This window comes from Macaca nemestrina, chromosome 8 (genome assembly GCF_043159975.1).
Source record: "Macaca nemestrina isolate mMacNem1 chromosome 8, mMacNem.hap1, whole genome shotgun sequence".
In the NCBI taxonomy this organism is placed as follows: Eukaryota; Metazoa; Chordata; class Mammalia; order Primates; family Cercopithecidae; genus Macaca; species Macaca nemestrina.
In genome coordinates this window covers 80,835,898-80,907,986 of record NC_092132.1, presented here as the reverse complement: position 1 = coordinate 80,907,986, position 72,089 = coordinate 80,835,898, and positions in this window count along the sequence as shown.

Here is a 72,089-nt window from a genome sequence, read left to right as displayed (position 1 = left end):
TCAGTCACTTATTAGTGATTGTGTTCAAGGGGATATCTTCCACTTGATCAAATCGGCTACTGAAGCTTGTGCATGCATCACATAGTTCTTGTGCCATGGTTTTCAGCTCCATCAGGTCATTTAAGGTCTTCTCTACACTGTTTATTCTAGTTAGCCATTAGTCTAATCTTCTTTCAAAGTTTTTAGCTTCCTCACGATGGGTTCAAACATCCTCCTTTAGCTTGGAGAAGTTTGTTATTACTGACCTTCTGAAGCCTACTTCTGTCAACTCATCAAAGTCATTTTCCATCCAGCTTTGTTCTATTGCTGATGAGGAGCTGTGATCCTTTGGAGGAGAAGAGGTGCTCTGGTTTTTAGAATTTTCAGCTTTTCTGCTCTAGTTTCTCCCCATCTTTGTGATTTTATCTACCTTTGGTCTTTGATGATGGTGACCTACAGATGGGGTTTTGGTGTGGATGTCCTTTTTGTTGATGTTGATGCTATTCCTTTCTGTTTGTTAGTTTTCCTTCTAACAGTCAGGTCCCTCAGCTGCAGGTCTGTTGGAGTTTGTTGGAGGTCCACTCCAGACCCTGTTTTCCTGGGTATCACCAGCAGAGGCTGCAGAACAGCAAATATTGCAGAACAGCAAATATTGCTGCCTGATCCTTCCTCTGGAAGCTTTGTCTCAGAGGGGCACCCAGCTGTATGAAATGTCAGTCAGCCCCTACTGGGAGGTGTCTCCCAGTTAGGCAAAATGGGGGTCAGGGACCCATTTGAGGAGGCAGTGTGTCCATTCTCAGAGCTCAAACGCCATGCTGGGAGAACCACTGTTCTCTTCAGAGCTATCAGACAGGGACGTTTAAGTCTGCAGAAGTTTCTGCTGCCTTTTGTTCAGCTATGCCCTGCCCCCAAAGGTGGAGACTATAGAAGCAAGCAGGCCTCATAGAGCTGTGGTGAACTACCCCCAATTCGAGCTTCCCAGCCACTTTGTTTACCTACTCAAACCTCAGCAATGGCAGACGCCCCAACCAGGCTGCAGCCTCGCAGTTCGATCTCAGACTGCTGTGCTAGCACTGAAGAAGACTCCGTGGACATGGGACCCACTGAACTAGGTGCAGGATACAATCTCCTGATGTGCTGTTTGTTAAGACCATTGGAAAAGCACAGTATTTGGGTGGCAGTGACCCAATTTTCCTGGTACAGTCTGTCATGGCTTCCCTTGGCTAGGAAAGGGAAATCCCCCAACTCCTGTGCTTCCTGCGTGAGGCAATGCCCCAACCTGCTTCAGCTCGCCCTCTGTGGGCTGCACCCACTTTCTGACCAGTCCCAATGAGAGGAATCAGGTACTTCAGTTGGAAATGCAGAAATCACCCATCTTCTGCATCGATCAGGCTGGGAACTGCAGACAGGAGCTGTTCCTATTTGGCCATCTTGGAACGGACCCCACAACTCTAATATTGATTGTTAGGAGGGGTATAGAATCTGGATTAGAAATAACATCTTTAGAAAATTTTGAGTGTATTGTTCCATTGTTTTCTTGCTTCCACTGTTGTTGAGAAATCCAAAATAATTTTTATCCCAGATCCTTTGTTTTTGGTATTTTTTCTCAGATCCTTTGTTTTTGATATTTTTTCTCTTTCCCTAGAAATTTATAGAATCTTGCTTTCCCCTCACAATTCTGAAATTTCAAAATGATGGCCTTTGTTGTAGGTCAATTTTTATTCAAAGTTTTCAAATGTTACTGTGTTGGGCACTTTGTAGATACTTTCAAACTGTCAATTTATGTCTTTCAGGTCTAGGATGTTTTTGTGAGTTATTTTATTGACGATTTGTTTCTCTTTATTTTCTATATTGTCTTTTTCTGTAATTTCTATTATTGGGATACTAGAATTTCTAAAAAGTTTATTTAATTGTCTATTTTTTTCTGTTTCATTATTTCTTGCTTTACTTTCTGGGAGATTTTATCAACTTTTTATTTTTGCATTTTGATTTTTTAATTTCAAAGCATTCTTTATTTTCTGAATCATCCCTTTTATTAAAAGTGGCATCTTATTCTTGTTTCATGGACTCAATAACTTCTCTTATCTTTTTAGGATGTTAGTCATTAACAAAAGGATTAAAAAATAAACTTTATTGAAGTATAATTTACATACAATAAAATGCGTCCATTTTAAATGTATCATTAAATGAATTTTCACAAATGTCTACCATAGGGTAACCACCTCCATAATCAAGATATAGAACATTTCCATTATCTTCCAGTCAAATTCTCCACCTATACCCTGGTCTCAGGCAATGACTGATCTGCTTTCTGTCACTATAGGTTAGATTTATATTTATGTAGTTAATGATAGAATTTTAATTTTTCCCCTAAAATAATTTATTTCTTCCAAATTATTTTTAGTTTGTTTTCTTTTTCTTCAGTGAGTATGTCTTGTTCTCTTGAGTGTAGAGGTGTTCACTCCAGAAATATCTGGACATCCTTGCTGGTCTACTCACTATCAAAAGTAAGAAATTAAAAAGGTGACTTGAAGATCTGAGCACCTGGGCATATTAACTTTGAGATTAACTACAGTGTGATCAGTGTGGGCTGCTCTTGGAAAACGTCCTGATGTTAGCTCTTTAGACAGTTTCCTTGTGCTGGTCACTAGAGAGGAATTTTTCGATATTTCAGATAAATAAAAGGCTGGTAGTGTTTGGGGAACTGAATAGAGCAAAAGGTTGAGATGGGAGGTCTTCAGTATTTTTATTCAGCATACATATAGTCATTTTCTTTATTTTTCATAGGGCGCCCAGCCCTAAAGTCCCACGTACAGAGACCTCACCACACCCACACTTTACTATCTCCATAGAATCAACTTGCAAACTTATGCTGACATACACATGCAGTTTCTCAGTGTCTTGGAGTAGGCATGACACTAGCTGCTCTTTTACCCAATCTTATTTAAATCTCTCTTTTCATCAACTCTTTTCATCATTTCTAGATACCTAAGTCTCTCTTTTCATCATCTCTAGATACGTAGAACTGACAGGCTCGGAGACTCTATTAGTCAAGATTCTCCAGAGAAACAGAACCAATAGGATATATACAGATATATAAAAAGAAGTTTATTATGGGAATTGGTTCATGTGATTATGAAAACTCAGAAACCCCATGATCCACCATCTGCCAGCTGGAGTCCCAGGGAAGCTGGTGATAAAATTCATTCTGAGCCCAAAGACCTGAGAACTGGGATGAAAGTTTGCTGATGCAAGCCCAGAGAACAAAGGTCTGAGAACCTACAGCTTGAATGTCTGAGGACAGAAGAGGCATATACAACCCCCAAAGAAAGAGCAAATTAGCCTTTCCCCCACTTTTTTGTTCTATCTAGGCCCTCAAGGGGAGGTAATGTCCACCTGCCTTTGTGAGAGGAATCTTCCTGACTCAGTCCCCCAATTCAAATGCTAATCTCTTCCAGACACACCTAGAAAAAATGTTGTCCCAGCTATTTGGGCATCCCTTAGCTCAGTCTAATTGACACATACAATTAAGCATCACAGAGGCTTTTGAGAATTATCTGATATAAATCAGGTTGGTCTTTAATTTTCTCCACTCTCAGTTTCCTAGGCTCTGCTGAGTCAGTTACCACTTGTCTTTCTGTTTTCCAGCTCCCAGTATTTTGTTTTTGTTCTCTATCCTGTTTTCCTCATCCTTGGGGGTTTATGCCTGTTTTAAAAAAACCCTAACTTTATTGCTAAAGATGTTTAGAGAGAGTAGAATTAGAAGCATGTACTCAACCTATTATCTTGACCCCCAAAATTTCCCACTATTAGACATTTTGTACTTTAACATATGCAATAGAAGAATTAGTGTGTAAATTAATCAAATATATAAAAGTTTATGGAATAAAGGATGCCCTTTATTTCAATTGCTAAGTTCACCAATAGAACATTTTCATAATATTTTACATTATTTCTATGCTACCTTTTTACTATAGAGTCATTCACTAGGCACCTTTTTTGGGAATTTTATATTCAACATGCTGCTAATCCACTATTACAATCAAAGGGAGAATTTTAAAGCAACATCAAGCAATGAATTAGGCAAGCTCTCCTACTTAGGATTTGACATAATGAATTAAGTCCTCTGATGTTATTACTTTTAAATAAAATATTACTACTCTATTTAGAATTTACATTTAGTTATAGTAATAAATGTAATAATTTCAGACAGAGCATTAGTTTCATCGAATTAAAATATGGATGCAGATATCTAAGAACACAACAGAAGGGAGTTATATTGGATTCTGCTTCTATGCAGGATGACTGGTATACTTAGGCTTTTTAAACACCAGGGACAAAGATCGTGTGGGCCATTTGAGTGTAAAGGCTATGCCCTAACTCATTAATATTGTACCTGATGGGAGTGTGCTCCTCTAGAAAGGCCGCTTGAAAATATTCACTCAAGACAAAAACAAAGGCCGTTTCGAGTGCAGCTGAGGTGTTGGGTAGACTTGCCGTATAAAACACAGGCTGCCCAGTTACATTTGAGTTTCAGATCAACAAGAAATATTTTTTCGTTTTTCTTTCTTTTCTTTTTTTTATTTTTTTAGTGAGGTATAACCCATTCAATATTTGGGACATACTTACACCAAAAAAAAAAAAAAAAAAAAAAAATCAATGTTTACCTAAAATTCAAATTTAATGGGGCATCCAGGATTTTATTTGTTAAATCTGGTTACTGAAGTCAAGGTCCTTAATCTGGAATTAGAATCTCTAGTAAAGTTTGGGTCAAATAAATAAAAAATTTAAAAGCTCTAGGAAAGAAAACTTAGAGCTCAAGGCTGCCAATGCAGTGATCAGGGAACAGTGTATTAGTAATTAAAGAGAAAATAGTACATTCCATACAGTGTGGGCATAGAGCATCAGGGTTTTCAGGAGGACAAAGGAGATTCCCCAATGTCCTCTTAATCAGATGGGAGGAATTTAATAGAATGAGCATTCTGGGGGTTACTGTATCTTTGTTTGGCAATGGCTTTGTTGTCTTCCCTGGGCCAGTGAGACCTGCAGACCTGAGGTAACTCTACTATAACAAGCACAGAAAACTGTTTATACTAGGGAGCTCTGAGTTTAGAGAAGGTGGTGGAAGATATTTGCATAAAGGGCATTAGGTTAAAATTAAATTCTAATATTTCAAATCACACCTTTTCTGATAGGAGCAGACCTTTCCTAAGCACCTCTATTTGCCCTAACTCCATGAGCTACCATCTATTAGTATCTATAAATAGGAATTTAATATGGACTTTCAGAATCGGCTTTTTATTTGTTTTTTGTTTGTTTTGAAGATTGTCTTTAATGCTTCCCTTTAGGAGCACACTTGATCAGAGCTTGCAATCTCTTGAGGATTCTTCCCCATGCTCTTCATTTCCTTCCAAGAACCCACACCATTGAAAAAAAGAGGTAATTTTCTAAACTGGCTTAGGGAGTCCCCAGATTGTCCAACCCATTTCCCTTCCTTTAGGCAGTCTCCCATTCACATAATGCTAGAGAGCCGTTCATCCACCCTGTGTTAAAAAGACTTGCAGGGAAATGCTATAACATACCTCTGTGGGAGATTCTTTTTCATTTCTTTCTTGCTGTTATTTTCAGACTTCTGTTGACCTGAGATTGAAACTTTGATTTCAATTTATCCAAAAACAGCAATTCTTTTAAAAAAGAAGCAGGCCGGGTGCGGTGGCTCACTCCTGTAATCCCAGCACTTTGGGAGGCCAAGGCGGGTGGATCACGAGGTCAGGAGATGGAGACCATGGTGAAACCCCGTCTCTACTAAAAATACAAAAACTTAGCCGAGCGTGGTGGCAGGTGCCTGTAGTCCCAGCTACTCGGGAGGCTGAGGCAGGAGAATGGCGTGAACCTGGGAGGCGGAGCTTGCAGTGAGCCAAGATAGCGCCACTGCACTCCAGCCCGGGCGACAGAGTGAGACTCCGCCTCAAAAAAAAAAAAAAGAAAAGAAAAAAAAGAAGCAATTAGTAGGATAAAAACATGCCCTTCACCTTCCATACCTGAGTGGTTAAGTGTCCAACTCTCCAAACTCTGTCTGGTAGCAATTAGTCATCAGACAGAGATGTCTAAGGTCCTCAGTTTCCCTCCTTCTACCACAAGTTCTGTATAACTGCTCTTTCTTGTTGGGCATTTGGCAAACAGGATTGTCTGAATCTATAATGGAGAAAAGGAAAATAAAGGCATAATCATTTTATCTATTGTTAACTTTTTAAGTTAAAATTTTCTGCACATAAAATGTTTTACATATACACATGCATCTGCATTTAAAAATAAATATAGCAGATTTCTTTCTAAGACTTTCTAAATCTTTTTATTGCATGTTTTGTTTAAAGACTAAGGTCTCTCCAATCTTGAGCTAAATAGCCCAGCTTTGGGATTGTTATCCATTACAGTTACGGGATATAGTATTATGTAGGAACTGACACTATATAATAAAATGTTCCCTATGGATTTATTTTTCCTGTTAGGGTAAACTTTTAAAGTAGAGGTGAAGCTGTCAGCTGAATTGGTGGTGAGCAATAAAGGGAAGTGTTGCTGCATAACCTCAAGTCTGGAGAACATAATACAGCAAGCCGCCACTGCCCCCAGAAGAACAAATTGTAAGAACTGCTTCTGTGAAAACTATACAGAATTAGCTAGAACACAGCTTGAAGGGGAGTCTACTATGTAGACTCAACAAACACACCTGGGGCTCAGCAATGGTTAGGCTTTTGTCTTTTAGGCTCCAGTTCTGTCCTTGGTCTAAGAGCAGGCTGCTTGCTCTCTCTCCACTTCCTATGTAAGAACAAATTCCTGATTACATGAACTGTTTCTAAGATGTGCTTTGCTGCTTAGTCCTCACTATGCCTCTGGGACTTTTTCTTTTATCAAAAATAAGGACAAAGAAAAACTTCCTTTTGACCACTGTCCCCATTTTATTTGTCTGTGTCACTCAGCACACTGCCCACAAGTCATGTACATTCCCAGTGCTACTTCAATAAACCAGTGGTTCAGAACCAAGAGCTATTTTACCCTCCAGAAGACATTTGGTAATGTCTGGAAACACTTTTGATTGTCATGAATTGGGGGAAGGGTACTACTTCTGGATTTAATAAATGGAGGCCAGAGATGTTGCTAAATATCCTACAGTGCATAGGACAGACCCCCACTTCCCCAGCAACAAGGCATTATCCAGTCCAGCACATCAACAGCCATTCTTGCAAAGTTCGGCATCAAACCAAGGGAAGAGGACAATTTGGCTTCTCTCCCTCATCTTTTTCAGGTGAACTCTCTTTTCCTTACTATTTCCCTGTTTCTTCCCCAAACTCTGAATGGCAGGTCCTCAGTTTCTCTAGCTGTAATAAACTTTGAGCACCTAGTACAGCTCCCAGCTCAGGGGCAGATGCTCCAGAAATGATGATCTCTTGTCAGTCCTTTCCTTTGCCAACTGACCTCATTTAAGGCAAGTCCAGTCTGATGTGTACAGCCCACCAAAAAAGACAACATCTGGCCTGTTGGCATCCTTTCCTAGAATCCTTTCCACAACAGGAAAGCCTGTGGGAAGAGTTTAGGGATTTATTTTATGACTTGAAAAATAATCAACAAACTTAGAAGAGTGGAAAAGAAAAGCTGCATGAGGCAGTCCCTCCTGACCACTGTTCAGGGTGCTCCCTCATGTGCCAGATAGCATATTCCTTGTGCTGTTATCCTAAACAGGTTGGATAGAAGCTGGCAGTTAATTTGATCTAGCTAGTATTCTTATTTTCCTTTGGTACATACAGTTATAAGGGTACTGTTTATACACTTACAACAACATTCAATTCAAATTAGAGAATACCAAGAGAGACCATTCACGGAGACACCTCTCTCAGTGAAGCTGTTCTCATTTAAGTGGGAATCAGGCCGTGCTCTCTGGGAAGGAGGGATTTCCTGGAGCTTTTTAAGGGAAAGGACACAGAACTGCAGCAGAGAACGTATTGAGGTGGTCGGGCCAGTTCCGATTCTTCTTTTTAAAGCATAACTTAACTCACGACTTCACAAAATGGACTATAAGTTTACTTGGACATTATAAATAAATAATAATAGTTAATATTTATTGAACTCTCGGTATTCAGCAATCACAATGCCAAGTGCTTTATAGTATTTTTTCATTTACTAGAATTCATTCCATCTAACACTTTCCAAACAATTATAATGTGTTAGGTATGGCAATGGGTTACGAAAGTTTGCAGTCATGTAAAATTATTAACAGTTAAACACAATTACATGTTTCAAATAATAAATGATGACAGTGCAATTCTGGTATTAACTGGATTACCAATGAAACTTTTAGCCAAGGGAGGCTTGTGTACTTTTCTTATCGTGGTATTCGTCTAGATGTTTGTTCTCTATTAAACCACGATTAGCCATATAAACTATTTACATTTAAATCTAAATGTATTAAAATAAAAACTGTAAATTTAGTTTCACAGACATACTAACCATCTTTAAATGACTCCATAATGACATGTGGCTAGTACCAATTGTGTTGGACAGCACGATATGGAAGATTTCTGTCTTTGCAAACAGTTCTATTGGACCACACTGAGTCTAGGATCCTTACAGTCAGACTTTCTTAGTCTTAAGTCGTTCACTTTTAAATCACACATTGTCCTTTTTTCATTCTAGTTATACAAGACTGATCAATTCCTGATATCTAAATTAGCCTACAAATTGCATAAAGTTCTGGATCGATTGACAATATTCTCATAACTTGATCTTTACTGGGTTTTCTTCCTCAACCATAAAGAATCCATTAACTGAAAATGCTGCAGTTATTGCTGTTGTTTTATATCACACAAATCTATACCATATAGGAAATGCTGGGGTATGGCTCTATTCCAATGGAAGAGCATTTTATAATGTGTCTGTAAACTCCGTTGGATAAAATGCCCACTATGAATGCCTTCTGTCATCAGAGTGGAATGGTTTATATAAATCTCCTTGGCTTTGAGCTGGAAACTAACATGCTATAAGCTGAACATTACCTCAAAACTCCTCACGTTGTTCAAAACACCTTTCTTTTAATGTCATTTCATATCTCCCACTAACTCTAAAACATCTGTCAAATCCATACTCTCCCTTTCCTGCTCCTTAGCTCAGGCTAGCATTTTCTAATGCGGACTGTTACTGGAGCCACTTAGCTAGCCTCTGCCTTGCTTCCCATCATCTTTTTAGACAGGGTCATCTTTCGCAATGTCCATCTAATCATGCACCATCAGCCCCTCCCTTCTCCTTGCTTATAACCTTTCAGTTCTTTGATCCAGCTCCCAGAACCCTGGATGTCCTAGCTGCCTTCTCAATGTTCAGTCTCACCGCAGACGACACCCCCTTCCCATGTCCACAGTGGCTTTCTTTTGCTCCCATGGCTATAGCCTCTTCTCAGTATTGTTCTCTCTGCCAAGGATTATTTCTCTCTCCTCCTCCCTTTCACCAGTTAAGACTGATTAACCCATCAATGACTAGCCAACTCAAAGTCACTTTTTCAGGGAAGCCTTTTCTGAAGCCCAAACTGAATCCAGTCCTCCTGTTGGAGGCTTTGAGAGCACAATGTGCTTTTCTTTCATAGCAATAACCACATTGTGCCCTTACATTTATCGGAGAGATTATTATGATGATGTTGGGTTCCCTCACTATATTTTATGATGATAAGAAGTCAGTGCTTTATTTGTTCAGGATGATCATCAGATCCCTAGAGGTAAGAACAGAACAGGCTCTCAATGAATACCTGTTGAATAAATGAAATGAAATGGTGAATTGGTGTGAGAATTGGGGTGAAATTTCACAGTTAAATTCAGGGGCTGCTGGAAAGAAACACCTACTCTACAGAAATGGTGGTAGTTTTCATTCCAGGCCTAGATAACAAGTGTTTGCTGAGTTGACAGGCAACACTCAGAACTAAGAGTGCATGAGATAGTGATTACAAGTGCAGCATCTGGAACCAGACTATCTGCATTCAAATTCCGGCTCCCTAATTATCGGCTGTGGAAACTCGTGCTGCTATAGCTACTCATCTATTTCTATCCTTCCTTTTTTCTTTCTCTTTTAGTGGAAGAGGGATCCTTGCTTTTTGGTAAAAGCAATCTTCCTTCTGTATTCTGGGTGCCAGCTCCCCGGGGACCCCCCTTGATCAATAATTACCCTTCTCTCTCCTCTGTCTCCCAATCTTTCTCTCTCTCTTGGCCTCTTCTCAAGTGTTTATATATTTGATGAAGTATCTCTCCTCTTTAAAAAGCCATATCCTGGCCAGGCATGGTGGCTTATGCTTGTAATCCTAGCACTTTGGGAAACCGAAGAGGGAGGATCACTTGAGGCCAGGAGTTTGAAATCAGCCCGGGCAACAAAGCAAGACCCCATTTCTACAAAAATAAATAAATAAATGAAATTAACCAGGTGTGGTGTTGCTTGCCTGTAGTCCTCGTTACTCAGGAGGCTGAGGAGAAAGAATTGCTTGAGCCCAGCAGTTTGAGTCTACAGTGAGCTATGACTGCACCACTGTCCTCCAGCCTGGGTGAAGAGGGATATACCCTGTCTCAAAAGCGAAAACAAAACAAAATAAAATAAACCCTATCTTGATCCATTCTCCTTTCATCTCCTGCCCTTTCTCTCCTCCACATCTAGATGTCTTGAGATAATTTTCCCTGCTCTCTGTATTACTCTCATCATCTGTCACAACGGCTCCACTGTAATATCTTTGACCAAAGCAAAATATGAAAATGATTTTGCAAAACTCTGTTGGAAATGTGTAGTGTTAATCTTTTTTCTAACCTCCCTGCAGCACTTGACACCATTGAGTGCCCCCCCACCCCACGCCCCCACCTTCCTGATTGCCTTAGTGTTTCCTTCCCATCTCCCTGATGGTCCTGTCTCAATCTTCTCTATTAGATGAGCCTTCTCTACTTACCTTTTTTTTTTTTTTTTTTTTTTTTAACAGAACCTCACTCTCTTGCCCATGCTGGAGTGCAGTGGTGCAATCTTGGCTCACTGCAACCTCTGCATCGCAGGTTCAAGCCATTTTCCTGCCTCAGCCTCCCGAGTAGCTGAGATTACAGGTGCCCACCACCACACTCCGCTAATTTTTGTATTTTTAGTAGAAACAGTTTTCGCCATATTGGGCAGTCTGGTCTCAAATTTCTGACCACAGGTGATTCGCCCTCAATGGCCTCCCAAAGTGCTGGGATTACAGGTGTGAGCCACCATGCCCAGCCTTATTTTTTAATTCTGGTACTCCTCAAAGCTCTGTCCTTAGCTTTCAGATTCTCTCCCTCTTTTGAGTTTCTAATGAACAGTGGGAACCATTTTCCAAGAATAAACATTCACAGGCACACACAGGCACATGACAATTTGCATGCGATTTCAAGGGGACTATACACATCCTAAAACACTCAGTGTTATATCTTATATGCCGATAATTCCCAATTTTGTACCTTCATTCCAGACTTCTTCTCTGGGATTCATCTCAGTAACCAGCTTGTTACTAGGTTGTCTCTATGTGGATGTCTCCTAGGCACTTCTAAATTATCACGAGCAAATCTGAACTAATCATCTTTCACCCTCAAACCTACTTTCCTAGCCATGTTTCTATTTAAGTAAATGAAAACACAATTCACCCAGTCCTAGACTAGCAAAAACTTTAAGGTCAGTTTTGAGGGCTTTCCCTCACCATCACACTCAAGTAGTCACCATACCCTATTTCTTCCCCCTCTTCAGTGTATCTATGAAGCCTCACTCCTTAGCGTCTCCACTGCCCAAATATTAATGCAAACCACCATCACCTTCTGCATGGACCACTGCAATAACCTACCCATTGGTTTTCTTATCACTTATTTGCCTGCAATTCATTCATTGTACTTCAAGACAGAGGTTTCCTTCAAAACAGCAACCACGCCAATCCCAAGGCATCCCACCATGCTTGGGATAAACTCTAAACTTGTCCTATTCTTTTTGTTCCCAACCAACCCCCATGAGAAACGCAATATGCTATAGCCATACTGATACTTTTTCAATTACTAGGAACGCTATGGTCTGTATTTCCCTAAGCCATTCCACATATTGTTTCCTCTTCCTGGAACTTTTTTTCCTTTGCTATCCCAACTCACATCTAACTACCTTTTACTCTTCCTTTAAATCTCTGCTTAGTATATACCTTTCCCGGAGAGGCATTTTATAAACTTTTGGCTAGATTAGCCATAACAGCCTCAACTTCCCCCATTATACCCTTTGTGTAAATTACCCTTCTAGGATCTGTTTTCCTGTGAGACCCTAAGCCCTGTGAGGAGGGGGCTATGCTCTCTTGTTCACCGCTCTGTCCTCATCACTCAGCACAGCACCTGGAGATAATAAATAGGTGCTTGTAACATATATGTTGAATTTTTAACCAGTGTGCTAGGTTGTGTAATTTAGTACAAAATCTAAGTCCTATGAAAATGAAGACAAAATAAAATACCACGTGAGAGAGATGTGACAGGTTTCAAGGAGATGGATCTTAAAGCAATGGCTGTGTTTGTATTGGTGGAGAGAAGAGACAAGGCGTCCAGGCAAAGGCAAAGAGGAAAGACTGGTTATGGCATTTTTAGAATATCTAGCTAACAGAATTAAAGTATTCAAGATGGACACTAGTGGGAAATAATGTTGAATGAGATGTAGTTTCTGAGTATGAATGGGGCAAGTGATGAACCTCCCCTGTGGCGATAGTTCTCTAAGATAAGGCAGAATACCCTGGATGACAATTACAGAAAGTCTTAGGGAAATGGAAAGTAACTTACGAATACATAAAGGTTTGGCCCTATATAGATTTCTAGAAATAATCACAGGCTAAGGCTCTTGGATTAGTTTCTTAAATGAATCATATCCCTTTCGTCCAGGGCAAACACAAGTAGCATGGAAATAGAAGGGTTGCAGTGTGTGCACATTGCACTTTTGTCTAAATGTGCACATCAACATAGCCTGCCACATCCCACCATCACTCAGAGGACTGGAGAGGAGGTAAAATCCAAATAGTCCCCAGGATTAAGAAACCACGTTAGGAGGAAGAAGAAGACTGGGTTATCTGACAAATTCAGTATATTAAGTGTGTTTTTTGGCTAGAATTATTTTGACATTTTGTATCTACTAATTTATCAGTGACTACTGGACCTTTGATAGCTGGAGATTGTTAGTCATTTTTCTAATTGCCTGAAAGAAATAGAGACGATGTACATATAATGAATATTAAAACTGGGCAGTAGGTTGCTTAAAAATATATGTCTATAATTGCAACAAATTCAGAAAGCAAAATTATTTTTCTAACTTTATTGGCTTTTCGTGAAAATAAATGCTTCCAAGTCGTGATAATGACAACCCTTGCCAAATGTTGGCAGTGCAGATTTTAACAAAGATTTTTTGTTCGCCAGCTTAGCTGCTGGTGCCATCTAGTGACCAGTCCCATTGATAAACAAAGATGGGTCCAGAAAATGTACTTAGAAGAATTTGATAAAGTCTTTTCTTTAACATTGCAAAGAATGATACCCAAAAAAGGTAACTAGATATTCACAATATTTAAGCTATAATATAAAAGTTATAAAAGGACAGAAATTTTAAAGATAACAAACTTTTTTTTCAGTATGTTTAAAGGTAAAAGTGTTTATATTGAGATTAAATACTGATTTATAAATCTTATAGTAAGCAAAAATTCTACAACCATCCTTTTTATATTAAAGATTACACATAAAAATAATGAAAATTTGTTAAAAGTTCTCATTCCTCTGGGAAAACTATACAAAGTGAAATATTAATGTATTTTTTAAGTTGACAAGTTGGGCAAGATGGAACCCAAGCATTATCTGGAACTCAAAATTATTTCACCATCATCATCAGGAACTAGAATGGTTAAATTCCCAAATTTGAAAACCCTTGACTTTCTTCTTCACAGACATTTCCCCTCCTAGTCTTGTGGAAGTCTATATTTACTTAAACTTTCATCTGCAGGAGTTTTTTTCATCTATAGTTTGCTACTTTGTATTAGTGTTGACCCCAGATCAGCGTAGTGGGCTTGGTTAGCAGTAAGCGCTACAAAAAAACATGAAGGTAAAATAAAAACGGTTTCAATTTAAACCATCTTTAAGTTTCTGCAAGGAAACAAATGGGATAGTTTAAAATGGTTCTGAGAGACCCTGAGGCTTCATTGGAGGGTTTACCTTCTGCAGAGGGTTCTCAGCCTAAGATGCTTACTAACTTCTAGCCCCTTACAAGGGAACTCAAGGTTCTTGATGCTTCATTTTTAAGGCATTAGATTGCTTTTTGATGTTGTTGCTGTTGTTATTACTAGGAGGGTGATTAGGATATGTATTAACATAGTCCAATAAAGAACGCTGTCAAGTTTTGATGACCTTCCTCTAAAATGAGAATATCATACTCTGGACAAATTTTCAGTAAAACAAAACATGGAACTTGTTCTACGGGTATAGTGAGGAATTTGTCCTCAATCATCAACATTTTTGTCCTGTTCCTTTTACATGCCATGGATTTTCCAAATGTCAAATTAAATGATGACCAGAGGCCGGGCGCGGTGGCTCAAGCCTGTAATCCCAGCACTTTGGGAGGCCGAGACGGGCGGATCACGAGGTCAGGAGATCGAGACCATCCTGGCTAACACAGTGAAACCCCGTCTCTACTAAAAAATACAAAAAAACTAGCCGGGCGAGGTGGCGGGCGCCTGTAGTCCCAGCTACTCGGGAGGCTGAGGCAGGAGAATGGCGTAAACCCGGGAGGCGGAGCTTGCAGTGAGCTGAGATCCGGCCACTGCACTCCAGCCTGGGAGACAGAGTGAAACTCCGCCTCAAAAAAAAAAATAAATAAATAAATAAATGATGACCAGAGTCATCCAAGAAAAGTAAGGACTCCCCATCACACTGCATTCCCCCTACATTGTTTTTTATAAAGGTCATTAGTAGTTAATGTCACTTGTATATTTGTTCACTCATTCAGTCAGTGATTAGTTCCTTAAACATCTATCAAACAATTATTGAACAGAGACAGTTAAGCACAAGATGAGGAAGTCACAACTTTCATTCTCAAGGAACTATCAATGAGAAAAAGGCATTTCCTAGTGACAGAATAACATTTAACAGTAGAAGGCTGAATAGTAGAAATATTTATAAGAATTCTAAGATTTTAGAAGCAAAAAGAATCCCAGCAAATTAGGAGCTCAGGAAAGCTATAAAAACATTTTAAAGCACTGCCATGTAACCTAGGCATTGAAAAACAAGTAATGCTTCAGTGGAGAGAAGTGACAGGTAAGTGCAATGTTACCATGAAATTGTAAATATGGCAGACTGATAAGTAACCAGTTTACATGAAACATGAGTAAGTGTTGGTACCAATGAGATATCGGGCTGAAAAAGTTGTTTGAAGGGTGGAAGTACTAAGACTTTATTTGGTAGTCAATGGGCTGAATGAAAATTTGTAAATAAGAAAATGAATGTATTAGAGTAGAGTTTTAGGAAAGTTAGCAGAGGGCTGACATATATTCATGTGGCAAATAAGATGAAGAATAAACAAGAGAGCCTCAAAGTGGGGTGACCAGTAGGGAGATTGTATTCCTTCAAGACTGAACTAGGGTTGGAAAAAAGGAACAACCAGATACTCCAGAGATGGAATTGATAGAAGAGTGTAGTGACCTCTGATTTGGGGAAAGAAGAAAAAGATGGCAGAGGAGTTAAAAGTAACTCACTTTTTAAGCCTGTGTGACTGACTGGAAATGTGAAAAATTAACAAATAGATGAAAGGTAAGAGAGAGAGCCAGCTTGCAAGAGAAATACTGTACTGATAAACATAGAATACAAACCCAGTTGACATTATCAAAAGAGCAAGTTGTACTTAAAGTCAGCGAATCTGAGATCTTGGAGAGATCTCTGAGTAACAAAGCTCTATTACTACAGAGGGGAAACCCATGGTATGGCATCCCTAATAGGGGCAGGGAGATATTGATTGCTTAAATATGTCCATGGATGAAGAGCTTTGTATACTACTGAGCCAATTATTCCATTTTATTTTCCTATTTATTATAAACAGTTTTTATTATAATTAACCGAATCCTACTTCTTGTCGTTTCTCACTTGTTCATTTTCATGTTATGTAGAGAATAACAGAACACTCTCCTTTATAAGATGTCTTTTTCTATTATTTCACAAGTTATGTTTCTGTTGTCTTCACCAGAGTAACAATGATCAGTTCCCTTATCCATTCCTCATGCCAAGTTATTTCCACATGCCTTGCTATTCTGATGACCTTTGTCAGGAAGATCTCCAAAATACGCATATCTCTCAGAAATATAGAATCCACAATTGAGGAAATCTTCAAGATACATCTTGTGTCTGCCTTGCTGCAGAGCCACATGCTTAACCAACAAATGGACCTCCTCCCTAACTACACAATTACAGATTGAAGCCTTTTCTTTAAGAAAGGCCAAAACTCTAGGTATGAAAATATGCTACTTAATTTGAAGTCAACACTTAATTTAAGAGGGACTTTCCTTAGCCTTATAACAATATTTTTTTGGCGAATTCCTATGGCAAGGCCCCGAGTTTACATACAATTAGAAAAAGGCCTCTTTAGATGTCATCCAGGAGCGTCCTCTTGTTGGAGAGAAAACATTACTCAAGGTCAGAAACTTCAGGTGGAGCTTTAGCCCTACCACTACTTAGGTGTGAGGTGTTTTAGTTTCTCTTTCTTTTTTTCTAAAATGAGGATAAATATCCTCATGTCTCATGACTACATAAGTATCAAAATCAAAACAGAACAATGTACAACAAATATCCTGCACGCCTTCCACAACTGTATGAAGGTAATAGTGCAGGTGAGTGAACTAAGGCAAAGAAGTGAGTGCCTTACATCGCCTTACACGCCCAGATTAGAACCACATATCTGTTCTGGAATAGTGTAGAAGAGTCTCATCCAGTCACAGCATTGAAGAGACTGGGAGCAAACTGCAATCCATGTTCACCCTAACCCCTAACATTGCCGGTTGCCAAAGCCAACTGCTTTCTGCTTTCCCAGGATCCTTCTCCGCTTCTCCCTTACAATTGCCATCATCCTTCTCTCCAACTTCTGTCCTCTGTGCAGTTCTCACTGAATCACTGAAAACATGGAGTGCCTACCACACCCAAAGCACAATGTTCACCATTGGAAATGTGAAGTTGAGTAAAGTTTGACTCCAATTTTCCTGAAGTTTACATTATGTCTGAAAAGGGAAGTCTTCACACCCACTGGGATGTCTAGGCTCAAAAAGTCAGATATACAAGTGTTGGTAAGGATCTGGAGAAATGTAGAAGCTTCATACACAGCTAGTGGGAATGTAAAATGGCATCACCACCTTGGAAAGCAGCCTTGTAATTCCCCACATGATTAAATATAGAGTTACCATAAGACCCAATAATTTCTCTCCCAGGCATATACACATGAGACTTAAACACATATGTCCACACAAAAACTTGTACATAAATGTTTATGGCAGGAGTATTTATAACAGCCAAAAGGTGGAAATAACCCAAATACTGATAAATAGATGAATGGCTAAATAAACATAGCATATTTATCCAATGGAATGTTATTCAGCCATTAAAAAGGACTGAAGTACTAATACATGCTACAACTTGGATAAACTTTGAAAATATTGTAGTAAGTGAAAGAAGCCAGCAACTAAAATTCACATATTATACAATTCCATTCCTATGAAGGTCCAGAAGAGGGAAATCAACAGAGACGGAAAGTCCATTAGGGGTTACCAGGTCTGAGGGTATAGGTGGAGAAGAGGGAGTTGGAAGGTGGTGATAGTTAAAGGATATGGGGCTTTTCTTGGAGGTGATGAAACTTTTTGGTGTCAGGATTCCTATTCCCTCTTAAAAATGTTCAAAACTGACTGGTAAAGTTTGCACCTATCTGTGAATATACTAGAAACCACTGAATCTTACACTTCAAAAGTGTGACTTGTGTGGTATACGAATTACATCTCAATAAAGCTGTTTTTCAAAAAAGGCAAAGCCAGATGAGTGCTGTAAAGGATCTGAATTGCCATGGTAAAAAGTAGAGTTCATCAGTGACAGCAAGGAGGGAGTTCAACCTGGACATCAGGAAAGACTTTACAGAAGAGTGATGCTAAGGCTGAGGCTTAAAATATGAGTGGGTATTTATTGTCTCCAGGGATCCTCCTCCAATCCATTAGATGCGCTGCTACCACAGTGATCTTTTAACAATTAAAATCTGATCGTGTTACCAAGGTGCACATAGGCATCTTCTAAGGCCCTGCTCATGTCCTGTTTCTTTCTGTGGGTCGAGGATACATGAGTGTTATTTTCTCCGTGTATACAAATTACAGTATATACATTTGTTGAAATGGATGATACTTTGCAAGATAAAAAAGAATTTTATTATATGACTATCCTGCCTAAAATCACTCAATAGATTCACATCACCAACATGGTAGGGATTTCGCTGCTAGGTATGACTGACGTGGCTTTGTTTACTGTTACATCCTCAGCTACTTGCACGGTGCCTACACATGGGAGACCTACACTTTTAGGTTGTCTCTGAGATTGAGACAATGACTTGGGTGTAGGCAGTTTATTCAGGTGGTGATCCCAGGAAGTGAGAGTGAGGGAGAGGCAAGTTAGGAGGAAAAGCCTGTAGAACAGTGCATCATCAAGGTTGCCACTGTAAGCGATGAGTCTTTGTTCCCACCAGCACTTCTGAGTATCAATAGAATGCCTCCTAAAATGGTCTATTGGACCAACAGGAGACTGGAGCATACCTGCTCCTGTACTCCATGGCCCTTAACTTATGGGTCGGCAGAGCAGGCTCCTAGGGGACCGGGAAGGCCTAGAAGCAGAAAGCGGAGAGTAGGGAAATGCATCCACATTTGAGATGGGGGCTGCCAGCCCTGGAGGAGTCTGAACTTGAGCAGAGCTCCAGCTGTGGCAGGAATTAGAAGTGCACCCAAGGGAATGTGCCATGGGACACCAGAGGCTTCTGCTATATACTTTTTCTAAATGAATGCAATTCCCCCGTTTCCTATATACGTGTATTTTGCTCCAATTAGACTTAACTACTTGCAGTTACCTGAAATTGAAAGTGGTCTGTCCCCATCACCACACCTCTGCTTTTAAAGTTCTATTTCAAGGCCAGGCATGGTGGCTCATGCCTGTAATCCTAGAACTTTGGGAGGCTGAAGAGGGGAGAATCGTTTGAGCCCAGGAGTTTGAAACCAACATCTAAAACAGTGAGACCCCATCTAAAAAAACCTGAAGATTCTATTTCAGAATTTTTTTTCCATCTTCTTGTTGAGCTCCTGCTCATACAAAGAACCCTGTTTGAATGTCTTCTTATGCATGACACCTTCTCTCTTGGCATTCCTTGCACCAGAACACATTTGTATTAGTTCATTCTTGGGCTGTTATAAATAAATACCTGAGACTGGGTAATTTATAAAGAAAAGAAGTTTGTCTCATGGTTCTGCGGGCTGTACAGGAAGCATGACGCTGGCATCTGCTTGGCTCCTGGGAGGCCTTAGGAAAATTTACAATCATGGCAGAAGAAAAAGGGGGAGCAGCACTTCACATGGCTGGAGTAGGAAGAAAGTTGGGGAAGAGTGTTTAAAAGCCACACACTTTTAAACGACCACATCTCATGAGAACTCACTCACTATAGCAACCAAGGGTGAAGGTGTTAAACCATTCATAAAAAATCGCCCCCATGATCCAGACACTTCCCACCAGACCCCACTGCTAGCACTGGGGATTACATTTTAACATGGGTCTCGGGTGGGGACACAGATCCAAACCATATCAACATCTCTTCACTCTATTGCTTTCTAATTATTTTCATGTGTTTCTCCTCTTAGGCTAGTAAAATACTTAGAGGATACTAAGACCTCAGTACATGTTAAAATAGGGGCTGAATGGATTTCATAACTGTTTTAAGATTTTAGGTTTTGATAGACAAGTGGAGCTGTAACTCTCAAAGTTTTGGTCTCAGGACCCTTGTATCCTCTTAAAAATTATTGTGGGTTCCATAGAGCTTTTTGTTTCTGTGAATTATATCTGTCAAAATCTAACATAGAAGAAACTGAAGGTATCATATACTAAAAATGCATCATAAAACATTACATGTTAGCACAAAAAACTTTTTAATAAAAATAGCTATATTTAGGGACAATTTTGGCATTGTTCTGTATTCTTGGCAAATGTCTTTAATGTCTGGCTTAATAGGAGTCAGCTGGATTCTCACATCTGCTTCCACATCTATCTGTTGTGATATGCTGTTGTGGTTGAAAGTCCACCCTTACATAGATGTGTAATTAGAAAAGAAAGATGTATTTTAATAACTTTTTTAGAAAATTTGAATATTCCTCTTTGAAACCATACCAAAACTCATTGTAAAGTAGTTTCTCAAAGGTTGGTCCCAATGGCAAATCTGAAACCATTTTCATCATTACGCTTTGGTCATTTGGAAAGTATTGGTTCACTGAGTTATGCAAATTTTACAAATGTTCCAAGATTTAATTATACAACATCAAAAAGTCATATTTATTAGTATCACCATCTATCTCATCAGAAGAGTCTTTAAGTGGTGGGAAGCTGTCATGCTCACAGTGGTAGATTCTAGTTTCCAAAATTTTAAATTTTCATTGGAAAGTTCAAATTGTAGCAGTGGAAACAAATACTGTGAGTTGTTCTCCTTAGAGCAAGAGGTTTATTTTGTTCAGCTTTAAAAAAATTGTCTGCCAAATGTCCAAGTCTGAATATCCATAGTCAGTCTGTTATTCGTTCAAGTAAAACTGCTGTCCCATGTCCTCAAAGGTCTAGATTTAATAAAACTAACACTTTTTACATCTTCGTTAAGGGCATCTTTCAGTAAAACTGACATTTTCTTTTTCACTGCCAGTGTGTGGTACTGAAGAACAAAATGGCAAAAAAAGATACTAGTCTCTTGAGTAGTATCAGATACCAGAGAATAGTCAGATACTACTCTCTTGATTCATGTACTTTTACCCACTACTGCTTTTGCACCATTAGTGTAAATGTCCACCCAGTGAAATTGACCCCATAACATCTTGGTATTATTATGACAATTGTTTTGGCCTCAGGGAACCTCAGAGTCTTAAGAATCCCCACAAATCCACCAACCATGCTTTTGGAACTGTTCAAGTAGAAGACTGATGTCCCATAAATTTTTGCACTTTGAAAAGAATTTCAAGAGTTTATTAAGTTGTATCCAAATAGGATTTAAAAAATTATGAGCAGACACAACCTAATTCCTTATCTCATCCTAGCAATGCTTCCTTATCAACCCTGGCCCACTTTGCTGCACCCTAGACCCTTAAGCTAGGAGGTCTGCTTTTTATCTGACATACATAGCATTGGACAAGTGGATCCCAAAACAACAAATGAAAACAATCAAGAATGAAAATCAGAGGAACTTTTGACATTCTGAAGTAAAGAAACTTCATTGTAATGGGTTCAAGAGTCATTGGATTGCAATCAGGTTCTCCTTGAACAATAGTTCAGCCTCTTTTGGGTGTCCAAAGGGAAACTAAGGAAAGCGGACTTCAGCCACATTTAGATTTGAATTCTAACCCATTTCTATGGGCCAGATTGAGACGCAGGCAGCAGTAATGGGAAAGACTCTAGAGAAAGGGAAAGGTCAAAAGCCAGAGTGGAACTTTCTCTTTCCAGTGCTTTCCTTGGCGCGGTCTATGTTTTAAGGAAGAAAGAACAGACCTTTTACCAAGGGCAGCATGAGAGGAAAATACTGGCTGGCAGTTTGAGGGGAAAATACCCAAGGATTTTAGTTAACCAGGGCCTGGGTCGATTTTCATGAGTGAATAGGTCATATGCTTGGGAAAGCCATCTGCTATGTGCCCTAATTTTCCTTCTGACTCATCTCTTACTGGACCATGACTGAACTGAGAGCTCCATCTCTAAGGCAAATGCTAATAATGTTCAGACTTTACATTTGAGTAGAGCCTCATAGTTTACAAATATTAACTTAACATTTGTTAATCACCTAAGCAATACTAGGTACATGTATACTTATTAGTTCATTGAGCGATAGTAATAATTTATTGAACATTTACTAGGCATTAGTTCCATGCTAAAAACTTTATATATACATATAATCTTTCTAAAATACTTCCAACAACCTTACAGGTAGGGCTATTAGTGTTTGCATTTAATGATGAGAAAACTGGCCTCAGGGAAGTTAAGTTATTTGCTCAATGTCATGCAATTAAAAAAGGATGCAACTCAGATCCATCCAATTGAAGCTGAGGCTCTTAACCACTATACTACTCTAGGTAGAAAGTACCCAGGAAGAGCTGGTTAAGTTGTTTGAAGTGTGCAAGCCTTTGGGAAAGAAAAAAAATTATTAAGTCACAAGCAAAAGTGTTTTTCTTCTTTAGTAATGTCTCTTTTTTTTATGGTTATTGTCCTAAGAACTGGACAGAAGGAAAGCATGCCTCCTCTTATCAGGCTCTGTGACAAGTTAGATACCTAGAGGAGAGGCACTAACTATCTGGGCCCCTCCCTGAGTTCATTACTGTCATGTGCATGCTGCTGCTGAGAAGGAAGTGGGGTCAGCTAATGGGTTTTAGGTTGTGGAGACTTTGTCATTGTAAAGTAATGCCTCTAGGTATGTCACCCACTCATTGCTGGCTCTAAATGAATGGTGACAATATTGCTTGCTGCTCTGTGAATACCATAGCTCTTAGATGACTACAGTAGCTCACAGATTTTCTCTGGCAGGTGAACAGGGTCCCTGAGGAGGTCACCATCAGGTTTTTCAGACCAGTAGGGAATTGTTTCACTCACTGCAGCATGAATGCTGGAAGGCCGAGTTGGCTCAGTACTCACAGACCTGTGCTAATGAACCTGGAGTCAGGTTTTAATACTTATAGGAACCAATTGGCTTTGCATGGAGAAAAGTCTGCACCACTGATTTTATGTTCCCATGATCAGAGGCACTGGCGCAGGATCGCACCGCAGCAGTCTTTCCTGGGTATCAGATGCTGCTCAAACTGAAGGCAGGAGTATGGCTGTGGAGGCAAAGCAAGTTTCAGCAGTGGCTGGTTCCAAAAATGACTTGAGGTCTTTATTTATTATTCAGGAATTTATTATGGCTTAATTTATGTTTATTAAATGAGTGAATGAATTTTCTGTTTTCTCCTAAAGATCTTCGTGACCAAGATCTCTGCCAGGTGAAATAAAAGAGGGAAATGTGTCAAAATGAAAAAAGCATCATATTCTTCATAGATGCTCAGGCAGGACGGAGAGTAAAACAGGATCTATTTTAAAGGAGTTAGCAATAAAAGACTCCAAAAGCTGTACTTTATAAGAATCTGATTCTTAGATTTCTTATATTTCTTCTTCTGAGTTTCTTGTCTTTGTTTGGTTTTGCTATCAGTAGGTGATCAAATTCTTCTTGAAGACTTCACCCTGTTTTACACGCCATAAGAGAAACTTTGGCATGGGAAGTATGAATGAGAATGACTCCAAGGACAAGCCAGAAATCAGAGACAGAGAGGAAAGCTCTTCTTCCTACTCTCTACCACATGGGTGATCTGTGTCCTCTTTCAAGGAGAAAGAAACACGCAAGGCCAAAGGACACTAAAATGTTTGATTGCTGTTTTAGTGAAAGACAACTTAGAGTGTGGGTTTAACAAGTTCAATTCAGCTCACAATGTGATCTAGCTACTAATATTCTCAGGCTGCATCCAAAGAAATGTAAGATCCCAATTACAAATTACAAAAAGAAGTAGTCTTGCTGCTCTCCCTGCTGGTCACCAAACACGGTGGGAGCTTAGCCTGGCTCTGCCTTTTATTAACTGCATGTCCTTGGGCAAGTTACTTTACTTCCTTCGACTTTACCTTTATTATCTGTAAAATGGGGTTTATGATAATAACTCAAAGGATAATTGTGATGTTTAAATAAATAGCACCTGATACACATTTAGCCTAGTTCATGGCCTGTAGTTAAAGTGATAAATGGCAGAGTTCTTACAACCACTGTTTTGCTGTCAATCTTCTCAGGGTAGCTCAAGGCAGCCTTGTACACTCTGGCTCTTAATATACAAGTTTGGGCACTTAGGTTGCAAAAAAAAAATCTGCCCCATATATATAAAATAGAGATTTTATTTAAAATGTGTGGGAGCCCTTAAAAACCTAATGGGAAAACTGGAGTCAGGCTCAACAAATGAGAACTAACCAGTAACTCTGTTGGTGGAAGAAGCAGGAGCCATTTTGGCCGTCGTGTCCATAAAATTTCACCATTCTCAGTCTCATGGTCACTCTGTTTAGGATCAAAATTCCAACTTGGATTGCATTCTTAGTGTACAGCCATTGGGGGAAAAGCAATTCCCCAAAAGGAAATCTGACAGCATTACTTAAAGAAGGCTGGCTAGTTAGAAATTCTAATTTCTAATAAGATACTCTCCTTTTCACATTTAAATAAAATAACTTATCTTGTAATTGGCATTTACTTCTGTGGGGAACTGGTTAAAAGCACGTTTTTTTTTTTTAATTTTTTTTTTTTAGACGGAGTCTCACTTTGTGGTCCAGGCTAGGGTGCAGTGGCGGGATCTCGGCTCACTGCAACCTCCTTTTCCCGGGTTCACGCCATTATCCTGCCTCAGCCTCCTGAGCAGCTAGGACTACAGGCGCCGGCCACCACACCCAGGTGATTTTTTGTATTTTTAGTAGAGACGGGGTTTCACCGTGTTAGCCAGGATGGTCTCGATCTCCTGACCTCGTGATCCGCCCATCTCGGCCTTCCAAAGTGTTGGGATTACAGGCGTGAGACACTGCACCCTGCCAAAAGCACGTTCTTAAACCCCATTTTTTCTATGTATTTGTGATGGCTTTAAGAAGCCCAAGTAAAGGAATCAGGGCCGGGCGCGGTGGCTCAAGCCTGTAATCCCAGCACTTTGGGAGGCCGAGACGGGCGGATCACGAGGTCAGGAGATCGAGACCATCCTGGGTAACACAGTGAAACCCCGTCTCTACTAAAAATACAAAAAAAAACTTAGCCGGGCGAGGTGGCAGGCGCCTGTAGTCCCAGCTACTCGGGAGGCTGAGGCAGGAGAATGGCGTGAACCCGGGAGGCGGAGCTTGCAGTGAGCTGAGATCCGGCCACTGCACTCCAGCCTGGGTGACAGAGCGAGACTCCGTCTCAAAAAAAAAAAAAAAAAAGTAAAGGAATCAGAATCATGTAATTACTATAGTGGCCACTAGATGGCAATCCCAAAAGTGAGGCATCCTTTAAAAAATAAGTCAACAGTAAAATTTCTTAAAGTTTTCAGCACTTTAACATTTATTATCTGATTCACTTCACACAGGAGCAAGAACATCATAGACAAAACAAATTATTAAACTCTGGATATGGGGCAAGTCAGTGAATGTCTCTGAGAATCAATTTTCTCAGATGCAAACTTTTGGAATCATAATTTCAAGATCACAAAGCTACATTTTCTGCTAAACATGGGTTTACACTTCACAAAAGTTTTCATCCTAAGGATGACCCTGAACCCCTTACCCTTCTCCAGGAACAATGAAAACCAGAGCCTGTCTGTGTCAGAATATGTTTAACATTGCAGTTCACCTCTTCTGTCTGTAAGACAGCTGTTGTAATGAAGCGTGTGTTTGTGACCTGCCCATTAAATGTTATGCTCTCACATAGTGAATTAGGTAGTATGTTGTGTAAGATGACTTAAATAAAAGAAACACCTATGCTGCCAAAAAGGAGGTAAGATCTACAGCATCCATGGAAGATCTACGGTCACCCCAGGAGCGATAGGCAATATTGTTATCATTCATTATAGAAATGGCCTTGAGATAATGGCTGACCCAGAGGATATTGTTCACATTGATAAAGGGCACCACCCCTGCTGTTCTCTTTACCACCCCCCACCCCTGTCCAACACATACAAACCCTAAGAATTACAACCCACTCACCTTGTTTTTTTTCTTTTTTTCTTCAGTTCAATGTATAGTGAAACTTTTCAATATTCCTAAGTGCCTTTCTTCTATGTGTACCGGTTCTATGTTAAAAGCATTCTTTATAAGCTTATAACATTGTACCACAAAACCTTCAGCCAAAGAAAACATTCAGCAATCATCTGGAAATTTTTAGTTCTTATATGATAAAAGACAGCATGATGTAGTAGAAAGAGCTCGTCAGGCAGAAAAGATTGGTGTGCTACTAGCTTGAGTTTTTGTTTGATGTTGCCTGGTTTTTTTTTTTTTTTTTTTTGTAATGTCACCTAATTTTTCTGAGGCTTAATGCGTTTACGCAGAAAAATGATATAAATAACATCTGCCCTACATCATGTTGGTTGGGACTATTTGTTTGTGAGTAATAGGAGCCACCTTGAAGCCGTCTTAAGCTATATTTAGCAAAAATTAAGAGTTTGTTAGGGAAACAGGGATGTATGAAAACCCAACAAAGCCTGGGTGCGGTGACTCATGCCTGTAATCCCAGCACTTTGGGAGGCCAAGGTGGGTGGATCATAAGGTTGGGAGATTGAGACCATCCTGGCCAACATGGTGAAACCCCGTCTCTACTAAAATACAAAAAATAAAAATAAAAAAAAAACAGGCCAGGCACGATGACTCATGCCTATAATTCCAGCACTTTGGGAGGCTGAGGTGAGCAGATCACCTGAAGTCAGGAGTTCAAGATCAGCCTGACCCACATGGTGAAACTTCATCTCCACTAAAAATACAAAATTAGCCAAGTGTGGTGTCACATGCCCATAATTCCAACTACTTTAGAGGCTGAGGCCAGAGAATTGCCTGAACCTGGGAGGTGGAGGTTGCAGTGAGCTGAGATCATGCCATTATACTCCAGCCTAGGTGACAAGAGCAAAACTCTGTCTCAATAAATAAATAAATAAATGAGCCAGGCATGGTGGCACGTGCCTGTAGTCCCAGCTACTCTGGAGGCTGGGGCAGGAGAATAGCTTGAACCTGGGAAGCAGAGTTTGCAGTGAGCCAAGACTGCACTGCTGCACTCCAGCCTGGCAACAGAACGAGACTCCATCTCAAAAACAAGCAAACAAACCCGACAAAGAAGAAAGACTTCAGGAAAGGCCTAGAACCAGAAATTAGAAATAAGAAACATTTCCTCATTCTCTATCTCTTGTCTCTGCCTCTCATTCAATCTTCTCTACCTCTGAGTGGACCAACCTTCTCTGACTCTTTGGCTATACACCAGGGGGCAGGGTGGGAGAGTGGCTAAGAGGTGACCCGCTATGTGGTCAGTGGCATATTACAAAAACTCTCTAGGAGTACTTTCACTGAGTCTATTAATAATTGCCTGTTTCCTCTCAAGATTAAATAAATAAATGTATGTCATGGGTTTAGCACAACCCTAACACACAGTAAGCATTGAATAATATAGCTATTTTTACTACAGGCCCATAATCCCTGTAAAAATCCCTTTAAGTACCTTTAACTCCGAGAGTTCAGAAAATTCAAAGCTTTTGGTAAGTTTTTAGCAAAATTATTTGGTGTTGAAACTTGAACTGAATTGAATTTCTGCAATTAGTCTTATTTATTGTACTTGGTGTGAATATGCATGTTTTGCTACAGAAACAGGAGTATGTTTGATTATGGTGTGTAGCTCAGACCCCACTGAGGATCCTATGCAATATGTGGTGTATGCACTTAAGTTTTCTAAAATCTCCAAGCTCTAAATTCTCAAACAAATCTGATCCCAAAAGTTTTGGATAAGCATTTGAGGTTTGTATTCTCACTATTAAAAGTTTTAATTGGCACCTCTAGTCCCAGCTACTCGGGAGGCTGAGGCAGGAGAATGGTGTGAACCCGGGAGGTGAACTTGCAGTGAGCCAAGATCACACAACTGCACTCTAGCCTGGCCTACAGAAAGTTATTTTATTTCTTTCACAACAGCAATAGCAACAAAAATGATACAACTATAGCCAGTTATTCAAATAGCTCAAAGAAAAGCTACTTGATAGTTATTTATTCATTCATCCATTCTGTTGCTTATTCAATGAACCTTTCCATCCAGCACCTACTATGTCCACACACTAGCTAGAGTCTACTTAGACAAGGTAAAAGGTGGCAGACACTGGTACCCTATTGCTGGTGATATCCAGTTGGCTATTTTTTTTTTCTTAAAGTCACTACTAGCAAGCCCACGGAGGAAAATAGTTGCAAATAGCCAGGGTCAGTGTGTGATTTCTTACAGGGAGCTCTCTGGCCATTTGGTCAATGGATTCTAAAGTTTTTATGGCTCTACTTCAGAAATAACATCGAGCTACAGAACTAAACTATGTGACTTCATCTTACATGCCTGCCGTCTGGCTCACCCCTGAAAATCTGGTCTCCAAAGCCTGCTTGTTGGCAAAGGGAACCATGAAGAATGGATTTTTGGCCTAATTGTGTCTGTTTGTTGCAATGTAATGCCCTTAACCTTCCAAGGGCTGTGCCCCAGACCCTTGCCTACAAAGCCAACTCCATTTGGCAAGCAATGTCTCTGACAAAGCAGTAAGCTTGGCCCCATTAATGTACTTGCCTCATGTTCTATAGTGTTTCACACCACATGCCTCAAATTCTTTGGTTTTCCAGGGCTTAGAGTACTCGGGGTAGCAGATGGAGTTAAGAAACCTGAACACGCCTGTCATAAATGAACACACTGCTCCAAAGGACTTGCAGTAAACATGGACGCTATTTTTTACCAGATATCATTTTCCCTATCTATAAAGTGGAGATTATCTACAACAGTGGCTTCAAAGTTTGTACTAGCAGCAGAATTACTTGTATCAAAGAAAGATTATATAACAGCCCAGTGTGATTTGTGGTCCAGTAAAAGTTACTACCTATAGTTCCCCAAACATTGTCATGCCTTTTGTGCATGCTAGTTTTTGGCAAGAAATGCCCTCCCATAATACTCCACCTCCTCTTAGAAGACTTTCCTGAATGTCTCCTCTCCCTTTAAACTGTTAATCACTTGTTTGCTTATTAATTCATTCAGAAATGTAGATTTAACTTCTATTGTGTTGTATCAGGTACTATACTAGAAACTTGGAATTCACAGCTGAAGGTCTGAGTTGTAGCTTTGAAAGATTCACAATTCACTAGGGAGATGTATTAGTCGGGGTCCTGGTAAGAAACAGGTGGCCCATTCCAGTGGAAAAGTTGAAGATAGTCTGGTGATGGGGTTATTTAGAAAGGTGTGAGCAAAGAGTAAGGGAAATCAACGGGGAATGGGAAAGTGCCCAAGACGGGGAGGCTGTGGAAGGCAGCAGAAGGGAATGGAACCCGGAGAGAACCACTGCAACACCCTCAGAAGGCCTCCTGCAGAGCTGTGGCCTTGGAAAAGGAAGCCTGAAGCAAGCAGGGGGCTGAATCTCCAGTCCTTGCTCTCCCTACATTTTCAAATGTCCAACAGAGCCTCGTACTTGACACATCCTAGAAAAGGCAAGGTAAGTCACTGGGCTTGCCCATGAAAGTCAGCCTCTTAAGACCCAGAAGAATTGTTTCACAGATACAGAAACTAAGGCACAAAGACATTAAGCAGCTGGCCAAGATCACCTAGCTGATCAGTGGCAGGGAAGGAGGAAACCCAGTTAGCCTTAGATCAGGGGCCAGTCTTATACTAGAAGCTATGCTCTTGCTATGATAGAGAATGTAAAAGTCTAGTGACGGTACAAAGAAGATGGTGATCAGTTCCACTTGAGTGGAGCCTTCAGGATAGACAGAACTCTGCCAGCCATATTAAAGATGGAGCTGAGGCAGACGTGGATTAATAACCTGAAGAACAGGATGTACAAAGACGTGTAGATTTACAAGGGCGTTGCTGAGGGTGAAAGGGATCATTTTGACCAAGCGTAAGGAGGAATTTGAATGTGTGTGGGAAATGAAATGAAGTGGCTAATTGTATCAGGTCATGGAACACCTTGAATGCTATTTAAACTGATTTGGACTTCATCTGGTAGACAAAAGGGAAAATCTTGAAGGTTTTTAAACAGTGAAGTAACATAGACAGATTTGCCTTTTAGAAATATCACTCTCATGGCTGTAGGTGAATGAATAGGAGGCAGGCAAGACAGAGGGTGAGAGATCAGAGGAGTCAGAACACTACTATAACAGCCTAGGAGAAAGATGGTCAGGATGTTACTTAAGGCAGTAGCAGTGAGGAAAGAGAGAAAGGCACAGATTCCAGAGAGATTTAGGAGAAAGAAACATCAGGATTTAGTGGTCAGGTGGATGTGAAAGTTGAAGGAAAGAAAGGAGGAGCACAGGACAACTCCCAGGTTTCTGACTCGCAGAATTTCTATACCATTTTGATGCATCTGCTTCCATTATTTTACTTCTGGTACAATTATTTTCATAGGGCATCTATTGAATGCCTTCTCTGAGCCAAAATCTATGCTAGATGCTGTGGATAGAAAGATGAGTTAGACAGAATGTTTTCCCTAGTTAAGGAGACAGACACATATGTAGACAATTTCAACACAATATAATAAATGTTATCATAAAGATATGCACAGGAATCACTTTCTAGTGTAATTATCCATTTGCACTGCCTACAGCATTTCTTATTCATTGCTGGGTCTCAGTGCTATGGCCATTGCCTCTCATACAGCAGGGGTTAATCAAGCACTGAACTGGCTTGGATCTTTGGAACAGTTTTGTTAAGCTCAGAACTGGTTTCCCAGGAATGTTATAAGGCTCATATTTACCAGAGAGCAGGTACTATATCCTAACCCCAAGACTGTATGTATTCCTGACCTGCTCATATCTATAAAAGTGCCCAGTGAAACACAGTATGCAGCACAGGAACACAACCTATCACCATCAGTGGTTTCAGAGTGCAAAGTCTCCAGACTCTTGTCAGAGGAAATGCTCTATCCAGCCCAAGGCAAAGCCCTTCTTTCTTCTCTCATCCCCCCAAAATGCAAAAGCTTTCTCAACTTTATGGAAGCATTAGTCAAACCTTCAAGCAATTTACTCAGCCCGCTCCAGACCCAGAACAATGGAGTGAAATTTTGTTATGCACAATGCTGTGTTCCTCATTATACATTTCATAATGTGTATTTAGTCCTATTAATTTCTGCTGGTTTTTATCTGAGACAAAAAATGCAAGATATTTATCGTCTCTCCTCCCCTGAATCATCTAGTTTTAGTTATCATAATTTTACTTGAGTTATCCTAAAACCAAATTGTCCAAAATTTGACAAAACATTCATGCACCCAATTCTGGTCTGTGCTGCATTTTATGGGAAGTATAAGGTGTTTCCTGCTTTCTTTAAGAGATGACACTTAATCATTGGTTCATTCTCATTTTTGACTATTGGATTTAATAAAGAGTGTCTGATTCCTTAAGGGCTTGACTGAGACAGTTTAGAAAACATAGCAATATACAAATACACGTTAAGTCATTGTTGCAATTCAGTAAAGCTGCATAACCTTGTTTAAGCATTTAGTTGCTTAAAACAGCTGTTTTTTTTTTTGTTTTTTTTGTTTTTTTTTTTTAAGCTCCCAGATTCTGTAGGTCAGGAATTAGGATTGGGAAGAGTGGAGATAGTTTGGATCTCACATGGAAAGGCCCAAAGGCTGAGTTGACCTGATGTCTGGGGGCTGGAGTCATCTGAAAGTTTGTTCACTCAGTGCCCGGTTCCTGGCCTGGGATGACTCCCACACTGAGACTGCTGACCAAAGTACCTGCACCTAGTGTCTGCATGTAATATGACTTTATGACAGCACAGCAGCCTCAGGAGAGTTGGATATCCTACATGGAACTCAGGAAATATGAGTGATCCCACAAACAAGGCACAAGATGCATGCCCTCTTATGACCTTGCCTGGAAAGTCACTTTCCTTCAGCCTTACTTGATTGGTTGAAAAAATTGCAGCCCTGCCCGGATTCAAGGAAGGAATTAGACTTCACATCTTCATGGGGAGTGGCAAGGGCACATTAAAGAAGAATATGTATGCTAAAGAAGAATATATATGCTAAAGGATATCTTTGGAAATTGCAACTTGACACAGTTATAATTTAATATAACTGAAATAAAATTTTCTTTCCCAATCTCTGTGTTTTAAAAATATTTTCATATTAAATACTGCAAGTCACAATGTTCAAGCTCTCAGAGATCTTATGTAACTGAAAGCATTGGGATTCCAGAGATGACAGTGTGCTTTATAATTATCTTGAAAAAAAAGTTGTATAGTAATAGTAAATGGTTTCAGTTCCAGCTATCTCCAAATGCTAGTTTGATGCAGAAATCAAGCATAAAAACATCACATTTTCAGCCTCAAAAAGTCCGACCTGTCATAGCACTGTTGTAGAGACCTTACTTTTTAAATACCTCCTGTTCTATTTTACCACTTTTTAAACTTAATGTTTTTGTTTGTGTGTATGTTTTGTAGCCATCTCAACATGTTGCCTAATGGAAATGGAGTGCAAGTACCACCTGAGTAAGGACACCATCAGAGAAGCAGTCACCATCCAGCAGGAAAGGTGAAAGCCTTTCCAGTGAGAGTGAGGGGCTAGAGAGAGGAAGTGGGGGCAACATTTGGTCAGGTGTGAGCAGTCCCTAGCCTTGGTGCTGAATCTGCGTCGTGTGTAGTGAGAAAGAACCAGAAGGTTTGGGAGAAATCCAGAACAGAGAGGGTTTTATCTATATTATAGAAGGTTAGGCAAGTGTTAAACCTTTTAGGAATTCATTTTAGGAGTTCCTATGTTCAGAGAAAGACAGTGCCATGTAGAAGGAGGTAGATCAGGATGATGAGGAAGGCATCTACTGAGTAAGGCCTCCGGGCAGAATCACAACCCCAACAGGGCCTACTAAAACGCTAAGTGACCCAGGCCAGGGAAAGACTGGAACTGGGACATGAAAACCACAGATAAAAAGAATTACACGCTTCTGCCATAGCTGTGCCTACAATGTTCAAAGGAGTGATCACTTGGTAACCTGCATGGATACTCATTTGCAGAGACACCACAAGAAGCATGAAATATTCATCCACACATAGAACAAGATGATACTTGACTTACTACCCTTTCACAAACACCTGTCACTTCCCCACTCCAAAATAATTAATCTCCTGGAGAAGGCAAAAGAATGAGTGGGGTAGAGGCAGGGAATCCAGGACTAACTACACTTAATTTTCTTGAATTAATATTTATGCAAGATAGGCCAAATTTGACTTAAAGAGACCAATATACCAAAAGATAGAGAAATATGTTGAGTGAACAAATTTAATTTCCTTATTCCACCACCAAGCAGAAACTAGGGTGGGGTAGGAGAAGGGAGGCAAAAACAGGACGAGATCCATTTAAAAATAGAGAACATTCCTTTCTTTGTACCTTGGAGTCATAGTGGATACTTGTGAGCACGCTACCCAATTACAACAGTAAATTTTAACAATCTTTTCTGTAGGGGAGGGAAATCTTTTCCCCTCTCCCTTTTAGGTTCATTGGTTGAGGCCCTGCAAATTAGACTGACAAAAGGCAGACTAGGAGAAAAACAAACAGAAGTTTATTAACATGTCTATCACTCACACACTTGGGAGCACTCAGTGATGAGTAACTCAAAGGGATGGTTAGAACTGGGGGTTCACAACTTCGTAAGTGAAAGGGAGGGGGAAAAGGGGCACTCAGGAAAAACAAATGACTTGGAAAACTAAGTGGGCCCTTAGGAGAACAGATGGGAGATATGACCGTCTTGTAACAATGTCTGTTAGGTGTCCTCTCCTGTATTAGAGCCAATCTTGGTTCTTTTGATAGGCTCTGCTTATAGGCAGTAAGGGGAGTTTAGAGAAAGCCTCTTTCTAATTTTGCTGAATCTCAAATGTCTTCAGCTCAAAATAATCCTTATGCTAGAGTAGCGTATTTTGGGGTGGCATTCTCTGAATATCCGCAGTTCATATAACTCTTTCCCTCCTAGACTGTAAGCTCGATGAGGGTAGGGATTTTTCTCGTGCATCCTTGTAACTCCAGACCTGACACAGAAGAGATACTCCATGATTTCCTACTAAAAAAATAAACAGCCCTCATAGGTACCAGTCAACAGAGAGGGGCTCAGTTGCGGGTTATTCTTGGTTTGTGTAATTAGTGGACAAATAGGGAAGGTTTAAATAAACAGCAAAAGTTCCAAAGTTTGAAAACTCATTTCCCAGCACTCTTCTAGCCTTGCTGTGTGACTTCACCTTGAGTTACGAAATAGTTATATAACTGAGATCCCCAGCAGAGCACTGCACTTGAAGTTGATTCTGTTTTGTTCAAAGGAAGCCCAGATTCTAGGTACATAATGATGGCACCCTAGAGCTATTATCAGTATATATTGTGGCTTTGGTGTTGATAATGAGCATGTTCAAGTACATTCCATTCCGCTCTCTGTTTTAATCTCAACAGCACTTTGGTTACAAAGCAGTGAGCATGGCCTTATCTCACGCTTTTGTCTACTTTGGTGCTTTTCAGCATATTCTTGGGTCAAGGGTGAGATTCCATTCCTGGTTCTCAGCTGTAACTCACCTGGAACAAACCCTTCTTTGCTTTTCCTGTCCCCAATTGTGCTTTTAAAAAAGGCAGGCTTTGGGACTACTCCATGTTCTGTCCTAGAAAATTTCTTTTCACTCAAGTCTGTAAAAGGAATGTTCAAAACGTGATAACTATATTCCTTTTGGTCACACCCCACCCAGCCATATGTTGTTGTTTTTTCAGCACACTTAGATTTTTTTGCAGGATGCCAATATGTTGTTTTTTTGGGTTGCCGCTTGTTTTGGAGTGCTTTTTTTTAGCCCTGTGGTCGTGAGAAATATGCCACATTTCTGGGATCAGCCTCCTTGACCAGACCCCACGTTTCATGGGAGTTGGCTGGTGTCTGACTAAAGAATTTCAAGACAGAAGAAGGAACTTCTTTTTTGTGTCCTGGAAGGTCTCCAGATATGGAACAAGAAGGCAGTTAGCAAAGCAATTGTCATTTTTATTCCTGAGAGTGAAAGTGGTCTCCAGCCCCGCCCAACCCCAAGACACGGATAAAATATGTCTCTGGTTTTGTTATGTGTCTGAGTTCATGTTCCCATACTCACGTATGTATTTTTGTAAGGACAAACTTTCTTTCTTGTTTCAACTATTTTAATTTTTTTCTATTTTATTTCTATTCTTGTGTATGTCCTTAACTAGGGCACATATTTTTCTTCTCTGTGCCTATCACTGTTTCCATGACCTAGAGAAACCATCACAGCCCCGTTTATTGAGACACTGGAGATGCATCGTCTTTAACCTTCACAGCCTCTGAGACAGAAGGGCTAAGAGGCGGTTGACTTGACCATTCACCAAGCCACCAAGTGCAGAGCTGGGAAAGTACAGGTGTCTCTGGCTTCTGGGGTGGCATTCTGTCTCCATCCCCTGCCCTTAGCTCCACCCAGTAAAATTAAAGGTCTCCACTAGGACCAGCTTATAGGTTTTCCTCTCAATAAAGCCTATTTCGATTTCCATACATATGTGGCCTTTTTCCTTTGATCCTTAGTGCAGGTACTTCCTCCATTTATAATTAGACTCCTAATAATAGATTGGATACTTGCGTATTTATCTTAACTTCACCATTTAGATAGGTATCAGCTTTCACAGCTACATTGATAAGCTCATTAAAGGCAGGGACTTTGTTCTTGCTCATGGCTTTATCCTGCTAAGTGGTTAGTTACACGTGTTCTAGAGTCAGGCCTGAATTTGAATCCAGAGCAATTGACTTTTATAGGCCAAGGTAGTGTCCTCACATGTAAATTGAACCAACAATGCCAACCTATAGAGTAATCGAATCAACCAAAATAACTACCTATAGATTGGAAGCTATATGTTACTCCCTTTAAAGCCCCCATTCTTTAGGAAATTTATATGGTTCTCTAGGACTTTCATTTCTAGAAGTGCCAAACTTTATCAGTGCCATGCCTCTCCTATACATTTACCACTCAACACGATTCCTGGAGCAGCACAGTGCATCTGACCTGTCACTGTCTAGATGGTACCTTGATGTGGGTAGAGACTTCATTAAGAAGTTTTTTTGGCCTGGAAATCATTAGCTGTAAAATCACTCACGATTACTTCCTGAGCACCCTCTGCATTCCAAGCCTCATTCTAAATAATTATAACAATTATTTAATTACCAAATATATATATAGGTATTGTTATAGCAATGATAACATGTATTGGTTTTATTCACTCACATTCTAAGGTGCTCTTTGCAGATTTAAAAAAATCCTTATGACAACCCTTTGAAAGTGGCACTATTATTATTCTCACTTCTTAGATGAGATCATTGAGTTGTATGGACTTTTAAAAACTTCCAGAAGTTTGCACATTTAGCATGAGGCGGAACAGGAATTTGAACACAGGTAGTCTGACATGAGTGTTATAAAATACTGAGTCTTTGTCATATGTATGATAAAATTAGATTCTTACTGTAAGTTTTTGAGAAAGGTGAGGTTGGTAGTATTTTGAGATGAAACAGAGGCTGGAAGAAGCTAAGGTCTTGTCCAAAGTCACCTGTCCTGCAGGTGCCAGTGCAGGATGTTGAGCCAGGCATTTGATTTGCTGGACTCCTGCCTGGTGCCCTTACACTCCTTCTGCTGGACCAGACTGAGTACTCTTCCTTATGGGTGACATGGAGCAACGAGGCAGAAAGGAGGCTCAATTCGTTATTCTCCAATCACATGATAAAGAAGCAGCTAGTGCTGTCTTTCCAGATCCTTACTAGAGATGGCAGAAACTCATCGATTTTTACTTCGATTTAACTTTCAGCCTTAAACTTTATTGCTATTATTATTATTATTATTATTATTATTATACTTTAAGTTCTAGGGTACATGTGCATAACGTGCAGGTTTGTTACAAATGTATACTTGTGCCATGTTGGCGTGCTGCACCCATCAACTCGTCAGCACCCATCACCTCGTCATTTACATCAGGTATAACTCCCAATGCAATCCCTCCCCCCTCCCCCCTCCCCATGATAGGCCCCAGTGTATGATGTTCCCCTTCCCGAGTCCAAGTGATCTCATTGTTCAGTTCCCACCTATGAGTGAGAACATGCGGTGTTTGGTTTTCTGTTCTTGTGATAGTTTGCTAAGAATGATGGTTTCCAGCTGCATCCATGTCCCTACAAAGGACACAAACTCATCCTTTTTTATGGCTGCATAGTATTCCATGGTGTATATGTGCCACATTTTCTTAATCCAGTCTGTCACTGATGGACATTTGGGTTGATTCCAAGTCCTTGCTATTGTGAATAGTGCCGCAATAAACATACGTGTGCATGTGTCTTTATAGCAGCATGATTTATAATCCTTTGGGTATATACCCAGTAATGGGATGGCTGGGTCATAAGGTACTTCTAGTTCTAGATCCTTGAGGAATCGCCATACTGTTTTCCATAATGGTTGAACTAGTTTACAATCCCACCAACAGTGTAAAAGTGTTCCTATTTCTCCACATCCTCTCCAGCACCTGTTGTTTCCTGACTTTTTAATGATTGCCATTCTAACTGGTGTGAGATGGTATCTCATTGTGGTTTTGATTTGCATTTCTCTGATGGCCAGTGATGATGAGCATTTTTTCATGTGTCTGTTGTCAGCCTTAAACTTTTGTGTCAAAGTCCTGAAAACAAAATTTAGAATTTCTGAAACATATAATATATACCACTCCCCCATATATATGTATACTTATGTTACAGTCGAATGTGCTAAAAAAAAATAACTACTTTGACTATGAATTGACTTCGGTTTACAACATCTATACTTTATGCCTTAACATTTTTTTCCATTTTCCTCCCTTGGGGTAAGCTGCGAGTCTTGCGGAGTGGGTAAGCTGCGAGTCTTTCAGGGTGGGTAAGCTGCGAGTCTTGTGGGGTGGGTAAGCTGCGAGTCTTGCGGAGTGGGTAAGCTGCGAGTCTTTCAGGGTGGGTAAGCTGTGAGTCTTGTGGGGTGGGTAAGCTGCGATTCTTGTGGAGTGGATAAGCTTCGAGTCTTGTGGAGTGGGTAAGGCACCACACCAGTTCCTGGGTTGCGCTGAGTTGTCACAAGTGGGTGTGAGAATTGTCCCTGTCATATCAATAATTTCAGAGACCAAGTTCCTATTGATGAAAGCAGACATGAGGAAGAAAAGATTGACATTTAAAATATGTGATTGTCTACTCTGCTGGCAACATTTTTTTCTTCCCTTGTACATAAAAAAGAAATTAATCCTTCTCAAGTCATTATTTCGTTGCATCTAGAAATGTTATTAGGATATTTCCAGGCTGCCACTGAGGCTGTGGTTTGTAGATGACCAGAGCAGAGCCCAGGGGCCTCCACCCGTCTGACCCTCTCATATGCAGGAAGCAAAGCCCAGAACCTGGACAGCGCATGTCCTGGGACTTAGCAACTTGAAAGCGCAGAGCCAGTCTTTTATGTTGGCTGCAGGACAGCCCTGGACTTTTATTTCCCCATTCCTTTGTTCATAATGTTTTCTTAGATAAAACTGCCCTTTCCTGCCAGTTTTCAATTTTGTCTTTTGTGGTCTCATCATCCTTCAGGGACTAGTAGAATAACCAAATAGTATGGAGAAAAAGCAAGAAAGCAAAACAGAATAAGGCGTGGGAAATAGGATTCCATTTTAATTAGAGTGGTTTGGGGGACCCTCACTGGGAAGGTGTTATGTGAGCAAAAGACAAAAGGAAGTGGGGCAGAGGCAACAAAGATAACTGGAAAACAAATATAGCAGGAACGGGATGGGCAGGTGTCAGCAGAAGCAGCAGCATATGGGGCCAAGTGGGGGGGAAGGGGGAGGCGTAGTGTGAGGGAGATAGTAGGGGAGGCATCAGTGGAGGTGAGAGTGGAGAGAGTGTGGTAAGAGGTGGGGCCAGATCTCATAGGCCATCATAAAGAATGTGGCTTTCCCTCTAAATTGGATGGGAGTTACCTTCATAATATTGGTAGGGGATTAGTTATTTAGGAATTAGTAGCTTTACACATGACCAGAATAGATAGTTACCTTTTAGTTGTGATTTAGGAAGTGCCCTTATGTTATTGTGTTCAAGGTACCTCTCCATCGATCCTGTGACGAAGAGATTAGTATCCTCTGAGGCAACAATGCGACGCTGTGGTCTGAATGTTTGTGTCTCCCCCAAATTCATTTGTTGAAATCCTAACCCCCAAGGTGATATTAGGAGGTGGCCCTTTGGAGAGAGTTAGGTCAGGAGGGTGAGTAGTGCCTTTATTAAGGGAGCCTGAGCGAGACCCATGACTCTTCCACGTTGTGAGATTAGAGTGGGGGAAATAGCTGTCGAGGAGGAAGTGAGTCCTCACCAGAAACCGAATCTTCTGGTGCCTTAATATTGGACTTCCAACCCTCCAGTACTGTGGGGAAAATAATATCTGTTGTTTATAGCCCACTCAATCAATAGTATTTTGTTATAGCAGCTGGAACAGACTAAGGCACTTAGGTTTCAGTCTTCTCTGGACCATTTATGTTTGGGTGTCCTGAGGTACATCGCTTATTCTATTTTTGCTCAATTTCCTCATTTGCAGAATGCAGATGATAATATTCCTAACATATCAAATGGGGCACGTTGGAGGAATATGATAATCTTCCTAAAAATGCTTTTGAAATTCAGAGTATTATAACAATATTATATTATTTTTCTTCAGGCAGGAAGGTCTCTAGAGAAATGCAGACTTGATCCACAGTTATCACGACGTGCAGATGAACCTTGGTTTATCAGATGGCATAGCTGAGTCCTTAAGGGGTATCACCCAGAGAGCTGAGCTTCGATGAGGCAAAGTGAAACATGAGTTAGAATGCAAGCTCTGATCAGTAGCATATCACAGAGAATACACAAACTACCTAGCGCTGCTGTCGCAAAGTTCTACACTGGAGGCTTTAATCAGAGAAATGGAATCTTTCACAGTTTTGGAGGCCAAAAGTCCAAAATCAAGGTGTTGGCAGAGCCGTGCTATCTCCAAAGGCTCTGGGGGAGCATCCTTCCTTGCTTCTTCCAGCTTCTGGTGGCCCCAGGCATCACTTGGCTTGTGGTTTCATAACCTCTGCATCTGTCTTCATGTGGCCTCCTCTTCCCCATGTTCCTCCTCTTACGAGGATACTTATCATTGACTTTAGGGTCCCCCTGGATAATCCAAGATGATCTCATCTTCAGTTCCTTACCTATACCTGCAAAGACTCTTTTTATAAATAATGTTATATTTACAATTTCTGGGGGTTGGGATATGGATATATCATTTTGGGACCATCATTCAATCCACTACAGGGAAGTTCCTAGCAGTTAAAAAAAAAAACAGGTTGAGGATGAGACACTCATGTTAGAAAATCCACACAGAGTAATCGGAATAGAGATTTGCTAAGGGGAATGAAAGGTATACATTTGTATTTGGCAATCGTAAATCCAGAATTGAAGAATCAGTTCTCAAAGCTTCTCTCCATTTAAGGAAGCTCAAGTCCCTCTCTCGCTCTCTACCAAATTACAATATCTCAATGATCTATTCTGTTTCATCTAATCCTCTGGTTTAGGGTAACCAAGGACATAAATTTCTCCTCCTTTTCTAAACTATAGAATTGTGGATGTTAGAGCTTGAAAAGACCATTAAAATGATCTAAGTCAACTTTTATCTTTTAAACCCTAGTGACCTTTTCAAAGTTACCCAGCAAGTAGTAAGATGAGAGCTGGAATCCAAATTCTAGAATCTACACACATGCCTTCTTCATTGCAGGCTATTCTGTTAAATTCTTCCTTCCATCCTCCTCCTTTTCTCCTTCTTCCTCCCATCCTCCTCCCTTTCTCCTTTAGGTGGAGAAGGTTGCATTTACAGTATAGCCCTCTACAAACCCCAATTCTTCTCTCATCTCTTAATCTTAACTCTCATATCATTGATATAGATGAGAGAGTTGAATAGTTAGGTAACCATTTTTCAACTACCTCTTTGTAAATTTTGTTTCTGTTCTAGATCTCCTTTAAGATACTATTTCTGTTTTCTTTGGTCTCCGCTAAGATTTTGATTTTTCACATCCTGTTATAAGTTCTGTCACAGATGTATACAAAGGATGTTATGGAAACACACCAGAGGCAAACCTAATTTGGCCTTTCTAGGTTCAGGGAAAGCTGGGTGTGGCCAGGAACTTGCTAAGAGGGGTCCTAAATTCTAAATAGAAGTTATTCATTTGAAGGAGGACACTGATGTATGTGTGGAAGGTGGGGAATGAAGAAAGAGGGAGGAAAGGCATTTAAGGCAAATGAAAAAACATTGCAAAGACCTAGACTGAGAGAAGACACTGTGCCTTTTTGGAACTGGCATTGAAGTGTGCTATGGCTAGAGTTTGGAGAGGTGCGGGTGTGTGTGTGTGTGTGTGCATGGAATGGGGACAGGTGGGAGGAACTCAGACAAAAAGTGAGGTGAAAGAGGTAGACAAGGGGCAGATCATGATAGTCCATGTAGGTCAGGCTAAGAAGTTTGAGTTATCCTGAAGATAATAGGAAGTTTTTGAAGTGACAGGATCAAGCCAAGTGTGCCAGCTCACGCCTGCAATCCCAGTTACTTGGGAGACTGAGGTGGGAGGATCCCTTTGAGCCCAGGAGTTTGAGACCAGCCTAGGCAACATTGGGAGACCCTGTCTCTATGGAAAGGTTTCAATAAATAATTTTTTTAAAACACTGAAATGACAGGATCAGATGTCAATTCTAGAATAGTTTTTCTGTGTTTTTGTAATGGGGGATTAGATATAGCAAGATGAAAAGGACAAGGCCGTTTAAGGGTTTATTTATGGTAACAGGAACAACCAAAAGTGTTAATTTCAGGCACTGTTCTAAGTGCTTTTCTTTTGTCATCCTGGGTAATCCTTTCAAGAAAGTGTCAAGATAGACACTATTAGTATTCCCATTTTACAGATGAGGAAACTGAGGCACAGATGATTATGATCACTCTAACTGTTGTGTGGAAAATGAATTAGATGGTGGGTACAAGTTAACACAAGGAGATCAGAGAGGAGAATTTTTCTAAAGTTCAGGCAAAAGATAATGATAGTGTAGAGAAAGGATAGGAGAAATAAAATAGAGAGCAATGAACATATTTGAAAAATGCTGAGATTTATTGATGGACTAAATGTTGAAAAGTGAAAAAATCAAGGATTATTCCAAGGACATTGGCTTAAATGAACATTTTGAGGTCATAAATAGTTGCATAGAACAAACAAAACAAAAGTTGTATAGAGGGAGTTTTTTAAGGCGTACCATTGATTTAGCAGGTGTTTCCTGAGTTCTTGAGATGTGTCAGACACTGAGTTGGTTGACCCACTCTCAGGCAGCAATTTCATCATCAGCCAAACCTAGTGGGCTGGTAGAAGGAAGAGTCAGGACATTATAATTAAAGGCATGCAGCCAGGCGTGGCTATGTCCTCATATTCACTTCCATCTCAAGTCATCCCTCAGCTTGCTGCTGTCACTTAGAGGCCTCTTTATCATGGAAAACAGAAATAAGTGGAGGTGATAGAGTAAAGTGACCCTTTCCTTCTCCCTCCCTAAACAAATAACAGAGAACCTTGGCTAAGAATGTAATTGAGTTATTATGAAGGGTAATTGTTAAGCCATATTTGGGTGAATGTGAGCAAAGAAATGGATATTAAGAAGTTCAGTTTTCAGACCCTTGTACTCATCAACTTCTGTGTGTTCTGAGTTCCAGGTACTTATATCCAACTGCCTGTTTTATATCTTTAAGAACTTAGGATAGGTACTCTACATTTTATAACGTAAACAGAAAACTCTTGATTTTTCCATACCTCATCCCATCCCACCCATACAATCTGTCAGCCCACCAGCTGGATCAAGAGCACCAGCAATCACTCAGGTACAACACTAGAGATTATCCTTGATTCTTCTCATTCCCTCCCATATCACCTCGACCCCACCAACAAGTTCTGTTGGATCTAGTTCCAAAACACACTGGATTCCCAAATCTGATCACCTTTAATCATTTCCACAGCTACAATCATGATCCCAGTTCCCACCATATCTCTCCAGTTTCCTGGCTGGTCATTGCACCTCCTTTTCAGCCCTCCCTACCTCATGGTCTATCCTCCACAGAGTTGCCAGAGCAGTTGTGTTTAAAAAATCATGCCAACTACTTACATTAAACTTCTGATGATTTCCCATTGAGTGTGCAATATCAACCCAACTGTTCCCCACAATGCACCAGGACCTACCTGTGGCTCCTACATGCCTTGCTGATCTCCTCAGCTTCCCCTCAACTCCTCATTTCATTGACCGAGATCCCTTTACACATGCCTTTTTGTCTTTCATCCTTGCCTAGCGTATTCCTAGCTCAGGGCCTTTGCACTTGCAATTCCTTCTACTTAGAATGTTTTTACTCCTTCCTGTCACATGGCGCATCCTTTTTGGCCTTCAGGTCTCAATTCAAATGCCAATTTCTCTGAGTGGCCATTGTAGATCTCCTGGGCTAAAGCCACAACCCAATCACTTGCTACAGCATTATCATATTTTATAATCTCTGAAACATTTAAATGTACCTGACATTTTATTTCATATTTATCTGTAAATATGTTTATTACCTCTTCCCAGCACAGAAGTTTAAGTTGCTAGAGGGCAAGACTCTGTCTGATTTGTTCATACTTTTATCCCCAATAGCTATAGAAACAAATAAATATTTGTTTGTGGGCGAACCGAGTAACAGAAGGACTGAGTCTTTTTTATTCCTAGTAGGCCTGAAAGAGAATGGTTTGAATGGTTAAAAGAGGAAACATTTGAATGGATGAAAGAAAGCAACCATGTACTACACAATAATGCAAAAGAAACAATGACTCCATTTTAAAAGAAGCACCTTACAAATTATGGAGCAGTGGTCAGAATATTTAACTCTTAGGAATTTAGAGGCCGGGTGTGGTGGCTCACACCTGTAATTCTTGCACTTTGGGAGGCCGAGGCAGGCAGATCACCTGATGTCAGGAATTCGAGACCAGCCTAACCAACATGGAGAAACCCCGTCTCTACTAAAAAAAAAAAAAGTACAAAATTAGCTGGGCATTTTGGTACATGCCTGTAATCCCAGCTACTTGGGAGGCTGAGGCAGCAGAATCGTTTCAAACTGGGAGGCGGAGGTTGTGGTGAGCCGAGATCCCGCCACTGCTCTCCAGCCTGGGCAACAAGAGCAAAACTCTGTCTCAAAAAAAAAAAAAAAAAAAAAAAAAAAGAAGAAGTAGTTTAGAATATACTGTCTTGAGAACTAGTGTTTGCCCTTGGTGTATAGGTGCATACAATGGGTTAAACAACTACTCACTGGGCTATTGGAAGAATACAGCGGCCAGAAATTAAAACCATCGAGCAGGTCTTAAGCAGACTGACTTTGGAGGGCCCCAGATCACCACGGACTTTCAAATTTACTTTCACTTGAGGCAAAATCCATGATGATCCGGCTGAAATCCGACAGATAGTTTCTTTAGACTAAATGTCTCAGACTTAAATAATGCACTAATAGGAATGAGGCATAAATCCTGAATGAGAACAATACTTACAAGGGGGGATAGAATTTTCCATGACTGAGAGGAGATTCTGATGACAAATTTAAGGAAGCAGAGATTGGGAACCTAACAGTGGGAGAAACAAGTTATGAGCAGGAGTGTGACAAGAGATATCCCTTGGAGACACGGAAAAATGGGATCTTCTACACATGGGGTTCCCTGCTAGAGCTCATGTCAGAAGGCAACATTTAACAGAAGGGATTGTGTTGAGGAGCTCCAGGCAATCACCAGCAGCTAAATAGGCAGTGGTCAGTGGTCCAGCTGGGAGCAACTAGAAGGAGTTTGTAATTGTGAGGACAGGCCCCAAGAAGCCCACATAGGAAAGTCATGGCTTCAACCTCCGGGTTCCCACTATGTATTGGAGAAGGCAGAGTATTGCTGAGGGAGCCAGGGGGAAGCAGACCCTTGTTTACACCTGGTCCTCCTCTCTGTTCTTCAGGTTTGACCTTTCAGTCTTAACTCTCCTCAAGCTCTACTTGAGTTTGTAAGTATTTTCTTGTATTTGTCATTAATAAGACCAGCTACATTATTTTCGGGGCCCAATGCAAAACAAAAATGCTGGGCACCCTATTTAAAATCTATTGATAACTTTTAAAGATGACAGTAGAGCATTAAGTCAAATTCAGGACCATTCTGAGTTTGGGCACTGTGTGACTGCACAGGTCGCACACCCATGGTGCCTGCCCCAGTCTATGCTTAGAACTCTGAGTTTAGGGCACCAGCTCTGAGCAGCCAGAATGCTACTAACCCTACCCCATCATTTGAGCTCCTTCTTTGAGACCCCATTCATCATCTGTTTCTTAAGGTCCTGATTGTTATAGACATATAAAAATTTCATTTATATTCAGCTTTATATTATGTTATTTTCTTGAAAACAGAGACTAGATTTAGATAAATTTAGAATTGCAGGCAGCTTCTCTAACCCCATCACCTCTCCAAGGCTTTCTTCAAGAGCAATTTCTTTCCCTATTTACTTCTGGTGAGTTTGTCTGACATGTATGTTAAGAAGGTAGAACATGGAGAGAAATAGGACCCTAGGTATCTTCTTAAAGATCCAGAGAGAGTAACCCCTAAGAAATAATTCCTGGCCTGGCACCATACTGATGTCCTTTAAAATGTTCTCCTTTTGAACTCAGAGTATATTTGAGGTCATTGACAGAATGTTCCAGAAGATAAGAACGACCCACAGTTAAGGACGTACTCTCTCTCTACCATTCAAAGCTTCTAGAGATAGGAACTCTTACAATCTCATTCATAGATTAAAAATTGATCTGAAAGACATTCGATTTTATTGTAGGCAACACTTTTGGAGAGAAAAATTCCCTTCCACCTTTTGACAAATAACATGCCTCTCAGACCTTCCTTTTGTCATAACAAGTCCATCCCATCACTGGGTGTGAGTTATTTCCTCCCTGTCTCTCTCTTCCTTGTATATGTTCCAATCTACCCCTGGGCATTAAGGCAACATGACATAAGAATATATTTTCTAAATTTGCATAAAATGAGAACTTCACAGATGGGCAACACATGCTTCCCATAAGTCCAGTGTGAAAATGGCTCGATAGCACTTGTCGCTACACACATTCTTTCCACATTTCTGGCACACGTACATCTTAAACAAACAGGAATTGCGACAAGCAAAACAGATGGGCAACAAAAAAAAAAAAGTTTTCAAGGCATGCATCCCAAAATTCTTCCTTGAACATGGTACTGTATCACTTGTCACAATAAATCTGAAAGTAGTTTGGGTATTAACAGACAGTTTTTGCTGGAGGGGAAAGCTCAAGATACTCACTTTTATAACTAAAAAAAAAAAAAAAAAGAGAGAGAAAAGGTTGGAAACACCTTTGCCTCCCCTAATTATAGAGAGACAGGCTCCAAACTGTCCTTCTGTATATCGGGTGACTGGCTTATTGTGTAGAAAATTTCTCTGGTGTCCTCAGCTTTGTCAATATGCAGAAATAGAAGTGGTATCACTAGAGAACAGGAGTGGACAAAAGCATATTTCATATTCCACACATCGTCAAGCATGGTTCTTGATTTATTTATCTGAAGCTACTCTCTACCAGGTAGCTTTTACCCAGAGGCATGTACATCAGCATTGAAGAATGAGACGTAGTAACAGAAAAGGTTTGCAACATCAGCATCTAACTAAATTATTCTCAGGAGTTATAAGCAACATTAGAGCTCTCTCTGCATTTCTAAATTTCTGAAATTACTTGGAAGGACATTGAAAGAGCATTTGATGGGAAGCCGTGAATCCAGGGCTTTGATCCTACCTTTATCACAGGTTACCTGGAGGAACTTAGCAAGCCACTGAATCTCTCTGGACTTCTGCTCTCACCTGTTCAGTTGGCCACCAAAGGATCTCATTCTCCACTGCTATCGCTGCCAGTTGTTACCTTAAAGCCGAACACTCAGAGAAATCTGGAACAAATGTGCATGCAGTCACGACAACTGTTCTGGGCACTGATTTCACCTGGTGTTAGGTCAAGAGAGACTTTAGCACCTACCTCAGGGCCAGACCTCCCCCAGTTATTTGCTCCAAAACTTGACACAGTCCTCTCCTTAGCCATCTCTCCTTCCCACCCACCAGCTGCAGGCTGCCTGCAGAGCTTAACGAAGGCAAAAATAATTGTCCCAAATACATTTTCCAGACCTAGGATTTTTAGCTCGTGTGGGGCACCAGAATTTCAATCTAAATCTTAAAAATTTTTAGGGCTATCATTTTTCTTCCTCCTTGAAAACCACAGACAATGATGTGCACTATTTACCCCTGTAAGAAGAACACGCGTTAACCAGGGCACAGCTTCTCAGTGTCTCCAAAAAGCCTTATTTGTTTAAGAGATTCATCTTTGACAGTTTAACAAATAATAATAATATTAGTCAATATTATTAGTAGATATAGTACTTTCATCTCTAGAAACAGAAATTGCCCGCAACCTTCCAAACAGTAGCTCTTCTAAAAAAGGTTTTTTAAATTAAAGTTACTTTACATTGGGCAGCTTGCTACACATACATGTTTAGAACTTCAGTAAATAAGTAAATTAAATTACTGAAATATCTGTAATAACAGCTGACACTTACTGATGTTAGTACACACTACACTAAGCACTTTATTTAATCCTCATAGCAAATCTATGAGATCGATACAATTATCATCACCCCATTTTACAGATGAGGATATTGAGGCATAAAAGGTGTAATTGTCCTTGGTCACATGGTAAGGACGTAGAACATGCTCAAGCTAAATAATTAATATTCTAGCTGATTTTTGTTGTTTTGTTTTTGTCATTATTCTTGTTATTTTCTTTTTGCCTGTTTTAAGTACTAAAACTTTCATATTTGGTCTAATCATTTATCTTCTAACAGAACTTTGGTAAGCTATGTCGAAAACTGATGTTTAGATTGAAGTCTCTGGAATTTAACCAGATTCTTGGTCACAGAGGACAGTGTTCATCACTATACTTTAATTATTAGCAACATAAATGGAATGTTTTAAAAAATAGTGTGCAACAATAATTTTAAATAAATGGAATTTTAAGTCAACTTTTGTATAATGTCTATTTGTGGTCATTGTAATCCATATTTTGGCTAAAAATTTCCCTTTTGTGCTTCAATTTTGTTGCACTAATGTGAAATTAGTTTGTATGACTGACAAAGGTGGGCCCTCACATAATGAGGCATCAGAAGTTCAGTAGGTTGCAAATGAAGCTAGTTTAGACAAATAATTTGTCATTGGCAATCCACCTGGTCAAAAGTCTACCAATGGAATGTCAATAGTTCACCAGGAAGATTATAAATACCTTAAAAATAACATTTACCAAAGCATGCATTCCTAAAGTCGGCTTCACAATTAAACCATTCAGATGTACGGTTCTTCAATACTAAACCATTTTTTTTATCCACCAGATTAATTCTCTAAACTCCAAATTTAGCTTGACAGTTACTTGTGAGAAAATGTCAGTGTGACATCATGGTAGGCCTTAGGGGACACATTCCAATAATTCAGAACACTATGGTGGAATCTTTTCTTCCTGTTTGCTGGAAAAGGCAAGCTCAGGGAGCCAAATCCCTCATCCAGATAATTAGCAACTATCTAATCTGTTAATTGAGGACAAGTATGCCAAACCTTCTTGGCAACCTCAGTCAGACAGTTGTAGGGTGGTCAGGCAGGCAGGCACAGGTAGCGAGTGCCACGGCGTGCTCGGCCCTACATTAAAAACTTTACTTTAAAGATAGATCAGTTATGCTCTTCTACTTGAAAGAATAAATATGCTAAATCATTAGAAAATTGACTGTTCTTAGTCCTAAATTTAGTGATGCTAAGAGTAAAAGGATTTCATTAACCCCTCCCCCTTTTTATGATTTTCAGTGAAAAAAATTACTCCCATCTCTAGTTTTCTAACTTGGGAGAAAATTTCAAGAATCAGGTGTTGCTAGGTCCAAATGCAGGTGCATAAAGCATGATGGAGGCTTGAATGCCAATGGGAATAGGACAGATCCTGGAAAGGGATGATGGTATCATTCACAACTGGGATTTTCCAGAAAACTCGCCCAGTTTTCTGGCATATTTCTACAGATTTAAATGTAATTATTTGGGTCTCTTCCCACTGACTATACAAAATCATCACATTACTAATGCAGATCTCCCCAACTGGAAAGCTACCCTCGAGAGGGGAAAGACAGTAGACCAAGGGAAAGAAATCACACTGGACAGGGTCAAGTAAATGCCCCCAAGAGGGTCTGGAAGACAAACTGTGTACCAGAGCCAGTTTCAAGGTCAACAATAACTCAAAGTTTGGTATTCCAATAAAAATGTAGATATGTCTTGGTTGGAACCAAAACCTTTTTTTGAGAATGACACTGTTCCCATGAACAAAGTGAGCATCACTTGACTTGAAATGCTTTCTTTTTTAACTTTTTTTTTTTTTGACAGGGTCTCATTCTGTCACCCAGGCTGGAGTACAATGGCATGATCTTGGCTCATTGCAACCTCTGCCTCCTGGGCTCAAGCAATCCTCTCACCTCAGCCTCCCGAGTAGCTGGGACTACAAGCATGTGCCATCACACTGGGCTAATTTTGGTATTTGTTGTAGAGATGGTGTTTTGCCATGTTGCTCAGGCTGGTCTGGAACTCCTGGGCTCAAGCAATCCACCCACCTCAGCCTCCCAAAATGCTGGGATTACAGGCATGAGCCACCACCCCTGGCCATGGTTTGAAATGCTTTTTAAGAGTTGAAGATCCACCTGCTGAGTTTGGTTTGAACTCGTAATGGAAAAGAAGGAAATGGCATTGAAAATAGGAAGGCAAGTTCAGGGTTAAAAATGGCCTAAATGAGAGCAGAATTATTGCCTGCCAATTGTGAAAAAAGCAATTATATAACTCTGTGTACATTGGACAAAGACCCATTGTGAAGAAATGTGCATGTGAGCCTTTCAAAATTAAGGTCAGTTTTAGTGAGCTGTAACTTGCTAGTAAAACCATGTTTGTCAAACATGTGAAAAGTGAGTAAGATGCTGCCACAACTTATGTGCATGTGAATACCTCAACTGTAACACATTTGAAGGATTTTTAGTGTGTTGTTAACTACTTTACAGTTTTAAAAAAATAGTACTTGACATTTGGAAGTGAAATGATATGTGCAAAACATTAGTCAGATGGTGCTTCTTGCTTTGTGAATGAACTGTATGTAGTCTGAACAAATTAGATCCAAGGTTTAGTGCCATCAACTCCTCAGTCAGAGGCCCACAAACAATTATGCTCCCAAAGCACCTGATATTTTAATTGCATAAACCACCAAATTTTTAAAGTTGCTGATGATGCTTTGGTAACAAGAGACAGCTTACTAAGTGAAAGAAAGAAAAAAATCTCAAGAGAAGGAAATAATCTATACTTCAATGGTAAGACTTGCTAGAATATAAGCTTCAATCCCCCACACATCCCGTCTTGCTCATGGTAGTTCTTTAGCACACAGCAGGTGCACAATAAATGCTGATGGTTCTAGAGTTAAAATGCCTGCTCAAATCCATGCTGTAGCATGCACCAGCTGTCAGACCTTGGTGAGTTACTAGGCTCTCAGGGTTTGCTGTTCACATTATGACCGCCTTGGAAGGCTGTGGTGAAAATAAAATGGTATCATGCACATTTATGCATTCGTAACACATTGTGAATCCTCCATAAATGGTTGCTTTTGTGATGATGATAATAATTTGGATTTATCTGGGTCCTTTGTTTGGAAAAAAGTTCAGATCTTTCACATCTACAACTTCCCACTAGGGGAAAAATTAGTAGTTTAATTTTATCTTTACTACGTAGAGTTGAAGATATACTCACTTTTTTTGGCTAAGATTTTACAATGTAAAGTTCAGGAAATGCAGTTTGATTGAAATTCTTTTTGAACACTGACACTTTGGAAATGCATAGACTACAATGACATTATGAAATGATATAATAATATCTGTAACTTCTATTCTCCTAAAATAATGGTGAAATCCCACTGTTAAATTATACATCACAACTAATTCTAGACAGCATATTATCAAGTATTTATTGAGCAAAGGTGACCTTTCCTGACACAGGTGTTGAGTTATGAAGGGTAGCTATTCAAGTACAATCCCTCCCCTCTCTCCAATTTTTTTGTTCTAAAATGGTGTCATCCTATTTTTTTGCCAAAAAATTATAATACTCAATAAATATTTAGTGAATAAATTAATAAAAATGTTTTACCTCCATGAAATATTTTCTAATTAACATGTTTTTAATTGTATTCAACAGGTATTTAGGGGGCATTTTCTAAGTCCGAGTCTCCACTGGAGACATTGGATCATGCATGTGACATGATCCTGGAACTGCATTTACTCTAGGCTCCTCTTCTCACATATGTCAGTCCTCAGAGCCTCACAGGAACTTCTGAAGGCTTTGGCTGTCTTCAGAGATTTGCTAGCATGTAGACAGGCAAAGCTAAACATGCACCAAATAGATGCCACCCCATCTGGGGCACTCTCCAGGGCTGTTGGTTCCCACCACCATACAATGGCAATCTCTGTGGGAGAACAAAGTTGTCATTACAAAACAAATTAAGAATGTCATTTACTGCTATTTGTGAAATACAGAATATATGTTTATTTGTATTAATTATACATAGTAAATCATTAATCCCAGCAAGCTCTTGAACTAGTTTCCTAACTCACAAATGGGTATATTTTTAAGCAGATTTAATGAATTTGCATAGTGCTGAAGAAACTTTCATTGATTTCCTAGAGCTGCCATAACAAAGTACCATACATTAAGTGGCTTAGAACAATAGAGATTTATTGTCTTACAGGTCTAGGGGCTGGAATTCTGGAATCAAAGTGTTGGCAGAGCCATGCTTCCTTTGGAACCTGTAGGGGAAACCCCTCGTTGCCTCTTCCTAGCTTCTGGTGGTTTGTTGGCAATCTGTGGTGTTTCTTAGCTTGCAGCTGCATAAGTTCAATCTCTGCCTTCATCCTCACATGGTATTCTCCTTGTGTGCATCTGTCTTCATCCAGCTATCTTCTTATAAGGACACAGTCATACCAGATTAGGGGGTCACCCTAATCCAGTATGACCTCATCTTAATTCATTATACCCACAATAACTCTATTTCCAAATAAGTTCACATACTGAAATACTGAGGGTTAGGACTTCAATGTATCTGCTTTGGGTAAATACAACTCAACCAATAACAAAATTAAACCTTACAATAGATCTGTGTATGTTGCAAAGTCAAATAGTAATTGCAGAATGCATTTAACTCCACAGGCTGGTTGGCTCTTTGGTCGAAATGTTTTAATTTCTCTGAATGTCTCTGAAAGAATAAATTTTCCACAATTTCCATAATCGTGAACCTCTCCAAACTGAAATTAGAAGTTGATCTAGGTAGAAAATATTTCTAAGCAGCAGGAAATAACTTTGGGGTTCTCATGTGTCCCAGAAAATGTTATTTATGAAATTGTTGACTACAATGCTATGTTGAGCCATAAGTTTAAATGTGTGTTTTATGGGCTGCTTGACAAGGCTATATTTTTGACATAATCTAATAGGAAATCCTTGAGTGTGTTGGAGGGGCAGATTTTGTTTCGTCCTTTCGATCTACAGTTGGAGTTGAATTAGCATTTTATTTTCACAAAATTTACTTTACTAATTTGGAGTATTTGGGCTTTGATTTGCATTCAACCAGAGATCTTTTGTACTATCTTTCTTGTAAATATAAATACTACAATAAAGACATCATTGAAAAGTAGTTAAAATATCAAGTAACCTAACAAGAAGAAATAAGACTTAGACTTCTTTGTAAATAGGCAGGTTTTTTTTAAAAAAAAAATTTTGAGAGAAAAGCATTAGATTGTTGTTTTCTTCTCAAGAACTAAAGAGGAATATAACAGAAAGTTCATCATGTGCTAATTTAATGTGCTATCTTACTGAACATTTCCATGTAAAAGAGGCTACAAGTCTGGAAAAAAAATCAAAACTTGTGCGATAGACTATTCCCTGCCTGACACTTAGTGGTAACTGCAGAGAACTGCAGCTCTTGACCTGTGGGAGTTCTGTGGAAAAACCACATGAAGGAAAAGCACATCTTTAGAGTTTATTTTTCTTCATATTCATATGAGCCTTCACATTTAAAAAAAAAAAAACAACTCTGAATGAATCGTCAAGAACTGACCTTAGAAGGTTGAAAGGTGGCTTATGGTGGCTTATGGTATCAAGCCAGGAGAGTGCCTCACAGAGACAAGCAAAAGCAGGCAACCGAAAAATAAGTTTTCCTATTCGCTCTTTTAATGTCACTTTGCTTTTCTCATCTGATTGTCTTATGGAGAAAATAATAAGAATCACTGCAGAGCTTTTCAATGAGAAAAAAAATCAGAGCAAGAACTTAACAAATAAACCAGATAAGGTTATTAATTGGTACTGCCTTTCTGGAGACTTATTGGCCACTTGCATGAAATTTCTTTTTTAATTGCCTCCCTCTTCAGAAAGTTACTTGTATAAATGTATCCTGATGAAATAATTATTCATCTAGTTAAGAATTTAAGGATCTGTATAGAAAGATGTTCACTACTTGATCATTTATTAGCAAAAATTGGGGGAAAAGAATCCAACAATAGATAAGATGATGCATTTTCTATATTATAAACACTTAAATAATATTGAATAAGAATAATGATATAGAAAAGTGTTCATATATTTTTAACAAAAATTTGGTTACAAAAATGATCAAAATTTTGTAAGAAATATACACGTAAAATATAATGTAATATAGGCAGAAAAAAGACTTAAGTTATATACATTAAAATATTAACAATGGTTATATCTAGGGAGTGAGAATATGAGTTGAATTGCCATAATGAACAGCAATTGTTTTTAAAGAGGAAAAATACCCAATAAAACTATATTTTCTTAAAGCAGCAGAACTTTGAAATTGAAAAGTCACATTGAAAGACATGACATTGGCTGGACAGGAGAAAGTGATCACCAGAACATGATACTACAAACGCATAGGGGTCCTGAACTCAAATATGAAAACAGGCAATACAGCTGAATCCCAATAAATATGGGTTTGGAGGACCAGTGAGGAAACAGAAATTATGGGACTTTTGTGATGAAGCCACATTATATTCAGCCAGATTGATCGTTTAAGCCGACTTCTCCCACTTGGTCTTTAATTGGGACTCCCAACAGGTGTCAGGCGAGCTTGGGAGTCCTGTCTCTGTGTGACCTGGCACTTGTTTCTTAAGTATTCTGAAATGTGCTAACCAAATCTGAAACATAGGAAACAATCATAATTTCTCTTTCTACCTCACAAGGTTATGATGAGGATCAGAAAGGCTAGTACATATGAACAATGCATTAGAAAGTTTAAATTACTTTGCAAATGGAGAACGATAATGCAGCCTTCTAATTTTCACTCTTACCTTAGTGCAGATGATCAAATTAGGAAAATCCAGGGGCATGCTTGTATTATTGGCACACTGCACAGACATGTCTGAATGAGAGAGAACTAAGTAACAACACCTCACTGGAGCAGAATGTGTGTGTGTGTGTGTGTGTGTGTGTGTGTGTGTGTGTGTATTTTTTTGTTTTTTTTCAGACGGAGTCTCGCTCTGTTGCCCAGCGGTGAAATCTTGGCTGGCTGCAACCTTCGACTCCCGGGTTCAAGTGATTCTCCTTCCTCAGTCTCCTGAGTAGTTGCTATTACAGGTGTGCACCACCATGCCAGGCTAATTTTTTTTTTTTGTATTTTTAGTAGAGATTGGGTTTCACCATATTGGCCAGGCTGCTGTTGAACTCCTGACCTCAAGTGATCCGCCTGCCTCGGCCTCCCAAAGTGCTGGCATTACTGGCATGAACCACCGTGCCCAGCCCTGCAGCAGAATATTACATGAGATTTCCCTCCCTCTTTATTTTTCAGTTGAGGCTGAGAAGTCCAAAAGTAGGTGATCTTGCTCCTCAATCTAGACACAGGTCCTAAGCCATCTGTGCAGAGCTTGTCAATTAAGCAACCTTTAGCCCTGCCACCGACCTCCAGGCTAGGAAAAGCCAAGATTCACCGACAGAAAGATGAAAGTCACTTATTTGTAAAGGATAATAGGAGTGCAATGGTTTCTCACAACATTAAAACGAGTGTGTGTCCATGTTTACATTTGGGGGGTAGGGGGAGAGGGGAAACGTGACTTTCAAAAGAACATTCAGAGAGCATATTATAGATCTCCTGGAGGCAGGTGTCTGATTCTCACTTGGGAATGTCTGCATTTAGAGGCTGTCTGGAGCTATCCCTGATGGCTGAACAAGGAGAGAGGAGCTTCAAAGTTTAGAGGGGAAAAACACCAAGTATTTCCCATGAATCAGGGTAAGCATAAGGGAAGGTATTTCTCACCTGAATTTCAGACTCACATCCCAATTGCTACTAGACTGTTCCCACCAGAGAGCACCCAGTTTCCTCAAATTAAGAGCCTCAGCATCTTTACTGTGGACTTTTGCAATAAGCTTCCCACTGATCTTTCTTTCCATTTTGGGCGCATGCTATTTGTTCTATATGTTACTGAAAATTGCAGTTGTTCCCCAAAGAGCAGAACTTTGTGTCATAAAATATGTGACTTCTGAATCCAAATGTTAATGATTTTAGAATGAACCAATGATATAGACTCTCCACATCATAGCATGTCTTCCTCACTGAGCCTTATTGAGACTTGACACTGCCTCCACCTTAAGTAAATCTCGTCAGTGGGCTGGGTGTGCTTCCAACCAAACAGAAACTTTATTGGTTTATTAGTTGGACATTTATGTTATTATTCTAGGCATTACCTTAGAAACTACAATGTGAGTTCTACCTTCAATTAATACTTTCACTAGTCCCTTCAAAAAATACAAGAACCTTAACACAGTTTAACTTTATCTTTCCACTTTTTGCATTATTTTTGTCATACATTATATCTCAATATCTATCTATCAAGCTAGCTAGCTAGCTAGCTAGCTATTAGGACCTCCACAAGACATTACTATTGTTTTAAACAATCAATATGCATTTATATTTATCTACACATTTACTTTCTTCAGTGATCTTCATTCCTTTGTGCACATTAATTTTTCCTATATGTAATTATATTTCTCCCACTTGAAAAATTTGTTTAAATATTTCTTCTAGTATGAGTCTGCTGGCAACTAATTCTCTCTGTTTTTATTTGTCTAAAAACCTTTATTTCAGTTTTATTTATTAAAGATATTTTTCTTAGTGTAAATATTTCATTATCTCCTAAATTTTACCATTTATATAGAAAAGTCAACTGTAAGTTTAGTGTTACTACTTTAAAAATAATGCATTTTCTCTCTTCTCTGGCTGCTTTTAAGACTTTCTTTCTCTGGGTTTTCAGCAATTTGACTGTGACGTAATTAGGTGTGATTTTCTTTGTATTTCTTTGAATATTACTTCTGGAAATCCAATAATGTATATTAGCTTTTTTACCATATCACATATGTATCTTATGCTTTTTCCTGCATTTTCCATCCTTGTTTTCTTTGTAATGACTCAACTTTCCATTTTTTAATGCTTGGTTCTTCTATATCTTATTGTCTAATTAGATTTATTATTGGGTTCTTCATTTCAGTTATTATATATTTTAATTCTAGAATTTCCATTTGACTTTTTAAAATAGGTTCCAAGTTTCTTCTGTCTTTCTAAAATAGATTTTAATTCTCCATCTTCTCTTCTATTTTCTTGGCCATATTAATTACAATTATTTTAGTTTCTATGTGGTAACTCTAATATCTGAATCACCCACAGGATTGTTGTATTATTTGTCTTTTCTTTTTATACACAGTCAGTTGGTCTTGTTTGTTTATTAACACGACAGAGAGTTTTTTATTAAATGCCTTCATTTTATTTGGAAGATTATAGGGGCATGGAATGATGCCCTATTCCTCCAAAGAGGGTTGCGTTTTCTTTGGCAGGTGTATCGAGTATCAGCAAATCACCTTGATTCTGTCAGAGGTTGTTTTAGGCTTTATTTGGGTCTAGTCTATTTCAATTTTGCCCTTATTTCTATGGCATGGCCCCTTTGGGATCTCTACTGAAAGCCTGGTATGTTTACCAGAGCCAATCCGCCATGGCAGCAATTGGACTTCAACCTCTGTCTCTCTAGCATTACATGGCTACTAAAATATCTACTAAGGAATTTAGGTTTCCAGTTGCTGTTTTGCTGGGTTGCTTGGAATTTCCCCTTCCTTGGTGTAAGGGGGAAATTGTGAGCATGACTTTTTTTTTAGCTCAATTCTCTACGGCTTTCTTCCCTCAAAGATTTTGCCCCTTCAGTCTTATTTGCTTTAGAAACTCTAAATGTGGACCTCTGTTGCTCAGCCCAGTGGAACTGCTGTTTTCTGCTGAAACTGGAAAATGCTTTCAGGAAAAAATAAACCTTGGAGTGAATGCAGCACTTACCTCAGTTGCTTCCCTCCTCTCAGGAATCATAGCCCCACGTCCTTTTCTGTGTTGGTTACTCCCAGATGCCTTCAAATACTTGCTTTATTTATCTTCTCAGGCCTTTATAATTATTTTCAGTGGGAAGATTAGACCAATATAGCCACTCAGTTATGGCTAGAAGCAAATGTCCCAAAGCAGAGTCACATTAAAACAGAAAAAGGAAGTCTGCCAGGAGGCTTGAAAAGGTAGAGGGAAGAAACAAATTACGAGCTGGCAAGGAGGTTTCTTAGGTGGCAGCCACAGCCACCAGTGTCAGAGCCTCCTGATATTATCTCAGCATAAGAGGTGAAGCCAAAACACTGGAAAATGATTGTTAATACACACATTGAAGATGTCCTTAAAGACAACAAGCCAGATCAAAAAGAGAAAAGGACTTGCAAGAGGTAGGGTATGGGGAAGGAGATGAGTGGAAAGTGCACCACATCCTTCTGCAGAAGGATCAAGGTTGACAAAGGCTTGCCAGGAAGAAGAGAGGGTATCATCAAAAAGAGCAAGAAATGTGTTCTCAGTGTTAGCACTGCAGAGTGTACCTTAGTCAGATCTTATGTAGTTGCAAGTAACAAAAACAAAGCTCTCTTTTAAACCAAAACCTGGAACTATTTAAAGGATGTGAGAGAGTCGGACCAAAAACTTGAATGCTGAAGAAGCCTAAGCAGGAAAAAAAATAAAATTTGTCAAGTTTTGGGATTCCAAATGAATGCACCCTCTTCACCATTAAAGATGACTTATAATAAGAGAGGATATATCCATATATGTAAAGAGATTTTCGGGATGTACCAGAATCCATGCCAAATCAATAACAAACAAACAAAGATTATTCTGAGCAATTCAGTGTAGCATCCAATCCAAAAAAGATTGAGTTATCTTATTTCTGAGAAAATAAATTAAAAATTTATTCATAAAGTAAGATTCAGCCAAGTGTGGTGGCTCATGACTGTAATCCCAGCAATTTGGGAGGCTGAGGCAGGAGAATGCTTGAGCCCAGGAGTTTGAGAACAGCTGAAGCAACACAGCAAGACCCCATCTCTAAAAAAGAAAAAATTTTTAAAATTAGGCAGGCATAATGGCACTTTGCTGTAGTTTAAGCTACATGGGGGGCTGAGGTGGTAGGATCACTTGAGCCTGGGAGGTGGAGGTTGCAGTGAACCATGATTTGCCACTGCACTCCAGCCTGGGTGACAGAGTGAGACCCTGTCTCAAATGAATGAATGAATGAATGAATAAATAAAATAATTAAATAAAGCTTCACAACAGAGATTCCTGAAATCCAAAAGAGAGTGATATGTAAGAAAGTCAGGAAGGAGGGAACTTTTGCTTTCACCACCTTCCATAAGTCCTGTCACCTTATGGTAGCATCAGCAATCTTAAGAGACTGAGGTAGACATACTAGGAGTGAGGTTTGGAAGTATTTTTCCACGTTACTGTAGGAGCCATTGTGCCTGGAAGAAACACTTGGAACCTGTATGACATGGTTTGTCTGTGTCCTCACACAAATCTCATCTTGAATTGTAATCCCCATAATCTCCACATGTTGTGGGATGTACCTGGTGGGGAGTGATTGGATCATGGGGGCAGTTTCTCCCATTCTGTTCTCATGATGGTGAGTGAGTTCTCACTAGATCCGATGGTTTTACAAGTGTCTGGCATTTCCCCTGCTGGCACTCACTGTCTCTCCTGTCGCCTTGTGAAGAAAGCGATTGTTTCTGCTTTACCTTCTGCCATGATTGTAAGTTCCCTGAGGCCTCCCCAGACATGTTGAACTGTTGGTCAATTAAATCTCTTTTCTTTATAAATCACCCAGTCTTGGGTATTTCTTTATAGCAGTGTAAGAATGGACTAATAAGGCATATGTTCATTTCATTCAGTCATTTAGTCAACAAACAGTTACTGAGAATCCACTATGTGCCAGACTCTTCAGTAGGTGCTAAGGATAAAGTATGAAGACATAGTGCCTGTCCTCGCAAAATTTTCCATATAGCTGGGAAGCCATAGGGTCTCTGTGTTACAGATTTTCTTCCCAACCCTGGTGTATTAGTCTGTTCTCATGCTGCTAGTAAAGACATACCTGAGACTGGGTAATTTATAAAGGAAAGAGATTTAATTTGCTCACAGTTCTATGTGGCTGGGGAGCCCTCGCAATCATGGCAGAAGGCGAATGAGGAGCAAAGTCACATCTTACATGGCCATGGTGGCAGGCAAGACAACATGTGCAGGGAAACTCCCTTTTATAAAACCACGAGATTTTGTGAGACTTATTCACTATCACAAGAGCAGCACAGGAAAGACCCACCCCCATGATTCAATTACCTTCCACTAGGTCCCTCCCATGACACATGGGAATTATGGGAGCTACAATTCAAGATGAGATCTGGGTGTGGACACAGCCAAACCATATCGCCTGGCCACTTTGTCTAGTGGATCCCCTAGGATTTCTGCCTGTGTTCCTGATAAATGTATCAGTCCCTGCATTGGGACTACAATCTGACTCTTAGAAACTTCCAGCCTTTCCCCACACCCCTCTCCTAGCAAACTGGATGATAATAACAGTAACTAGCCAAAACTTATATTGTACATACTGTGTGCCAGGCATTGTTATATCTGTTTTGCATATACAAATGCGTTTAATTTTTTTTTTTTTTTTTTTTTGAGACGGAGTCTCGCTCTGTCACCCAGGCTGGAGTACAGTGGCCGGATCTCAGCTCACTGCAAGCTCCGCCTCCCAGGTTCACGCCATTCTCCTGCCTCAGCCTCCCAAGTAGCTGGGACTACAGGCGCCTGCCACCTCGCCCAGCTAAGTTTTTGTATTTTTAGTAGAGACGGGATTTCACTGTGTTAGCCAGGATGGTCTCGATCTCCTGACCTCGTGATCCGCCCGTCTCGGCCTCCCAAAGTGCTGGGATTACAGGCTTGAGCCACCGCGCCCGGCCAATGCGTTTAATTTTTACAACCACCTTATTAGATGAATACTATTATTAACTCCAATTTAAAACATGAAGAATATTATTGCTTACTGGAGAAAAGAAATGTCGGGTAGCGCCTAGAGCCATGTGAATATTTTCCCTAGGAATGTTCCTACTTTCAACAAATGCTTATAACTGCACTGGGCCTGGTTGCTCAAGCCTGTAATCCCAGCACTTTGGGAGGCCAAGGTGGGCGGATCACGAGGTCAAGAGATCGAGACCATCCTGGCCAACATGGTAAAACCCCACTTCTACTAAAAATACAAAAACTAGCTGAGCATGGTAGTGAACACCTGTAATCCCAGCTACTCAGGAGGCTGAGGCAGAATAGCTTGAACCCCGGAGGCGGATGTTGCAGTGAGCTGAGATCGCATCACTGCACTTCATCCTGGCTGACAGAGTGAGACTCCATCTCAAAAAAAAAAAAAAATGCTTGTAACTTTGCCCCACCCATGAAGCACCATACTTTGTTGGACACTGATTCTGATCACGAGCCACCTTCTACACTTGAATCAATATCCCTAAAAATGTTTGTGCTGTCAATGAATACTATTATTATCTTTATACTGTTATTATACCATATTAATTATTATACTATTATAATGGTATCCACCAAATATTATTCTATATTACAAATATTATACTATATTACTTATTATACTATTTTAATACTATCCACCAAAATCCAAAGGAAAGTAATCCTATGTTTTATGTAACTGCATGAAATTCAGACTCCTCCATGAACTACTTCCAAGAATTCGTAAGGATTGCTCTTTTCAAATACTAATTGTCAATTATCAGCCTGTGCTTTGAACTGTTGCTATATTTTCTTTCCTGATGTCTTCTTCTCACTTTCTCACTTAACCACACATTCAGATCCTAAATATTTAATACAACTTTACTTAGTATTTTAATGCAACGAAAGAGAAATGGACAGATAAGAAAGGAAAGCCGAAAGCTTATTGTCAGATATCATTTCTCCATTGTCTATTGTTCATGCCCTTTCAGATAAGGCCCTTTCCTACCCTTAAACTCAGCCTGTTGCTATATAGTTGAGACCCCTCTTCTCATATCGTAAGACCTATTCTCATGACCTCTCTTCTCTGAATCCCAGGACATGACCGACCATGTCTAGGATTTGCCAAAAGAAATCAGCTCAAGTAAATAATCTCTTATGAAAGTTCTCCTCACCACAATTAAGATCCTATTTATGTAGAGAATCTTATCTGCCAACTGTCCCAAATTTCAAAATAAAATTTTGTTTTACTTTGTAACAGCCAAATGGCTCATGGCTGTACTTTTCCCAAAGCAAATCACGGTCTATATCCAACAAGGATTAAGAATACTACCTTTTGCAACAATGAGAAATGGCATGCGTGTTGAAACTATAGTTTTTATTAAAGCTTCCATGAGCCCATGCTAATGTATTCAGGGATGAGGATTCCAGAACAAATTATTTCACTGTTTTTCACCTCTACCTCCCCCAGGATCTCTGCAAGAGGAAAAGTTTTTCCACCTACAACTACCTCTTACAGGAGGTCGGGGACCTGGTAAAGGATATATTTCTTTCTTCCAAAGAATATGCCAGGCTAAGGATTTTTTTTCTTTGTTAATTTTGTGGGTTTTTTTGTTTTTCTGTTTTTAGAGACAAGGTCTCACTCTGTCGCCCAGGCTGGAGTGCAACAGTGCAATCACAGATCACTGCAGCCTAAAATTCTTGGGCTCAAGGGATCCAACTCAGCCTCCTGACTGCCTGGGACCACAGGCATGTGCCACTACACTGGCTAATTTATTTTACTTTTTGTAGAGTCGGAGTCTCGCTATCTTGTCCAGGCTGTTTGAAACTCCTGACTTCAAGCAATCTTCCTGCCTTGGCCTCCCAAAGTTCTGGGATTTCAGGCATGAGTCACCATGGCCAGCCTAATTTTGTAATTTTTAAGAGACGCTTATGTTTCGTTTTGGGCAATTTGAAGGACTAGGTAGGAAGAGTTACATGTGTGTACAGCACATCTGGAAATGCTGGATAACATTGTGCATATACAAAACAGGGATTTGCTGCGACATCAGAAAAGATGATAAAATCAAAATCCATAGGAATAAGTAAAGGTTGAAACTGATGCTTGCTCTGGAGATGTTTGCTGATTTCTGGCAGCTTAAGGTTGACTTTTCATTAATCAAGTGTGTGGGAAATGGAAGATAGAGCCTAATTATATGGTTTGGCTGTGTCCCCACCCAAATCTCATCTTGAATAGTAGCTCCCAAAATCCCTACGTGTCATGGTAGGGACCTAGTGGGAGGTAACTGAATTATAGGGGAAGGCCTTTCTCATGCTGTTCTTGTGATAGTGAATAAGTCTCACAAGATCTGATGGTTTTATAAAGGGGAGTTACCCTGCACAGGCCATCTTGCCTGCCACCATATAAGATGTGACTTTGCTCCTCATTCGCCTTCCACCAATGATTGTGAGGCCTTGCCAGCCATATGGAACTGTGAGTTCATTACACCTCTTTTTCTTTATAAATTGCCCAGTCTCGAGTATGTCTTTATTAGCAGTGTGAGAATAGACTAATACACCTAACAACTAAATGGTTATATTAAAGACCCTCCCATGAGCTAGGGAAATAAACCTATTCAGAAAGAGAGCAGAAATGCATATTTGTGTCCACATTTCCTGTTTAATATTTAACAGGTGGCAGACATGGTGGCTCATGCCTATAATCCCAGCACTTTGGGAGGCCAAGGTGGGCAGATCACTTGAGGTCAGGAGTTCAAGACAAGCCTGACCCACATGGTGAAACCTCGTCTCTACTAAAAATACAAAAATTAGCCTGGCATGGTGGTGCATACTTGTAGTCCCAGCTAGTCAGGAAACTGAGGCATGAGAATCGCTTGAACCCAGGAGGTGGTGGTTGCAGTTAGCTGAGATCATACCACTTCACTCCATCCTGGGCAACAGAGTGAGACACTCTCTCTCAAAAAAAAAAAAAAAAAAAAGACATAACATGAAAAAATTTTACCTGAAAATTTCTAACTGCCAGATCTTACACACTAAGGTTTAAGCAAGAATTAAATACTTTTTAATCACCAAAATACCAAGTTAAAAAGTTAATGTAAAGTGTTCCACTTTAAGATTTCCTCTAGGAGCTTGATGAAAGCAAATTTTAAAAATCTCTTTTAAAGAATATATTATAAATTCAGGCTTCAGGCTTCAAAAAAAATCCCAAAGACAAATTTTCAAGGAACAATATCATAGAGAGAAATCAATAAGCATATGAATGAAGAAAGTACCCATGAATGAAAATTAGTACAAACAGCAAATTATAGGGTCAAACTGGAAAAAATTGCAAATATTGAAATTATCATACAGCATTTTAATGTTCATAATATATAATTATTTAATATTTTCCCTTACATGTAGCAACAAGAGACAGATATAGAAAATATGAAATAATGGGACAGAAACAGGTAGGGTAGAGTGAAAAAGTAAAATTTATGATTAATCATAATAATATGGCAAAAGAGACACATTGGTTAAAATTTTTTCCAGAATTAAAAAAGGGCACCACTCCTCTGATGCAGAAAGCAAACAAACCTCAAGCAGAGTAAATAGCATGAAATCTGCACAAAAGCACAAGGTAGTCATACTGCAAAACACCCATGAGAAAGAAAGAAGATCTTAAAAGTAGCCTAAGAGAAAAAGATAGAATACCCATCAATTATCAATAATCAGACTTCCTGATGACTTTTCAGTAACAACAGAATTAAGGTCAGAAGATAGTGGAATAATTTCTTTAAAGCACCAAGAAACAAAAAAATGAAACTAGCACCCTACAATTCTATACCCAATGAAACTATCCACAGAAATATGAGAAGGGGGTTGTTCTCAGAGAATAAAAACTGACCATGTTACTTCACCAAAATAACATCTTCAGTAGATATTTCAAGAAGTAAACTTATCCTAAAGGAATATTTGAGATGCAAAAAGTAAAGTGAGAGCATAAAAGGGAAAATATGTGGTAAATCTAAACAAATATGAACTGTTTAAAATAACAACACCTAAATTATGAGGATAATATCAAATCAGCTTGTGTCTAAAATCTTTCACATAAAAATCATTTGGAGGAGTGGTAATTGGAATTAAAGTATTCAAAATTCTTTACAGTTCTAGAAGTAACATAAATATGTCTGTTAATCTGAAGTTAAGTAAGGTTGCTTAGAATTATAGGTAATACTAACATAATATTTATTGGGCCTCTGCTATGACTCAGAACTTGAAATAAAAGATCACTTGGGAAGAACACACACAAACCCAGTCTTTTAATAATTCAGAATAGTGCCTGTTTCTTGAAGCTTTTAAAAGTATAATGAGCAATAAAACTCTAAAAACATCATTAGCCTCCTCTACCTTTCTCCTTCCTCTGCTTTCCTAATTACTCACAGCACAAGTTGCCCACCCACGCACCACCACCAAAAACTGCAGGCTAAGCTAAGCTATTTTGACTGAGACAAAAAGAGCTTCAGCAGCTTGTGCCTCCTGTCTGGTAGAAGCTTGATCCTATGCTGCTGGCCTCCTGCATTGCCCTGACACACTCTTCCTGTAAATTCAACACAATGCTTGAGGCGCCTCTGTTGCTCCCTGAGCACAGTTCTTCGTCTCTAGTCCAGACCCCCACTCCTGCATTCTTAATATGTTACTTTTCCTAAAAATTCAACCGCTCTTCTTGTACTACTTATAATAGTTGTGGATTAAAGGAGATGAACTGTAACAAGTATTTATGCTGAGATAAATTAATATGTTATTTGGGTTTCTTTATATTGCAAGAGACAGGAACACAGTTTGAAGTATCATTGGAATGGGAGAATTTACTGGAAAAAATAAATCTGACAGAGAGAGTAGACAGCTCTAATGAACCTCAGGTATCAGGAAACACGAACTCCAGTGCCAAGAAGATTCTCCTTCTCTACTACATACAAGCACGTCCACACACATGCACACCTCTGCTTTTCTGTGTATCACCTCTGCCCCCTCTCCTCCTATAAAAGAGCTGCTTTCTTTTACACAACAATGACCACAGTCACTATTAGCTTCCAGGCTTTTTTTTTTCCAGATTCATCCACTTTCACTATCCAAGAGGTACTACCATTGTTTCCTTAGTTTCAAATGGAAAAAAAATGCAAGAAAATATTCTTGTCTATTCAGACAGTAGGAATCTGTAAGAGACTTGAGTTCCTGCCCAAATTGCCTAGTTGAAAAGGAGCATTTCCCTGAAGAAAAAGGCAGAGGCAAGGAAGGGATGGGTTCAAGGCAAATAAAACAGTAGTGATATAGTTTGACTCTGTGTCCCACCTAAATCTCATCTTGTAGCTCCTGTAATTCCCATGTGTTATAAGAGGGATCCAGTGGGAGATAATTGAATCATGAGGGTGGATCTTTCCCATGCTATTCCCATGATAAGTGAATAAATCTCATGAGATCTGATGGTTTTAATAAATGGGAGTTTCCCAGCACAAGCTCTCTCTCTTGGCTTGCTGCCATCCATGAAAGACATGACTTGCTCCTCCTTGTTTTCCACCATGATTATAAGGCCTCCCCAGCCATGTAAAACTAAGTCCATTAAACCTCTTTTCTTTCTAAATTGCCCAGTTTCAGTATGTCTTTATCAGCAGCGTGAAAACAGACTAATACAAGTAGATATTCATTTTGATATTCTGCCAATATATGGAAGGAGGTAGCAGTCATTATCCTTAAACAGAGAGTCTTTCCCATACTGCAGCCTGGCAGCCTTGAATCTGGTTCTGTTGTTTATGGACAAATTTTCTGCCTAGTGGCCACCCACTTATCTAATTCCTGAGTACAAACTGCCTGCTGGATTTCTCACCACCATATTCACCCCCTCCCATGGAGAGTGCAGGTCCTGACTATGGTCTGGCTTAAAAATAGACATGCAATATTTTTAGCCTCCACCTAACCCCTTGGCTACTTCTTCAGAGCCAGTGCATTTGCTTGTTCTTTTGGCACATGTTCTTTTCAGGGGTGTGTGTGTGTGTGTGTGTGTGTGTGTGTGTGTGTGTGTGTATCTCCTGCCAGATCCTGCTTCAGCTCCATCTTCACTCTTGTGGTGTTACTGGAAATGCAGTGTTATTTCTTACAGCTGAGTCACCAGATTATCAAATTAAAGGTTTGTGTGTTTTTCTTCAGTGACACTACTCATAGCTTCCCCTTACTGAGTTACTGCTATATGGCACATGTATTAGTATGTTTTGTGTTGTTGCTAAGGAATACCTGAGACTGAGAAAAAGTCTCAGGTGTTTATGCCTGAGATTTATAAAGAAAAGAGTTTTATTGGCTCACAGTTCTTCAACCTGCACAAGCATGGCACCAGCATCTGCTCAGCTTCTAGTGAAGCCTTAAGAAACTTAAACTCATGGTGGATGGCAAGGAGGGAGCAAGCATGTCACAGGATGAGAGGGGAAGCAAGAGAGAGATGTTAGGGTCTTTAAAACAACCAGCTCTTGTGTGAAGTGATAGAGTGAAAACTCACTCATTACCATGGGGATGGCACTAAGCCATCATGAGGAGTCTGCCCCACAACCCCATGACCCAAACACCTACTTCCAGGCCTGCCTCCTACATGGGGGGATCATATTTCAACGTGGTATTTGGATGGGACAAATATTTAAACTATATCAGCAGGTGTCTTAGGTGAGTTCCCCAGAAGCAGACCCAAGACGAGGATTTGGGCACAAATGACTGGTTTGGGAGGCGATTTCAGGTGAACAGGAAGTAAGTAGGAAGTGAGACAGAGTAAGAAAGGGAACCAATACAGGATGTGTTAATGGGGAGGCTACTGCTGTGAAACTGGACTTTGATCCCACTGGGACCTCTGTGAGATGGTATGGAGCACATTTCAGTGTTTGCCCATCCCCACCCATAGCCAAGGAAGTCAGATGTTTATTCTCCAAATCCTGTTCACTACCGGCTGAATGCTGCCCCAAGGGTATTAACCTCACAGCCCATGGCACTTCTGGCCTGCTCTGTGTGTCCAGAAAAGGAACAGTCACAAATACTTGCAGTGGGAAACTGTTGGCCTGTGTCATGTGCAGGAACATGAGTATAAATGGGATACAAGTAGGCTGAAGGAAGCATCCATTACATCAGTCATTAAGCATGGATTGCCTCTATTTCATCATGAGGGTCTGAGAGGATAAGACATGAACCCAAGAGTCAGTTAGCAAGTAACTGTTAGAGCCAAAGTTGAATTCAGAACTACCTCTGAAGTTCATTATGTTTTTTATTTTGCCATGCCTCCTTCCCCACTCAAAAGGAATGTGCTGGGAGAATAACTTCCATGTTGTTGTTGGCTTAGACTAAAGGAACTCTAGGAGAGAAAATGGTGACAGCAGCACAGAGGGAAGAATATTACCATACCCTGGAGTCTAAAGGGGGAAAATAAAGTGCTTCCTGTTCCTAAGTGGAGTTGGCACTAAGTCTGTGGGTTGCTTGAATAAATTAACGAATGAATAATGGTTACTTGAAGTTTGGATAAATACTGGTAGCACTAAAGGGAAAATAACATTTCTATATTATTTAATTAATTTAGCAGGAACAACCAAAGAGATCAAGTTTTTTAAAAATTAATTTTTTTAAATTAATTGCAAAACTGAAGTAAAAATATAGAGAATATGATATGGTTTGGCTGTGTCCTGCCAAAATCTCATCTTGAATTGTAGCTCCCACAATCCCCATGCATCATGGGAGGAACTTGGCAGGAGGTAACTGAATTATGGGGGCGGGTTTTCCCATGCTGTTCTCCTGGAAAGAGGGACACATTCTCTACTGGTCAGCAAGCCATCCCTAGTATGTGGATCCCCACTGGGACCTTGACTCAGATCATGCAGACTGGAGTCATAAACATCTGTTGACCTGTGTTCTAGAAGGACTAAGGAGAATTAGGAAAAAGCCCATGAATTATTCAATGATGTCCACCATAACTCAGGAAAACGAAGAAAATCCTTCTGCCTTCCTTGAGTGGCTATGGGAGACCTTAAGAAAATATACTCCCCTGTCACCCGAATCACTCGAGGGTCAATTGACCCCAAAAGATAAGTTTATTACCCAATCAGCTGCAGATATCAGGAGAAAGCTCCAAAAGCAAGCACTGGGTCCTGAACAAAATTTGGAGGCATTATTAAACCTGGCAACCTCGGTGTTCTATAACAGGGACCAAGAAGAACAGGCCCAAAAGGAAAAGTGAGATCAGAGAAAGGCCACAGCCTTAGCCATGGCCCTCAGACAAACAAACCTTGGTGGTTCAGAGAGGACAGAAAATGGAGCAGACCATTCGCCCTATAGGGCCTGTTACCAGTGTGGTTTGCAAGGGCATTTTAAAAAAGGTTGTCCAATGAGAGACAAGCCACCCCCTTGTCCATGTCCACTATGCTGAGGCAATCACTGGAAGGTGCACTGCCCCAGAGGACAAAGGTTCTCTGGGTCAGGAGCCCCCAACCAGATGATTCAACAACAGGACTGAGGGTGCCCAGGGCAAGTGCCAGCTTGTGTCATCACCCTCACTGAGCCCCAGGTATGTTTAACCATTAAGGGCCAGGAAATTGACTTCCTCCTGGACACTGGCGCAGCCTTCTCAGTGTTAATATCCTGTCCTGGACGACTGTCCTCAAGGTCCATTATCATCCAAGAAATCCCGGGACAGCCTGTAACCAGGTATTTCTCCCACCTCCTCAGTTGTAATTGGGAGACTTTGCTCTTTTCACATGCCTTTCTTGCTATGCCTGAAAGTCCGACACCCTTATTAGGGAGGTATATATTAGCCAAAGCTGGAACTATTATCTACATGAATATGGGGAACAAGTTACCCATTTGTTGTTCCCTACTCGAAGAGGGAATCAACCCTAAAGTCTGGGCATTGGAAGGACAATTTGGAAGGGTAAAAAAATGCCTGCCCAGTCCAAATCAGGCTGAAAGACCCCACCACTTTTCCTTATTGAAGGCAATATCCCTTAAGGCCTAAAGCTCATAAAGGATTACAGGATATTGTTAAACATTTAAAAGCTCAAGGCTTAGTAAGGAAATGCAGTAGTCCCTGTAACACCCCAATTCTAGGAGTACAAAAACTGAATGGTTAGTGGAGACTAGTGCGAAATCTTAGACTCATCAATGAGGCAGTAATTCCTCTATATCTGGTTGTACCCAACCTCTATACCTTGCTCTCTCAAATGCTAGAGGAAGCAGAATGGTTCACTGTTATGGACCTCAAGGATACCTTCTTCTGTATTCCCCTGCACTCTGACTTCCAGTTTCTCTTTGCCTTTGAAGATCCCACAGACTACATGTCCCAACTTACATGGACAGTCTTGCCCCAAGGGTTTAGGGATAGCCCTCACCTGTTTGGTCAGGCACTGGCTCAAGATCTAGGCCACTTCTCAAGTCCAGGCACTCTGGTCCTTTAGTATGTGGATGATTTACCTTTGGCTACCTGTTTGGAAGCCTCATGCCAGCAGGCTACTCTAGTTGTCTTGAACTTTCTAGCTAATCAAGGGTACAAGGTGTCTAGGTCGAAGGCCCAGCTTTGCCTACAGCAAGTCAAATATCTAGGCCTAATCTTAGCCAGAGGGACCAGGGACCTGAGCAAGGAACAAATACAGCCTATACTGGTGTATCCTCACCCTAAGACATTAAAACAATTGCGGGGGTTCCCTGGAATCACCAGCTTTTGCAGACTATGGATCCCCAGATACAGCGAGATAGCAGGCCCCTCTATACTCTAATCAAGGAAACCTAGAGGGCAAATACTTATCTAGTAGAATGGGAACCAGAGGCAGAAACAGCCTTCACAACCTTAAAGCGGGCCCTAGTACAAGCTCCAGCTTTAAGCCTTCTGACAGTACAAAACTTCTCTTTATACGTCACAGAGAGAGCAGGGATAGCTCTTGGAGACCTTACTCGGACTCATGGGACAACCCCACAACCAGTGGCATACCTAAGTAAGGAAACTGGTGTAGTAGCAAAAGGCTGGCCTCACTGTTTATGGGTAGTTGCGGCGGTGACCATCTTAGTGTCAGAGGCTATCAAGATAATACAAGGAAAGGATCTCACTGTCTGGACTACTCATGATATAAATGGCATACTAGGTGCCAAAGGAAGTTTGTGGCTATCAGACAACCACCTACTTAGATACCAGGCACTACTCCTTGAGGGATCGGTGCTTCAAATACATATGTGTGTGGCCCTCAACTCTGCCACTTTTCTCCCCAAGAATGGGGAACCAATCGATTATGACTGCTAACAAATTATAGTCCAGACTTATGCCACCCGAGATGATCTCTTAGAAGTCCCCTTAGCTAATCCTGATCTTAACCTATATACTGATGGAAGTTCATTTGTGGAGAATGGGATACAAAGGGCAGGTTATGCCATCATTAGTGATGCAACCATACTTGAAAGTAAGACTCTTCCACCAGGGACCAGTGCCCAGTTAGCAGAACTAGTGGCACTTTCCTGAGCCTTAGAACTGGGAAAAGGAAAAAGAATAAATGTGTATGCAGATAGCAAGTATGCTTACATAATCCTACATGCCCATGCTGCAATACGGAAAGAAAGGGAGTTCCTAACCTCTGGGGGAACCCCCATTAAATACCACAAGGAAATTATGGAGTTATTGCACAGTGCAAAAACCCAATGAGGTGGCAGTCTTACACTGCCAAAGCCGTCAAAAAGGGGAAGGAGAAGGGAGAACAGCAGCATAAGCAGCTGGCAAAGGCAGCAGAAAGGAAAGAGAGAAAGAGACAGAAGTCAGAGAAAGAGAGAGAGAGAGGAAGAAACAGAGACAAAGAGAAGGAGACAGAGGAAGAGACAGAGAGACAGAAAGTCAAAGAAGGAAAGAGAGGAAGAGACAAAGAGGGAATCAGAGAAAAAGAAAGAAAGAGAGAGAGACAAAGAAGAAGTTAAAGAGAAAGAAAGAGAGAGATAGAAATAGTAAAGAAAAACCAGTGTACCCTATTCCTTTAAAAGCCAGAATAAAGTTCTGTCTACCCAGCCAAGGTATATTCTTCTTATGTGGAATGTTGACCTATATCTGCCTCCCCACTAACTGGACAGGCACCTGCACCTTAGTCTTTCTAAGTCCCAATATTAACATTGCCCCAGGAAATCAGACCTTATCAGTACCCTTCAAAACTCAAGTTCTTCAGTGCAGAGCCATACAACTAATACCCCCACTTATAGGGTTAGGAATGGCTACTGCTATAGGAACCAGAATAGCCAGTTTATCTACTTCATTATCCTACTGCCACACACTCAAAGGATTTCTCAGACAGTTTTCAAGAAATAACGAAATCTATCCTTACTCTACAATCCCAAATAGACACCTTAACAGTAGTGACTCTTCAAAACTGCTGAGGCCTAGACCTCCTCACTGCTGAGAAAGGAGGACTTTGCACCTTCTTAGGGGAAGAGTATTGTTTTTACACTAACCAGTCAGGGATAGTATGAGATGCTA